Source organism: Pyxicephalus adspersus, chromosome 8 (genome assembly GCF_032062135.1).
Source record: "Pyxicephalus adspersus chromosome 8, UCB_Pads_2.0, whole genome shotgun sequence".
NCBI lineage: Eukaryota > Metazoa > Chordata > Amphibia > Anura > Pyxicephalidae > Pyxicephalus > Pyxicephalus adspersus.
Genome location: NC_092865.1, coordinates 31,788,004 through 31,860,092, shown reverse-complemented (window position 1 = coordinate 31,860,092; position 72,089 = coordinate 31,788,004). Strand labels below are relative to the sequence as shown.

Sequence of the window (72,089 nt, the reverse complement as noted above, 5' to 3'; positions counted from 1 at the left end):
TCACAGAAAAGGACAACTATGTACTGTACTTAAGAACAAGGTATCCAATGGTTTTGCCCTGGGCGGGATATCTACAACAGGTGCAATGCCTAAAGTAGGTGTTTGTTCGGTCAGTAGAATGAAAACACTGCAATTATTATTATTATTATTATTATTATTAATAATAATAATAATAATAATAATAATAATAAACAGGATTTATATAGCGCCAACATATTACGGAGCACTGTGAATTAAATATCTCTACAGACAGTTATTGTTTGTTTATCACTCTTCATATGCAGCAGTTTAGGGTAACATTCACCCTTTTACTACTTGAGGTGAATGTTTCAATTAAGAGCCGTGGACCAGCAAGATTTTCGACCACTGCTTTAAAGCATGACCTCCAGGTGCACTTTCACACAGTATACCATTGTACTTGGAAAAATATAAATATGTGATTAGCCAAAAAAAATAAATCCCAGATCATTATATGGGAAAATAATTATGTGTTGACGGTTTAACAGTAAAAGCTTCCCCTCTGGCAGCTGTCAACGAGAAATAAATTAGTACATGTAACTTTTATAAAAACAACAATTACACAGACACATTCACTGCAGAAATATACCTGAGGCGAAGGAATTGCTGCTATACACATGCTTTACCTATTTGCTCTGGGTAGAAAACAGAGAACAGAAGCACAAAATTAAAACATGATTACGCTGTATAGATTTTCCCACAAGAATTAAAACATGTGCTTGTAATGTTATAAAATGTATTAGATAATTTAGCCCCTGGGATGAATAAGCCTGGGATACGCCACCCATAAAGCATCAGTGTGGGATAAACTCTGCACAGTCAAAAATAAAAAAAGTGCTTGGTTTTATTTTATTTATTATTTATATTTATTTTTATTTATTTATTTATTTTTCTGGTTTTCTGATAATGACAACAGTTGACTATACCCATACCTCCCCACATTCTAAAGTGTCAAAAAGAGACAAAAGGCAGAGGCAGCAGTGCTCTTTGTGTGCCGTGGCAAATTATAGACATGGACCAACAGGCAGAGTAAAGCATATTTAATTTAAAAAAACAAACAAAAAATGATATTTTTAAAGGGTAGGCTCTTTATATGTTAGTCAGAACAGATGCAGAATTCTGATGTGAATTGCTGCAAACTTTTATAATGTGGAAGACTGTAAAAAAAAAAAAAAAATAAGCAAATGTTTCTGTAAAATATGTCACTTTAATAGGCTGCAGCAATTCATCTGCTAAATACATCATCCTTTATGATGGATAAATAAAGTACCTTCATTTCAAAATTGGCATGAATTATGTTTTGTTTTTTAAAAAAAAATGATAAACTTTTTCTACACCTCTTGTAATCAATAGAACACCTCCAAGCACATTGTTAGGGGTTCACTGTAGACCCATACAGCATACATGACATAAGTCACATACTTAACCCATGCAGTCACGCTTCACCACTTGCTCCATGGCGGACGTCCATGATGACGGCAATCCTCGCCTTTCATTGGATGATGTAACCCTTCACAGGAGTTATTATTCCTGGTGGCCGGCTCTGTATGTGGCGACAACGCACACAAAGCTGAGTGCTAAACTAAACGGAGCATGCACCGTGTATTATAAGCCACCAGGAGCCAGGGACTTAGTTATTACATGTCTCTTTTGTCAAATAATACTACCTACTGGTGTTTGTTATTTCACTTTAGGTCCATTTTAAGCAGAAACACAGGGGTCATTCAGGAAACTACAATTACAATTGCCTACAATTGTGATTATTGACACCTTATAGTGGCAGCTGACAGAAATACACCACCCTGCTATTGGTAGGTTGATGTCCTCTGTAGATAAATGCTTTCATGGGTATATGCAAGCATTTTTAGCCAAATATACAAACTGTTTGTTGAGGGAAGCCTTTATAAGTATATATATCACAAATGTGCCACTATATATATAAGTATATATATCACAAATGTGCCAAATGATCTGTGGTGTAAACTGTCCTATTGTAATGAATAGGAACTTCAAACATGGGTGTTTTAATGCTGGGTAAAATCTGTGTAGACTTGTAGCCATAACATTCATTCCATCAGTTTTTTAAAAAAATTATGAGATTTTAGATGGTTAAATGTGCATGGCTCCTAGGCTATGTCAGTGCAGCAATTAAACTCTCATGTTTAAAATTCCCAATAATTTCAGTGAGTCCGCACATAAAGGTTCTTATGGGCAGCCCGTTTTTAAGTGTTAAAAAAATTCTACTTGGTGGATTTGAAATGTTTTAACCACTTTTAAATGATTATAACAACCTAAAACTGACTGTGTTTATATTGAAATTAAATGGAAGCATTTATAAATGCTTCAATTAACCCATGATCTTCATATTGGGCAATTAAACTGTGCTACACTCACCTGTTCCCATTCTGTCATAGGGTTACACTATCTTCTTTCTTCTCTTCCTGTATGTGCTCTTCGGCCACCTAGATTAGCCAGCTAGGATGACACCTGCGCATGACCTCATTTAGTCCTAGCAATGGCAGGGAAGCCAGAATTGCCAGGTGGCCACCATTGAACAGCGCATGTGCAGCTCAGCAATTTTTCCAAGGAACGTTAAGGCAGATAAGAATGCTTTTTTGCAGAAGGGACAGTGCCTATCTCTTTCTGCAATAAAATTCTGCCTGATGCCTTTAGCAGGCCCATTTTATCCATATGATACTTTCTAGTGGTGGCCAATAGCAGTTTGGCTTAAGCAAATATATAAACACCATGCTGTACAAGTAAAGTACAAAACGTGTAATAATTAGCTAAAAGGCAGTTTTACTTTAAACATTCTGTTGCCAGCAATAAGTATTAAAAGGATGCCACAGGCCTTAAACCCGGAAGTAAGATGGGGTAAGCTAAGTGTGATTAAATATTTTTCCTATTAACTATATTTTCTAAACCCAGAACAGGTGATTTGGAAAATGGACTCACAGATTGCTTCTGCTGTATTGTTTCTTTAACCTATACTGCTCTGAAAATCCCTTGCTTTTAAATGTTTGTTTGAGTGTTTTATATAGTTATACAGATGTGGATTTTGGATGAGTGGTATACTTTCCCATTTTTGGCTTCCCTTCCGCCTAGACAAATGGAAAGAGTACTGCGAAAAGAGCCACGTGTGGTTCAGCAATCAATGGTTGCATGATTAGGTGAAACTGTTCCAGGGTCCCTTGCGCTGGAAAAAACGGAAGGTTGAGTTTTTCATTACACCCCAGAACCTGTTCAAGGGTTCAGCTAGACAGACTTGGTTTATTAGGAGCTAACACTGCCAGCAGGTAGTGCTTTATTACCATGGAGTTCCAGGAAAGAGGAAAGCTTTCCAAATGAATGGGTGCCCAGTTGTGAAAAACAGCTACCAAAGTTTAGTTTATTAAAAAGACTTATTTTTGGCCTGTATTATGTGTTACAGTGATCTCATCACCCCACAAGTATCACCCAAAAATTATATAATATTTTTGTTGTTATTGATATATCTGTAGAAAAAGGTGCATTGTAGCAAAGCAGCTCCACAGGAGCAAAACCAGACACTATTGCATTAAAACTGACACTTTAAATTAGCTACCAATTCTTGTTATTGTAAATCATTTTGAACATTTTAGCTAACTAGCTTCATTTATATAGTTTAATTTCTCACCTTTATTTTGGTAACTGAAAATAAAAACAACATAGCCAATATGACAAATTTGTAAGTGTATGACCTTGATTTAGGTATTATTCTTTATAAACAACTTATACATCAAGACATCATTTGTGTGTCATTGTCTTATGTGAACTTTTTTTAATAATAGAAATGTACCTAATATTATGTGCTAAACTTTGGCATAATCATTAGAGATAGAAAGAAGAGTTATATACAATTTAAAGCAAACCTCGAGCCATAAAACAACTAACCTACTAAAAAAAATTTGAAAAGAAAAGCAGTGTTTGCTTCAATATTTCAACCCATAACTACCCACTGCAATACTTATTTTGCTGAACTAGATAACCTTCTTGTAATTGATAGACTGCATAACTCCTTGTACTCCCTCTAAACCCATGATGTCATAGATCTGCACCATACCAGTGACAAAATAATGAATATAAATCAGCAAAATGACAAGCTTATGTGCATATCAATCTGCATTCTCTTCTTTCTCACTGCAGAATAAAACAGATGGTTTTACTAAATTTCCATCAAAAATAGCAAAATGTTTTTGGGGCCATTATGAGCCCTTTTAATAAGGCAGTAATAGGATATCACTGGTGGTCAATAACACCTGGGGCTACCAACCCGATAATGGGTTTACTGTAATAGTTCTGATATAATAATCAAAGATGGAAAGATGAAAAATGGAGGCTCAACTGATATTTAAGTTTTTAGCCTGCTGATGAACACTGCCATCTTCTGGCTGCAGTGGTAATCTTCTGCGCCGTCTATTTAATAACATAACTGTAAAATACAGTTGCACCATTAAATATAATTTTCAAAACCTTGAAAAAAAAGTTGATTTACATTTATCAGCCTTTAATAAAAACAGAGCAATGTTTGTTTATTTAGTTAGCACAGTGTACCAAAAAAAAGGAGCATACTTTAAAATGTTTGCTCAAGCGTTCACTGAATGCAAATTTGCACCTTAGGTTGTGATAGGATTTACTCCCTAATATTGGTTAGGATTACCATATAAAAACAATAATAACAATAATATAAAATCAAAAATTCCCTGGTTGAATCCTGTTGAATTATGGGTCTAATGCCCATCGATTCTGCATTACAGTAATGTTTTCCCCCCTCCTGTGGTTAAACTTGAAAACAAATGTTAAAAATGAATCCTGGCAGAACAGTGCTGGGAGCTTTCCATGGTGCTGAACCTGTGTTTTCTAAAACAGGTTCAGCAATTCCATGTATGTTTTTTTCATTTTGAAAAGTTTTAATAATTCACAAAAAGTGCACTTTGAAATAGACTTTCTTTTTTACTTTTTTTCCTAATTTTAAATCTCATAAACATAGTTTTAGCCCCACATTGTCACAATATTTACTGGGAGAGAGGGGACAGGGTGTCATAATACCTTTCAGTTCCCACAGCACTCTCTGCTAAGCCATCCTGCGGCATCCCGCGCCTGTGTGCCCTGTCAAGCTGCCAATCGCAGCACTCGCTCTTAGCTCCAGCAGTAATGGTGACTGGTGCTGTGACTTTGCACCAGCTACCTTGATACCCTCCATTTTTTTTTATTGCGATTTCTGTCCTAAACTCTCTGATCATGTTTGCTTGCATTGACCTGTGCCTGAATCCTGACTACGATTGTCTGCTGTCTGACCTGACCCATGCTTGGCCCTGGACTGCATTTGCCTGCTGTCTGTCGCCATACCAAGGCCACTACAGCTTTTCTCCTCAAGTAGGGTGACCCTGAGGGTCCCAACCTGGTGTCATTAAGCAGCAAAGGGGTGGTGGTCTCTAGGCTATTGGCCCATCACTCCTTGCAGGGTGTCCTGGTGAAGACCTGTTGTCACTTAGACTCCGAGCCTCGGGTGATCCCGCGCTACCTGCCTGTCAAGATCCTGACACAGGTGGGAGGGGGGGGGGGGGATCAGGAAAAAAATGTAGTAGTGAAAAGTGTGAAGTGTAGTGTAAAGTAGTAAATGGTGTTTTACAGCAGGCTGGATTTTAATATGTAAACATCTCTTGAAAATGTCCAGAAATGTAATTTTAATTAGAGGAATTCATAAAAAGTAATTCTATGTCAGGAGGCAGGTGACAATTTGGCTGAATGCCAGCTAATAAAAGAATACATCTTAAAATATACTTAAAATGTATATAAGAAATATTTAAGTGGGCAAATTACCAGAACATTGTTTGTCTGTTTTTCTTTTTTTTTTTTGATTAACACACTGAAAAACTTTCAGTGACAAATTTTAAAATGTTTTTCCAATGCAAAATGTGAAGGTTAAGATGTGACAGGATGGGAGTTAAGAGATACATCTTAAGATTTTTCTAAAGTTTGGACAGTGCATCTAGGCATCAATGACCTCTGGTTTAAAAAAAGGTTAACATATATTTATAAATGATTTATTTACAAACAAAAATGGACATTGTCCATTTTCTGGGTAATCATTTTTTATAATGAGACATATAAGGGCAATAATATTATCAATGTTACAAATCCCCCCAAATAATTGTCTAGCTTCAGAGAATCCTCTGCCTCCCTTTAGCCAAGCCGGGATGTGTCTTTCACAGCATCCCCTTCAATTTGAGGTTGTGCACAGCTGACGGGGATTTCAGAGTGTATACTGCAGCCAACCAGCAGATCAGTTACTGTTTCCTTTCCTGCTATTGGCTGCTAGTCCTATTTAAATCTATCTTTTTCCAGCTTGTTAACTGGGATGTTTCCCAGCTCTTCCCTGACAGTTATTGTTCTGTCCCTGTTCCTATATATAAGCCCACTGGTCTACCACCCTATTGTCTTCTTGTGCCACTCAGATGCCATGTTGCTTTTCCATAAGCACCATTTTATCTCTTTGCTGTCCTAGGATGAATCTTCTTCATGGCCTTGCTTTCTTGGGGTGTCTGACTTTTTTAGAGAAATCCAAATTCTCCCTTGTGCTATTTTTTGGCCACTACATCCCATCAGTCTGATGGCAAACATTATTTAACCCACTTCCTCTAAATCCTGATCTTCCTGGACCCAGGACCCTGGGCAGTGAATTTGTCTTGAATTTAAAATAATCTTTATGATAAATATATATATAAATTTCCAACCTTACAGCCAATCTGAACATAGCTTGACTTTTTTTTAGAGATTTACCAACTTGATTACAGTGATCTAATTAGCACTAAATTTATTTCAGAGAGCTGAAAATGAGGTAACTAACAAATAGCCTAGTCTTGCATGTACTGTACTACCATGAAAATTTACATAAAAAAATCACACACATTTACATACTCTCATGTCAAATTAGCAATTCAAGAAATAGGCACACTTTCCAATGCATAAACTAATACTTTGTGATTTAATTATCAATGAACTAATTGTTTACCATGTCAAGGCTTACATGCAGATTAGGTGGTAATTTTTATGAGACTAGATTTGAACTTTCACAACTTTGAGAGCCTGGGAAAACTGTATACATGGAAATGAAAAACCAGACTTTTATATAATTTTCTGCTGATTCTGTCTAGTCATGAAGTCATCCTTGTTTAATAGATAACCATCCATGGGACTATGAGACACTGATGTAATGCAAAAAAAAGGAAAAATGTAAGCAGGCGAGTAAAAACATTTACATAAAAAGGCTACACAAGTCAGGAAATAAAGTCTTCAGACTATTCCAGATGTGACTTTTCATCTCTTTCTCATCAAATCTAACATTCTTCATGTAAATTTCAGACAGTCTCATGATGTGCAGTAAGGCAGTGGGAATTAAAAATTCCTAAAATATATGACAAAATCTGATTTATAGCTGTCTGTGGAGCATCCGAGAAAAGGAAAATTACAGTAATGGGAACTTTACTGTTGGCACTTTTTTTCATTTAGTCATTAGTTGCTGATATCAGCAAGCAATAGCTCTAGACTATGGTAGCTTAAAAGTAACCAATTATCTTTCCCCAACTTCTTGGCTATATCTTTAACACCCCACAACACCTCCCCCAAAATAAATGATATCACCTTGGAGTAGAATTAAAAAAGATGGCTGCCTTTTTTTATATATATTACTGAAAATAACATTAACACAACACAAGAAATATTCTAAAATAATTGCAAGACCTCAAAGGTACAATAGGAACAAAACACAATCCATGGTGTCTGCACAACTGTGTGCAAAAGTAACTTATGTTAGGCTATCCACAGACACATAAAAATCTATAGATAACTAGTTATTACTAGCTGGCACCACCAAACAGAAGACACCACCTTACATTGGGTTTTCAAACCATTTTGCAATACTAAAACATTGTCTGCTTTCAAAGACCCAAAGGTGCACACCACCTGCAATGCATTTAAAATCAGGTAGTATGTTATAGGGTTTTCCAAATATATTCCCATTGGCCACTTTATTATGTACTCAGTTTAGTACTCAGTTCAGTAGAAATCAGTTTGATCATTTTAAATTTGTGACACAGTACGTTATCCTGCTGGAAGAAGCCATCAGAAGATGGGTACACTGTGGTCCTAAAGGGATTGCCATGCAGCAACAATACTAAGATATGCATTTAAACAATACCACATTTTTATGGTTCTATAGGTTGTGCATTGAATGGTGCTCTTCTGTATACCTCAGTTGTAACGAGTGGGTATTAGAGTTACTTCTGCCTTTCTATTAGCTCGATCTAGTTTGGTCATTCTCCTTTGACCTGCAGGTCGAGAAATGCTGCTTACCGGATATTTTCCATTTTCAGGACCATTCTCTGTAAACCCCAGAGTTGGTTATGTATAACAATTCTAGCAATTTAGCAGTTTCTGAACTGCCTGTCTGTCACCAACAACCATGCTACATTTAAAGTCACCTAAATCATCATTGATCTTCATTCTGACGCTCAGTTTGAAGGTAATCTTGACAATGTCTACATGCCTAAATGCACTTAATTGCTGCCATTTGATTGGATGATTTTTTATGTGTGTTAACAAACAGTGGAACAGGTGTACCTAAGAAAAGTGGTCCATTGGTATAGGTTGGGTGGTAGGGAGACTCTGAAAATCTCCATCGTAACCTTATAGGTTTTTCCGTGTGGCTACTTCTCCTAGCCCACATCCATCCAAAAATATTCTATTTACCCCCTTGGCTAATTTAATTTTTATATTTGACTTTCCTTTTCACCTAGTCATAAAAACATATGCTTAATATTTATTTTTTCCTCAACCCCAGGCTTATAATTTATTTTGAATATTTTGTTTATATGCAAATCCAAAGAGTTTAATTAGATTTGGGCATTATAGGTTCAATTAAAAGCAAGAAAAGTAGCAAAATTGTGATAGGAGGTATTTTCAGTTCACTAAAGTTTAAAAATTAAAGTTACACGGCTAAAATATGAATCCTTGTCCTTGTTTTGTAAAGCTTTGTAAATTGAACTAAAAGTCAGTTTATTTGGAAAGTGAAAAATAGTATCTATCTCTTAATTCTTATTACCCCTAATTGACCCTAATTTACCAAAATACTTTCTTTGTCACCTTCTAAACCTACAATATTAATTTCCTCAACAAAAAAATGAATTTTATCTAAGCTAAAAAACTGTGATTCCTTTTCCTTTGAGCTGTGTTGATATGCTTTGAAATGGATCATGATGCAATCTAACATGTGTTAAAGAGTAACTAAAGTTCCAGGCATTTTTTGCAAAAAGACACAGGACCTGTCCCTTCTGCAATAAAATATACTTTCCGGCCTGACTGCTGTCTTCATCTGTCAAAAAACACCCAGCTTCCCCTGCGACCTTTGGGATTGAACAAACTTCTGCGAACTCCTGCATGGAAGTTACATTGTCCCGGCATGCAATCAGACAGAGACAGGTGAGCGTATTGAACTTGCGGTTAGGCAGGTAATGTTTTTTTTTTTTTGCAGAAGAGACATCCTGGAATGCACTAAAAAAAGAACATCAACATCATCATTAGCATATGTCAATGCTTTATAAGTGCTGTACGTAAAATCAAAACCTTATTTTTAATACTTAAGATTCTATTACCGAAATAAACGTCTTGTTGTGCAATTCTTTTTAGTAAATTAAGTCATGCTGGAATAATTTGTAATTGGTGACACCAGATGGCAGTTTGTGCATCACATACCTGAGAGATGGATGCTAAACAGTTTATAGGCAATAAAATAGAATAAATACATATAAATTAATATATTTATTTATTTTATTTTATAAATATTTAAAAATATTTCTTGATTTTGTTGAAAAGATGTATACAAACACTCTGTTCAGGACAATAATAGTGTGGTACAAAACATACTTTGTAAACAGTGTTGTTATGTACTATAAACCAATAGAAATTAGAGCAGCTGGCATTACAATGATCATGAAAAAACAGTAATATATCATAACCAGTAATAACCCTAAATCCTTTAGCATTGGGGGTCATCCCTACAAGCCCTTTCAAAGTCCGTCAGACCCCGGAGGGTCTCATTGACTCGAAGCATTGAGGAAATAAGGTGTCTAATTTGCATGTATGAAAAAGAGTTAGTGGCCTCATGATTCTCTGAATATATTTATTTTTATGAGCACAATAATACTGTAGATAATAAGTGGTGGAATAAAGCATAGCCATATATGTGATTTTCACATCCCCACTAGTTATTTTGTTTCATTATGCAATCATAGGGTCTTGAAATTTCTCCTGTAGCAGTGAGTATGTGAATACTCCATGGTAAAATGGGGAAAATGTAGACTAATTCCTATGGCAATAAGCAAAATTTGAACAGTGAAGTGCAATATGCAAGACTAAACATTAAAATTTAAAAAAATCATGTTTAGGTAATATAAATTCTTACATAGTATTTTTTATGTTTAAATTTACAGCCAGCAGAAGAAGCACTAGGCTTAAGTTCACACATCTACTAGTCAATCCTTAATGACAATAATGGAGACAAAACAAAGTATATAGAGTTTTATAGCTCAAGCTTAAACATAAATGGAAAGATAACATGGTCATTGAAGTGATCCACTAATTAGGCACAGAAGGAAAGAGTGATTGGTAATAACCAAAAAGGATCACCAACTACAGCAGCAGCTTGGTCTTTTGAAATCCAAGTGTCCTAGTAGAAAACCTTGGTGATCCCTACAGCATACATATTCAAGAATACGTCACATCACAACAAACTTGTAGGACCTATTTGGATGGAGGTTAATATTTATCAGTATGGTCCTTTTGGGCATTTATGAGTGTTATGGTTTGTATTTCTCTTTAGCCAATTCTAAAGCTGCTAAATTAGGATATGGGTATGGGGAGTAGCTGAGAAGTGTTCTTATGTTATCAAAATAGAACCTTATCAAAGTTACTATAAAGCAGGCCTGGAGCAATGAAAGATCAGCAGAGGCCCTCGTGACAGGAATGAGAAGAGAAAAGTACATGACAGAAAGGGTTAAATAAATATGGGGGTGGAAAACAGTATAGGGTGATTAGGTGGGGTCAAGGGGAGAGAAGGGGTCTTATGCTTTTGCAAATGTTTTCTCCATGTTATGTTATGGTAACAATGTTTGTTTGAACCCATCACCATTGAAAGCCTGTGAACAGAGGGTCAGTGAATAAGTTGGAATCTACAGAAAGGTTTAAACAAGCAGCTACTCGATTTTTCCTTCCTGCACTTGTATCCTTCTCTTCTTTTAGTTGACCTGATGTGCTGTTTCCAATAGGAGTTTAGAGAGTTGGCGTCTAACTATTCCCTACTAATATATTGTGACAGGACCCAGGATATCGCACCCATTCTCAGGCACGTCATGTGTTACGAAGCTCCAGGGAAGGTAAGCTGGATTTCTAGTCTATGTCTGGGTTTTTGCTACCTATACAAACTGAGCACACATGTGTTATTTAGTCTAACAGGTCTAAGGTACGGAGACCTCTGTATCCAGAGTGTAGCTTTAGGCTGGAGATGTAGGTTCTCTGCACAATTTTTGTATGTTTTGGTATGTTTTAGTGTTTGTATTTCTGGACAATTAATAAATAAAGCACAGACAGGCACCTGAAGATTCACCCCACCTCTTGCCTGTTTTCTGGTTACTGATTTGTGGGCTCCAGCGTGAGCATATATCCTTTACAAACTCATCTTAAATTTTAGGCACAGTTCCATTTATGTGAATTATATTATATCCTAAGGCACTGAATTAATAACTTTGTGAATTATATTATGTGCTTTCAACATAATTGCTCTATGTGAGCACAGCTGGTATAAACAAATTGACTTAATCTCAGGTACTTTTATTTTCCCCTTTCAACATTTTTGTTTTTAATATAGAAGAATTAGGATTAGATACTTAATGTTTTTTAATGCCTATTTATTTTTGTCTTTTTGTTTTTTACCAAAGGCTTTAAAAAAAATACACTAATTATTAAGTTTGTCTCATCAAGTGGACCTATATCCTGAGTAATCATAATAAATTGGCACTTACATTGTACAAAAACTTTATGACCTTATATCTAGAAACTTAAAATTAGCCTGGAACATTAGAGTTCTCTGAACTCCAAACAGTAACTAGTCATTTGGGCAGGCCATTCACTCATACAGTAACTCCCAGGATCCATCTCACTCTACATCTTACATCTAGGACTAATGAAACATTTGTAATGCTGTTCTTATTATAACTAAGAACTTGAATGTTGAAACTTAACTTATAAAAGAAGACACAATAAAAATAAAAAAAAAAAAAAGACGTGGAAATCTCAACAATAAACTTTCAGTAGGAATGGTACATAGTTTTTTTTTATTGGAAACAGAAAACATATAGCTTTATAAAAATACATAATGCAAAATATTTCATATAATATATCAAAATAAATACAAGAATGTATAAAATATAAATGGCTCCCTGATGAATGTCATATAGAATACATTTGCCCAATGTATGGTTCAAGGGCTAAACTTACAAAATGTTTTCAGCTCTGTTGTCAGTCTTTTCTGGTGACATCTTCCTGGTTTTCAGCCAAAAAGACATAATTTATTAGGTTATTCTATTGTTCCTGATGAAATATATGTGTTAACTGCCTATCCCCAGCTTTTTGCTTGAGCTAAAAATCTAATTCCGCTGAACTGCCGATCTCAAAAGTTAAACAAGATGGCCTATTGCCTACAGGAAACCGTGGACACCTCTGAGGCTGGAAAATAGGAGGAGAACCTTGACTCAGAAATTAGGAGACTACTAGAGGGAGCACAGGTAGTGTATCTACTGTCGTCAGTATTTAATTTACGTGGGAATTGAAATACTGGACCAATGAGTGGATATGTTTATACAAGTATTATAAATACCAGTTCTCATTATCCAGTGTTTCAGTCTGGATGGTATCACATCAGATTTGCTAGATCACACAGCTTCACTGAAGAAAGTGTATCCTGGTGAAGGTAGACTATCATAGGTGAACGTGGGTGATCCAGCAAACCTGGAATGGATTTCTTAAAATCATTTCCTAATATTTGGCAAACGTTTCATTCCTAGACCAAATCCATTCAGGGTTTGATGAATCACCCAGGTTCACTTATGCTATTTTATAATCTACAGTCTTGAAGAACTATACAAAATCAGACTCATTGCATGTCTCTGTTGTCAAATAGTACTACCTCATGGTGTTTTTTTTTCAGTTTAAGTACACTTTAACATGACAGTGTTCTTTTCTCCAATAGAATATTTTATCAGTATCTGTGTTTCTATTGGAAAGATCCCTCCATTTTTTTTGCTGTGGTAAAACAATAGGAAGTGAGAGAAATGAAAACATTTGTATCACGTTAACAAGCCTTATCCTTTCCTATGGCTGATGTTTCCTAATCATAAAATTGTCTCCCACTTCTTCTGTGCTCTTTTTTAAACATTCAAAAGTAGTTTTAGTGAGTTTCCCTTGATCTTTATATTGAAAATGCATACTACTCTATGTTGCATTTTTAAAGAAAATACTAAATACTTATAGTACAATAAACATTACAATTTTATAAATTTTTGTTTGAAATTAAAAAAAAATGCAAGATACAAAATATTCATTTTAAACAGACAATAATTGGTGGGATAAAAGCAATAGATACATTCTATGTACATATGTTCACTCCTATTTTGTTCAGACATAACAGAGTAATAAAGAACAACAACTATTTAAAATATATTTACATAACAAAATAAAATAATTTAACTAAAATTAATGTAATTTCTAATTAGAGCATGTAACTACTTAGTTCACCAACAGATGCAAGGAGAAGAACTGATTCAATGATAGACTAAGATTGGGACACCCCTATGCAGCAGAGGAATTAATCAAATATTCCCATGTCTGGTGTTTTCCTTTGCTCCCAATGATGAACTAAGCAGCGAGGTAGCTAAGGGAAGTTGAAGTGACCTTGTCACTAAAGAGGCAAAAGTAAAATAAAGCCCATATGTAAAACAAGATGTTGTAAAGTTACCTTTACAGTTGCCTGCATATTAGGAATCCAGTGTGTTGCTGATTCCTGATTGCTGCAGTTATCCAACATTATAGGTGTGTTAAATATTTACAGCCCTGCTGGCCACTGTGGTTTCTTTAGCCAGACCTAGGTCCTATAGTGTGCGGTGGGGATTGTTATATATAGGCAGCCAAAAACATAAAAACATTTTAACTGTGCTTTATTTTACTTTTAAACCTTTTGTGACAGGGTGATTTTAAGCATGCTTTACATGCTGCTGGATCAGACTTCAAGGTGAACTTGGTATATAGGCAGAGAATAGTTTCAGATTAATCTAAAGTGATTCAAGGAATTTTTAAAAGGAACATTGAGGTTTTGAGGGGAATTTATAGTAAAGGGGGTTTGTGGAATGCCAGTGCTGACTTTCTTAATAAATATTATCTGCATGAGTGTCTGCTGATTTATTAACTTCTGGGTCAGTGGTCCAAACTACTGAATTTTACTAATATGTCTTCAATCGCCTTGATCATACTGAATAATTGGAAGAAGATCAACAATGGAATCCTTCATATTTATCTGAGTACATTTCTTTAAAAATACAGTGGTACTTTGGTATAAGTCCTTAATCCTTTCCAGATCCTTGGATTTATACCAAACAGGACTTATACCAAACAAACTTTTCCCATAAAAAATAAAAGGAAAATGATTAATTTGTTCCCATGAAAAAATCCTTTTGTTATTGGCATATTATTCATTGATGGGGCTGTATAAAATAATTTAAACACTGCTTAATACTAAAATACATAAATACAAAAGCAATTAGATGAAGCAAATGAAAATATAACCTCCCTTTACCTTGCTGAGAAGAGTCGAGTGTCTACTAGGATTGTGCTGAGAAGGGAGGAGGAGGGGATATTATGTAATTCACAGAGAGTTATAGGGCGGGTTGTTCACTAAATGGTAAAAACTGGTGTACTGATGCTCGTGAGCAGTCGTGGCCTTGTCTCGAGAGAGGTAAATAAGGGTAGTGCGCAGTGTTATGACTCATTTTTACCCATACAAGTTCTAACACAAAGGTTGTATACCAAGCAAAATTTTTCGTGTCCAAACAGGACTTATATTAAGTTGGGCTTATTCCAAAGCGGACTTATACTGAGGTACCACTGTATATCTAAAGCTAAAATATATTTTTTAGTTTTGGATACAGTAGAGAATGGTTTAAACATCCGACAAGCTCTTACTTTCTTTTAATCCTGTAAACCCTGTTAGGGAGATTTTCGTTAAGGCATGTCTTATTATTAAAACAAAAGTGTAATCTTGCTATTGCCTATCAGTCCCTGGATGTGGTAACTACTTTATTTTTCTAATAACCTTGTATGAGGTTACTAGGACAAAATCTTTGTGACTGGAACAATTGGTAATTGCAGGGAACTAATGCAGTCATCAAATAGATTGATAAACTGCAGTAAAAAATGTTTGTTCCTGGGTTTAAATATACTTTAGGTTTTGTCTTGGGAAGAGAAGCAAAAGGAGAGCACTCAAAAGTAAGTATAAACCCCCCCCTTTTACAAATGTCACCTAAACAAGTGTATCCTTTGGAAATTTCCACCTCTAGTCCTCACCTAGTGAGAAACTTCTAATGTCTCTTTTTCCAACACTTTTCAGTCTTGAACAGGTGACAATAACCACCAGAATTGATAAAGTTGGTTGAAGTTCCCCAACAGTTATACAGACAGCAATGAACCAGGGCAGAATTTCTATACCATTCCAAAAGCCAAAGACAAAAAGGCTTTAGAAGCCTTTTAAACAATTGTCAAAATGCAAGTTTCTAAAGGGAAATTTAAAGTTTAAAGGTAAAGGCACTTTAAAACAAAGGTAAAGGGCCTTACGTTCCCAAATTTACCTCTTGGGAACTTGACTGTTTACATCTAGCTGTATAGGCCTGCAATCTCCTGGCTTTGGCTGCACAATACAGCCTCAAAGAGTTTATGGCACTTTAAAGGTTTTCAGACTCGGATCCCTGTGCAATTGAACTCTATGGGGCACTGTGCAGGTGCGACCAGAACAAAGACTTACAAGACTGAATTTCAACAAATAACAATCAAAAATGACAGGGGTCCTTTCTTTTTTTCCTCAAATTACCCTTACAATACAAGCTTCCTGACAACAATGAGTTGAAGTGTTTCTGAAGTCAATTTTAGATGCAGTTATAAGTGCACTTTTTTTAAATGCTTTTAAATAAAAGATAAATGTATATGAAATTACAATTGAAAAAATATCAAATTCACTGTTTCAGCATCTTAAATAATGGAAGAACAAATATTTTTTTTTTCAACATAACACAAAAATAAGTAGCAGTTAGTAGGAAGATGAAGACATTATAACATATGGGGCGCTATAATTTCTGATGGCAAACCTAAAGATGTATATACCACTAGAACAGTGAGCTAAAAAGCATATTTTCACATTGAACCCATAACTCCAGCAAAGAACATGAATTAGAAATGCAATTCTTGATCTATAATAGCAAAAGAGCTTTTGCTTTAAATTAGGAAAAAACTTTCTTTATCGTTGTTTAGGACAGACAAAACAAACAATACAAGAAAACAAAAAAAAATGATATTAGTATCATTAGCCTAAAGACCAAATTGCAACCAACAAACACTTTTTAGAAGAATAATATGTTCTCAAATAAATATTCTGAAAGAAGTATAATTTTGTCTGCATACATTCTAAATAATAAAAAAAATATGATGTATAACTTAAGTCAGTTAAATAGGAAATGTATTTTTTTAAATTTTCTTCCTCCTCAAATTCTTCTATTTCACGCTGTTGCCAAAATATACATTTGGTAACTCTCGTAGCAAATTCATTGCAAGTGCACTGAAAGCTGCATGTAATATCTTGAAAATAACCACTTTTTTTTTTTCTTCGCATTAGGGAGATGGTACTTTTTTAACCGGTTCAAGAATTCAAATTGACATTGGATTTAAAGAAGACAGTCAGAATTATGTTTGTTTTTGGTCAACTTCATCTTGCACATTCATGTTGTCAAGGTCCAAAAGCCTTGCTAAATATTCCTTCAAAAATGTACAGCCCATGGATAAAGTTTAGTTTATTTTCTTTTCTTGTGCAGCTTGTTGGTCACAGTAATCACATTTCGGCAAGATTTTAATTATTAAGTAGAAAATATTCCTACTTGTTTTGCTTAGTATCAGTCAGAAGGCAACACAAGAAGCATTGTTAAATCAAGTTGCTCGACCTCCAGATCTTCTTTTGTGATGTAAACCTTTGTGCCACGATACAACTTTCTAATTAAAGTAACTTCCATAGTATCATGTGGTACATTATGTATCCATTTTTCTGATTCATTAGCACCTATATGCAAAAAGTGGAATATGATTTTTCCCGTTTTTTGTACTCGTATCTGACCCTGGGCATTCAGCAAGTAGTATCCGTTAGAAAAGATTTCGACTCTACTATTGTTAACAGTCATGCCACCATCTCTCCGTTGTATTGTTACAGTTTCTTTGTCCTGTGATTTGTCTATAAAAGGGGAAAATGCAGAATTTAGACTTTAGTATCACCAAATGAGATAGAACAAAAAATAATGCTGTAAAAGGGAAGTACATATGTACATTAATTTCATCCTTTTGGATGAAACTCAACAAAAGTATTAGAGATACAGTATTTTTCTAGCTAGTTTAAACACAAGACAGATGTTTGTCATCCAATGTGATTTGTTAAAATACAAAAAGTCCATGTCTACTGTATATAGGAATTTTAAGAAAGCTAGAAAATTAACATAATGTTGTAGTCTTATTTATATAGTACAACAAAAGCTAAAAACATACATTTTCTGCACATTTTTCTAAATTGCACAATGCGTCTACTTGCTTTTTATTTTTGATTTATTTATTGAAGTACATTGTTAGCAAAGAATGAATGGTTAATAAATTTCAAACTGCCTAGAGTTAAGGCTGTGCTAAGCTCATAAATGTTGTTTTTAGCAGGAAAACAGTGGGAAATCCAATGGGACTTATTTGGGTGCTCTTGTTTCCAGCCACCGAGAATGGAATCTGACTTCTTCACATATCTGTATCTGGTATGCAAATTAGGTGGTGGGGCTGTTGGGTTATGAGGACCATATGAGCACCATATAAATATACATGAGTATAATCGCCTCATCACACTAGACTACATAATAATATTTTTCTCTCCAGTTATTATACATTCTTTTAGATTCTTTAGATATATACATGTACACACACAATAGTCAAGCAGTTCATAAGGTGGCTTCACGTCAAGACTGTAACTTCAAGCAGAATTCCAGAAAAAAACCCTGAATAAATAAGGATAACACTTTAGGAGGCAAAATTAAAGCATATTTAGCAATATTAAACTTTATTTAGGCCTTCCAATGCAGTACTCTTTCCACCATTATGTTCTCAGTCTGATGGCCCAAATCATTTATTCCACTTTCTTTGACTCCAAACTACCCTGGACCTGTCTCAGCCTGTGGCTAGTCAGTAAAAACAGAAGCAAAGCCACAGGCTGATAAGGTTATCTCTCTTTCCCTCTTTTTTTAGAATGGAAAATTCGAGAGCTTTAATAAATCAGGCCCAATGACTCCGACGGGGAGCAGAAGGGTACAGCAACAAAGAAGGCCTGATGATGCAAAAGGTATTGTCACCCATTGCTTGTCTTTGTAAGTTTAACAACCTACTAGTATATTGACAAAAAAGCCCAAATCCTTCCTCATTTTTCTTTCCTTAGTCAGTAAACTCTGCTCTCCAACAGACTGACAAACCACAGACACTACCCTCACTAGCAGTTTAGTTTGCTAAACTACATGTAAAACAGGTACTCTTTAGATTTGTGTGTTCTTTAAAACAAGAACATACAAAAGGATACAACGATCAACATGCCAAAAAAAAAATTGACAATCCAGAAAAATATGTTAATCAAAACACCCAAAGAATAGTTCTACTGATTCCAGGGTTGGGTGAAACAATTGGATCAATTCCCTGACAAAAATTAGACCCTCAGCTTTATATACCACCAACCCAAGCCTGTCCTATTAGCGCAGCCAGTGTAAAGAAGAATGAGGGGGACCTGCCCAGGGCCTTCTTCAGGGCCAAATTAACTAAATGGCAGGGGAGAAAGAAGTGCTGTGGATTTGTGTCCCTATTGCATATTTGCCCAGGGACCCTGAGCATCTTACATAATTAAAGCAATGTTTTAATTGGCAAAATCTATAAACATTTGGTATGAACCTGAAATTTACCAGGATGTGTATCATTGTAAAGAGACCCAAATAACTCTTCAATATACTACTTTTATTCTGGTATGTCTTCTATGTTTGGTATCTTCTACAGTCTAAATACATTTTTACAGAAGGTTTAATAATTCTGTACTGTACAGCATGTGATTAGGAGATAATAAATTCTCCAAGACTGTCTAGGATTGGAGTACAAAATTTGTCCATGGACTTTATTTTACATGCAAATACATAGTCTGCTATACTGTATGTACTATCCTGAAGTTCTGCTATCCTGAAGTTCTCTGACTAATTGCCTCTGTTCTGCTATATTAAAGATATTGGGCCTGATTTATTAAAGCTCTCCTGAATCTGATTGCCCAGCTTCACCGATGAAAGTGTATCCTCTCCAGCTTTGGAGAGCTTTAATAAATCAGGTCCAATCTATCCAAATATTTAAATTGTGTTCAATGCTGGTTAAATCCTGACATCACTGTAATATGATGTTTCCACGTTATTTTTCCACATTTTTTATGATGTTTCCATATTTTTGTGGAAAATCAAAGAATCCAGATTTACTCGTCAGGTGGAGACGGCTCTAGGGCTACAGGGACAAATCCTTAAAACTTAAGTCTATATATATTTTAGGCAAAAAAAATTTATTGACAGCCAATAGGTATATAAAATGTTATCATAAAAAAGTATAATTGTGTGACAGTGCCAGTGTCACAGAAGTAGGAGGATCTGAAATGGTAGACACTAGAATGGTTGGTGTATGAGGAGCTGACTTATCATTTAAATATTCAGAGCTACACAGCGGGCAATGTTCAAGCCTCTGATAAACATCAACCAATAAGCATTTCTGATGGTTGCCAGAACAGTAGAGTTGTTCAGTTTAGTCCTGCTTACTGGGAGCACCATTTACCTAGGTAGATAGCTCTCCAGTTCATCTCTACTCTACAGGCTTGGAGTCATGTCTACAAACTTCAGCTTAGATGCTTAGCCAATAAAATGTATACTGTGTATATACTGTGCAGCAAGCAACAAACTGGGATAGGACGTTAAACAATATATTGTTTTGGAAATAGCCTAAAGTTTCTGTAAAGCTTAGTTCCAGGCAGGTAAAAAACACACAAATCATACAGCTCTGTATTTTGTACTGAAGAACATTGAAGTACCTGAAGCTGATTTAGTATCAATTTAGTATCAGCCTCCCGTAGTAGCTATAGACCAGACAGCAGAGACTGTCTAGTGTAAAGAGGCTATAAGGCAAAGATACCGTATTTTTCGGCGTATAAGACGCACTTTTTCTTCCCCAAAACTGGGGGGGAAAAGTGGGTGCGTCTTATACACCGAATACATGTTAAATATAATTTAAAAAAATCATACTCATCCGATACCGCGATCCCGCGATGCTGCGTGCTTCTTCTCCTCGCTCTCCTCCCGGCTGCAGCGCGTGTCTCCTCCTCCTCTGAGCGAGGAGAAGCCGACACGCATACCCCAGCGATCCCATAAGCAGGCTGATCCAGCCTGCTTACCGGATCGCGAGGGCACGGGTGCCGGCTTCTCCTGGCTCTCCTCCCGGCTGCAGCGCGTGTCTCCTCCTCCTCCTCTGAGCGAGGAGAAGCCGGCACACGTGCCCTCGCGATCCGGTAAGCAGGCTGGATCAGCCTGCTTATGGGATCGCTGGGGTATGCGTGTCGGCTTCTCCTCGCTCAGAGGAGGAGGAGACACGCGCTGCAGCCAGGAGGAGAGCGAGGAGAAGAAGAAGCCCACAGCATCGCGGGATCGCGGTATCGGGTGAGTATGATTTTTTGGCACAGGGTGATCAGAAGGGGATACATTGTGTCAATGTATCCCCTTCTAATCACTCTGTGTCAATGTATCCCCTTCTGATCACTCTGTGTCAGAGTGATTAGAAGGGGATACATTGACACAGAGTGATTAGAAGGCGATACATTGACACAGAGTGATTTTTTAGTATTTTGTTCAGAATCTTTTTTTTCTAGGTTTTTCTCCTTTAAAATTGGGTGCGTCTTATAGGCCGGAGCGTCTTATAGGCCGAAAAATACGGTAGGTGCTGATAGGTGGAGAGAGGGGAGCAACCAAGAGATCAGCTCATAAGTGTATTGCTTCTATTTTCACTGTACAGTTACACATTGGGGTTAAGGTGATAACCTGTAAAGTGAAAGGAAAACTGCAACAAAGAAAGATCAAAGGCTCCTTCTGCCATACTGACAGAGCTGTGTTAATTAGAAGGACGGTGATACAAATCCTTTTGGGAGATAAAAGAGCTGAGATGATATTTGTATTTAAATGTATTCAAGAAAAAATGTCACTTTAACTTACTGTATTTCACAACATTTAACAGTTTACAATTCAAGCCCACACTGAAAGTACACAAGTTGATAGACCGGGACACAAGTGAGTAGGTTGGTGTTGAATTAAGAGAAGTCAGGTTAAGGTTATGTAAAAAGAAAAATAACATTGTGCTACTTACCATCCTGCCAATTTGCAAAGACATATTCTTTTGATGGTGTGGGCTGTTTCATATGAAAAAGAAAAAGAAAGTTGTTATCGAACATTCAGCAAGCTATGAAAGTCTATATATGTCAACAATGATGTGCATATGCCTTTTCTCTCTGAAAGATGAGTGATTTCAACCCACACGAGAGAAACTCTGATATCAAACAGAAAACAAAATGTACAATATTTTATATGGCATGTAGTCTGAACAAAACATTAGTTATGTGATGTTTGTCGTCTGTGGTTTTATAAACAATTTAGGGAGTTTTCATAGGAAAAAAAATGATTATGATGCTATGGGCTAGAGGGAACCCAATGACGCATTTCTAAAAAAATATACTATAATAATATATTGTCTTCCTAAAACAAAACTTTAAATATCAACACATCCTAAAATAAAGAAACATATTCTTTCCATAAAGCTCTTATCTTATCCGTCAATGTTTTACCTTTTATTTTCCCAGATTCCTTCTTTTTCCTTCCCCATCATTATGTTTTCCATATCATAATGTAGACCCCATTGCTTTGTTTCTGTGATTTCCTTTCATGTGGGCAGATCGCAGCTGGTGGAAGAGGGCACCAGGGTGCTCTACATAATTTGTACAACAATACAGCACCCTGTCTAAGACATACTATCCTAGGTAATGCCCACATAGGATGCTGTATCTCCATGAATAAAAGAACTAAAATCCCATTACTGAAAGCAGGGTTTTGAATATTAGGACTAGTTGTCCATCAGCCAGGAACTGAGGGGGCCGATCTAACTTCTATCGCAATAGCATACCATTGTGTAAAGCTGCACTGTGTGCACTGAAATAACTGTAAGCAGTTTCAATACATGAGAGAGCTCAGCTCTAAATTGACCTGTTAAGGAAATGTTTGAAACCTGGAATTAGCAGTTCCCTGCAAAGCAAGCAGTTACACACCTGGTCAACTGCCGGTAATACCAAACTTTTGCTTCAATGAACAGGGAAGTTTAATAATGAGTTCACGCATCCATCACACTTCCAAGCAGGGTCATTGCCAACATCATAAAAGATTCAGCTCACAGATTTTAGATGGGAATACATATTAGGATTAATTAAAAATGAATGAACCCTGTTAGAGATTCTTGATCCTCCTTCCCCACTTTACAGCCTCTTTTGTTATAATGACCCTAATCAGTCCATCCCAATATAGCTAGCTAAGGTATAATGTCCTTTGTTATAGTGTCTTCGGTTACTGCAACCCCCATACCATAGTGCTTCATGTTATTTCCCCAGTTATTGTCCCCCCCCAAAGTGCCCCTGTTTTAGTGCCCTCATTTCCTGTCTCCCCCATAGTGCTCCCTGTTATAGTGTCCCTAGTTAGTGTCTCCTCTTATAGTTCTATGTTCCTGCAATGCTGACAGTGCACATATCCTATCCTCAGTTCCTGCTTGACTCTCACACTATTGTTTTTATTTTCCACTCTGCTTCCCTCACCTGGCACCATATGACCATCAGCTGTTGGCAACTTTTTGAGTTAATAGAAAAGTCTCTGATCATATTATTGCTAGGAAGAGGGTCAGAGGTTATGTGATGCACCTGTGACAACATGTAGCCTTACTTTGTCAGTGAGAACACTGAGGGCCCTTTTACAATTCAGAGGGTCAGACATCAAAGAAGTGCACTGCCTGCCCAAGAAGTAAAGGACGAGTTAAGTTTATGTGTTCCCTAGACCTAAACAAACATTTAAACTTTGCATTGAAGCGGTAGCCCCACTGCAGGGGATTTTTTTTAAGTTCCTGTGTACAGATTTAAAGTAATTGTGGGAAAACACATTTTTTAAAACCAGATCATTAGCTTTGGATTTAGTTTATTAGCTGCACAAAGTTTTCATGTGCAATAGTTTTTGTCCTAAATCAATTTTTAATATCCAAACCAGAATTATATTTAGGCATGGAGGCTAAGTAGCCAGGAAAAAGGGAGCTTCAAACATGTGCCCCCTGCTTCTGTCCATACCAGTCCCAATGCATTGCCCTAACAGTGGAATTGGTCTCCTCCAAATTATAGGGGGGTTTGCAAGCTTTCTGGTGTGAGAAAGCCCATTTATATTATGGGGCCAGATAGCCATATCCTCACCCAGAAGAAAGAATACAGGAGTACAGACTACCCCTTTATCCACTCCCAGAAAGGGTTAAACACAATAGGACTGCACAAACACCTGTAGTGTGTATTTGTGTTGTGTTGTTATTCTATCGTCAGTAAGGCCTAGTGCTGACCACAAATGTAAACACGCAAACTCCTGATGCAAAAAAGACATATCTTTGGCCGGTACAATATAAATATAGAGCTGATTATCCAAGTTTACATTTGTAGAATCCAGTTACAGGGATTAACAGTTTCTTGGGAGGTTTCTGTCAAATATAAACAAAGCAGGTCTTCCATCAGCATGTAGCTCAGTGGAAAATATTTTGGATCTGATTAGAGGAGAAATACATAACAAAAATAAAACTGTTTCACATTCATGTTTTCTCAGTTGCCTCCAATACCACAACAATTTTGGTTACAATACCATGCTCAGGGACTTTGCAATTAACTTGAAAATTTGTTGGCCAGCTTTAGAAACTCTCTTAATAGAAAAACCACACAATGACCCTGAACAATTTTCATGTGACAATAACTTGATCAGAGACTTGCAATCGCTCAAAAGGGACAGGGATATTTAAAATGTTTGCTTTGCAAATAGTTGCTAGTTTTAGCTTTTAAAGCTTAACTCCAGGAACAACAGTTTTACCCATATTAAAACATTTCAGTCACATCTTTTTTTCTGCAACATCTGTACAGGAAATAAATAGGAAGGCAACAAAATATTATATATTGCCATAAGTTCTAATCCTCACTAAACCTATCTAAAAATAAGTTTATGCTTGTGCCCTGTTGGAGAAATTATCACTCACTTCTTGTTTATGAGACTAAAGGCCTGATTTATTAAAGCACTCATAGGCTGGAGAGGACACGCTTTCATTAGCAAACTTGGTATGGATCTAGTCAAGTATTTAAATGTTTGCTTCAAATAGCAAATGACTTTGAAGAAATCTTTTACCCAGGTTTGCTGGGTCACCCAGGTTCACTGATGAAACTGTATTCTCTCCAGCTTTGGGGAGATTTAATACATCTGAGTGAGAAGAAACATCCTCAGTAGGAGGACAAAGAGCACATAAACTAAAGAAAGCCCACAGAGGAAGACTAGGCATTGCAATTTGTGAACCTGTCACTGCAAATTACTTTAGGACTTTCAAAAAACTTCCCCAGCAAATCCAACAATGCAATGCAGGACACTTGAATGCCAAATTTCCCCTAATTAATCATTTGCATACTATAAGTGCCACCCAACTCCTAAAGCAACCTGCATTGATGGGTTCAAATTCATTATTTTTCTACCTGAACAATAATTAGGAATGCCAAATGCTGACAGAAAAAAACAACAGTCAAATGCATTATTAATAGGGGTAGCCTTTGACCATACTCACAGGAAATAGATTACAGAAAAATAAAGAATACATAACATATTTCAATATATATTACTAAATATTATTTTAAATATTGGAGAAAGATTAGGCATACCGAAAGAAAAAAATTGTACAGCTAAACATAATTCAAAATGCATTTTTTTATTTAATAAAGACAAATAATGAGGAGGTAACCTGTAGAAACTATTGATAAACTAATTGCTTTTGGCTTCAACATTTTAAACTCAAGACATAATTTGCCTATTGTCCAGCAAGTTCAATTATGACATCACTTAGAAAGGGTAGCTGGCAACATAAAAAAAATCAGTTTGGGCTGATATTACAGGAAAGGAAACCTTTGGTCATATTCTAATTGTCTAAATTTATAAAAGTCAGCTATATGTGTTAGTGGATTAACTAAACTAATAAGCAGCTTGTTCAGCATGTTTTACTTCCTCCAGTAGCTTCACATCTGTTTATTGACAAAAAATGCAATGGAACACTAAAAGACTGCATAAACACTTATTTCCCACACATGTAAACCTAATGCTGCCTTCATAATCAGTTCCATCAACTGTTTCAATGTAAATCATCTTTCACGTGTACATGCAATGCAGACTAAACAGCTTTGCTACCAATGTGCCAATTTCAGCTTTTTGTCGAAAATCAGTACTAATTTCCCCACATCCACCTCTGTTTACTACCCCCGTCCATTTTCCATTGGATGGAAAGGCTCTGGTTTCTATGTTCTAAAAGTCATTCTGTGAAGGCAGTCATTAAAATAAAACAGGCTGCAGCATTGCTGCTTGTGATCACATTAGTCGGTTCTTGTGTTCCTTTTCTTTTTGGAGGTTAGGCAGACAAACACATTGGATGTTGCACTGTTGGTGGGAGCTTTCCAATTTGCTCCAAGCTGTGTGTCAACTGATCTCTAGCATCATTCTATTTACTTTCCTAGTGGTACTGTTAATCATCTTATTTATACAAAGTGTGGTAAACCCCAGATGGGATGTTCTGAATTTTTTTTAATTGGGTTAAAATGTAATTTTCTTAATCTTATCACACATATTTTGTTAGCGGTCCATACTTTAATCCAGGCCAAATGGAAATCCACGCAGCCCCCCTCTTTGCAGCACTTACATGCTCGTGTCCAGGAGGTCTGTTTGATGGAATATCTTACAGCTCTCCTCAGAAATAATGTTGCTAAGTTTGAACAGGTCTGGGAATTTTGGGATGCCTATTATGCCCATTTACACGTTTAAAGAGTTGATTTGACTATGTGAGCTCCTTATTAATCATCATTCTAGTAACCCCCCCCCCTTCTTCTTGTCCTATCTACACCTTACATGTTTATTTTTTTATTTTTTGTTAATGTTTTGTGTATACTGGACATTCATCTTTTACTTTCTCACAATATGGGATTATACTGTTTGGGTTACATTTTGCTGCTATTTTTTAAATATGTTATTTGTATGATCCTTTTTGATGTACTGTTAATTATCCAGTATACTGTACTTTATGTTTATGTTTATATCTTGTCCTTTCTCTGTTTTTTCTGTTATTCTTTATGACAATTCTTAATAAAAATCTAGTTTAAAAAAATTTGAATTTCCAGGTCAGGTTAGGAAATTACAGCATGTTGCTGATTTCTATTGATAAAATGTTTTTTTCTCCGTGGCCTAGATTTCCTAAACAGGTCCCAACATGTTCAGAATATAGAGAACTGGTGTATATTGTGTACAGTGTTTCCCAACTGTTATAATTACCATATCCATAACTCACAGTACATTAGCATGGTGGTTCATAGGAAGAAAGCCCCTAACATTGCCAGTGACCAGTTGGAAGGCTGCCCCTATACCAAGAGACAAAACTATCATTAATATCAGTTAAACTGACCTGAGTCACAAACTTCTCATTGCTCAAGGAACCCCCTTGTGTGGAATACAAACTGATTATTAGGGACGAGCAAGGGATTTTAGTGTATTGAGTTCCAACTCACCATGAATAGCCACCCAGTCAGTCTATTTTTAATGTTTTCTAAATCATTTCATTTTTAACATAAAATGGAAAAATATCTTCCACCATTACTGTGTCTTGTAAAGACCAATAGGTGCACCAGGAGATTGACAAACCTGGAAGTATTAGGTCTGAAGTGATTCCTCTTCAATGCAGCAATAATCTCCTGCAGTAGTTTACTTTTATGGGAAGCTCAAAGGAATCTAAATACTTCACATTATGTAATACGTTTTCCAGAATGTGTGCATGCAACATAGCCACAAGCACACAGCTTTCTTCACGTCTTATTTATTTTATTCCTTCCCAGCTAGTCAGTGATGAGTGGGCTGTTCTGTGTGCTTACCCACAAGCTGGATGTGAAGTAGCACTGTTCATTGGCATGTCAGCTTGTAATCCCTTCAGGAGTATACTTCAAAGGATGGCAATGCCACTCATTGAGTAGAAAACTATAATCGTGTCTTCTAACTGCATAGTAGAAGTGTGGAATATGGGATTTTTTTTAATCAAAGAGGAAGACAAGGGGGTTAAGTTGAAAGAAGGCATGTATAATAAACTTTACATTTTGGGTTTGCACATACATTGTTGTTGTTTAGGTAACAACATCATCCTATTCAGTCTGTCTAGTGTCTAGTTGACAGCATCACCTCCTAAGTTCCTCTGCTGCCTGGACTTGGAGTGTGAAGTGGGTGCGGGTGAGTGCAGGCACATGCATGGGCCCTGTATTTGGCTTCCAGCAGCACTGTGCTGTCTGTCAGACAGGATAGGCACTAACGCAACTGAAGGCAATGAAGTTGCAAAGGCAATGAAGTTGCAAACATAAAAACCCCATAATAGATGCTGTTACTGCTTCCTGACTGGCCAGTGGCCTAAAAAAGCTGTACCTGTCTAGTCCACCTCATTCATGATACCATTAGTTTCCTATTTCTAAAGGCACACGCTTCAATGTTACCAATCTTGTCCTGTCTGACCCCTCTTTCTTGCCACTTGGACAGACTTTCACCGTACCCTTATCACTATTTTGCTTAACCACACTGCATAACTTGCCTGGTTATTGACCCCTGAGTTTGGCCTCTGGCTCTGGCCAATTACTTGGAACTTATTCCTCAGATACCTTGGCTGGCTATTGTCATTCGTGTATGACCTTACTGGGACCTGGTAATGTCTATGGATGTGGTTATCAATAATGACCCTTTGGCCTCGTCTAATACTGTTGCTTCTCCATCTGTCCTTGTTTCCAAGTTGCCATTTTTTGCACATGCAATTCTTGGGAGTACCTGTGTGCTTGGTCTGTGCAGCTAGTCTTTTGAGGCGGTGGCTTGTCTATAGGTGTAGAATGTGATGTTAAATTAGGGAACCAGTGTCCAGTATAAATTGACACTAGACCAGGGCCTTACAGGTACAAGTAAAGTAAAAAATAGTTTTGTTGATTTTTATTTCCTAGTATTCCTAGTTTCCAGATTATTTAGTCTGGTAGGTAGATTCCCATATGTCTTTAGACAAAGGATTAGGTATACATTCCTTTAAATGTAAATACACATTTTTGAGAGCATAAGCATATATTTGTTGATGTGAAATACTGTTTGTTTTGAATTGTTAAACAAGCAGTTTTTATTTTAGCTTTTTAAACTAAAATGATGACACAATATACTACTAATAGGGAATTAATAAATATTATTAGATCACAATATTAGTGTAAATATTGCTCACAAATCAAACAAATAAAAATTCCTATGATGCATGATAAAAACCAGATGGCATCCCTAGGAACTCCAAATGGAAGAAATGACACATTTCTGTGGAATCAATTTTGCAGTAGTTAACATGTTTCCATGCTGCAGAATGTGCATTTTAGTTCTGTTTGGATAAAGGGAGGGGCCCGTCCTTTAGGGTTGGAACTTCCCAATATAAAGGAAATCCTTGGGGCTTTGGATCGTGCTGGGAAGGGGGGTGCTACTTGCTAGTTACTATCTTTTTCCTGATAACCCAAGCTGCATACCTGGATACGGGTCTGACTGAAATATTAGGTTAAAGGATTAATGAAATAGTTAAAGGGTCAGTTTTATTAAAAAGTGCGTGACAAACAAAGTGGGGGCTTATGGTGGAAACTCCCTTTGATAAAGGTGTAACTAGAAAAGGTGGGCAAAGGTGGGCACATTAGTACCTTTACCCCGGGAAATTGAAATGAAAATAGAAAGCCAGGCACATGCATTCATCATCACATGCATGATCATTATCATCATTGTTCATTTCTGACCATCCTTTGGGTGGACAACCTCACCTTATAATGAATCATACTTCGATATGCTTCAATGCATTGTTGACTACAAGCTGCCAAGGCCTTGTAGCAGTAAAGCATCCTAAACTATAGGGACACATACATTAATGTGCGCACAATAAGACGGTCCTCCCAAGTCTGTCTACTGTCACTATGGCCAAACAAGTTTTTAACTTATTCGGGATGCATTGGGAACTGGTAAAATAATGAGTATTTACCTATGTTCAGTGGCAAAAGCTCTAATGTTCTTTGCAAATCATTTCCCATATTGTGTACCAGAAACATCATTTTAGTGTCATTTTACATGGGACAAATTATAGAAAAACGTTTTCCCAGTATTTCTTTTTAAACAAACACTGGTTAAACAAACACATCCTAAAATATTATATTTACTGCGCTGCATACTGAGCTGTGCATACATAGCTTTGTGTGTAAAAAAAAAAAAGCTGGCATGTAGAAACATCTATGACATAAAGGACAGACTGTCTTGCTGTTTTAATAAAGCTTACCCTAAAACTGACTTTCGCTCTCCTTTAATTAAGACAGGTTCTACTTCTATGTTTCCTATAGAGGTTGTTATCATTGGTACCGAATTTGGAGCGCCTAATTCTAATTTCATGGATTTAAAAGAAAGTGTAAGGACAGAACAGTAGGCTACTTGCAGCACAGAAAAACTTTTAGGTATTGTATGAAATTAAAAAATCCCTTTTATTAAATATACAAGAATTATAAAAAACAAAAAAAAAAGGGGGTAACAGAGGTTCATGGATTTAAACTTGTGGTAAATGTAGGGATGCACTTACAATTTCCATTTTTCTTTCAAGGGTATGTAAAAAACAAAAATTGTTTGAATAAAGTAGAAAAGGGGTAGACTGTCGTCCAACTTTTTTTTTTATATAACAGTATTTAACAAAAATAGGGCAAACCTACAAAATCAGCATATAAAGGCACACCTAAGAAAGACACACCGAATGTATTTAAAAAAAATACCATCAAAAATGTGTAAAGACCAAGAAAGAGATCCACATACAAAATTAAAGCGAATCAGGAACAGTTAGGGGAACATAACCAGTAAAAGGGTAAAAATAAACAGAAGAAAAGTGAAGAAACATCCAGAAATTGCAGAGGTGGTACAGTGGGAGTATGCACAACCACATCTACACAGGGTTCAACAATTGGCTATAGTCCACAGAGTCCAAAAATTGCTGCCAAGCATACCACAACACTGTACAATTGGTGTCTATACCTGGAATAGTTGAGATCCTCCATTCACAACCACAGTTGCACATGGTGTAGTGTCTGTAGCCCCCAAAGAAGGAAATATACAACCTTGTTGCTGTAACCAGATGCTGGAGGATTGACTTTTCGTACTGCTTCATAGGCATATAATTATGGTGGAAAGATCAGTGATCTTTCGGGCAATAAGAACTGCTGTTTTCCAATATGATTCTATGGCAGGAAAAGACCAAAACAAACGGAGCATATTGCCTACCCCATCCTTACATTGCTAGCATCTATTCTACACTTCAGGATTTATTTTATTGAGGATATATTTGTTCTGTACCAGCGAGTTACAATCCTGTAGCCCAATTCATGAAATCCACTGCTAACAGTGTTTTTGTGCTAGAGTGAGAATTTTGTCCCTCCTTTGTCAGAAGTAAAGGAGACCCCCAATTCCCTCTCCCACGCCCCTAAATACCCCTAAAAACCCCTCTGTCTGGGGTTTAGAGAACTCACTCACCAGTGTGAGCTATGAAAGGAAATAGAGCCACTGTAGGAATCTCCAAAAGTCCAACCTAAAGGCACCCTTACCATGTATCAGCACTGAGAAACCCACCCAGGGATGATGTTAAAAGTGCTAAGCTTGGAAAAATACAGGGTCTTTCTAAAGACCAGCCTAGAAGAAAAAGGGGGTTTCCGAATATCGGGTGCAATGGTGAGGGACTAGGGGTGATGGAGGCCCCTAAAAAATCTACTGCATATATCCAAAGTGGCGCCCACAGTGGAGTGTTGTTTAGTTTCTCTAGAGAAGTAATTTCTGATCCAGGGCTTAGTGCTCAGAGGCACCTTGCAGAATGTCTGCTCCAACATTACCCGGTATTTGTAGGCGGCATTCCTGCAACAATCTGTAACTCTCACAAGGTGGAAGGTCACGTACTATAGGTGGAAGTTGGGAACCCCCATACTCCCAGATGATTTAGCATTGCATAACAAGTTGAGATTAGCACAATGGGGTTAAGAAGATAAAAAATGATTTTGGTATTCTAACTGGTAATCTTTGAAACAAATATATTATCCTAGGTGGAAAATTCATTTTTACAATCAGTATTGCTCCAAACCAAGAAAATGTGTCAGACCCCTATCTCTCTAGGTCCATCTTAATCTTAATCTATAAATTTCAATAGTGGATGGCTTCAAGTGGCCACCTAAAAAAAAATCCATGTTTGCTTATTTAAAAAAACTCAACAATGTGCTTACTTTTTTCACATGAATTTATTTTGTATACAACGTCACAAAAATATCACTAAAAGAAACAGTAACTGTCTGAATCAAAACCCCCTATATACTTTGCTTCAACTGAAAGAATTGGCAGTGGATATATTGTTGAAGAAAAGGGGAAAATTATTCTCATCTGATTTAAACTTTTGTGGCTGGTAGATTGGCTGCCTGCCACCTGATTGAAAACAATATGCCTTTATTTCTGGGTGTGACAGCTGCTACTAAAGTGATGCTCTTTGCGTGTGTGTGTGTGAAAGCCTTTGTTATTGAACTTCTGTGGCTTTCAATATATCCTGTAAAAACCCTACAAACAACTAGTAACATTTTCCATAATAAAGAGGTGTCACCAAATTATTAGATAGGGATTGCAAATGAGAACATTTTTAATCCTTCTGGTATGGGTGGTACACAGACTTTTGTTGGCCTTGTGTAAAGAAGGAAATTGGAAATGTCATAAGGTTGTCTCACATTTTCTGCTTGTAAGCTCAAGTATGTTTGGGAAGAGGGGCAGGGGAGCAGCAGCTACCTGGAGAGTGACAAAGAGGGGACTCAATTTGCAGGGAGAGAAAGAGGGTAAGCCATTGACATTGGCCCCTCTGCTAATGACATGGCAGAAATTCATTGGCATGTAGGCATGTAGATATTGTCAAGATGACCTGATGAAGTTCAAACTAAGTATAAAAATGGGGAAGGTGATATAAGTGACGTTGAAACTAGGATGGTGATTGGTGTCTGACAGGCTCACTGAGTTTTTTCAGAAACTGCTGATTTACGGAAATTTTCATGCACAACCATCTCTAAGGTTTTGCAGAAATTGGTCTGAAAATGGGAAATATCTATGAGGGACAGTTCGCTGAAGAAGAGTATCTCTGAAAGAGCAACACATTGAACCTTGAGGCAGGAGGAGTGTAGGGAGCTTAGAACAATTACCTAAAAATACAATTAGCATGGGCTCAGTTTGGACAAGAGTAGATTGGAAAATAGTCTGGACTGAAAAGTCTCCATTTCTGCTGTGAAATTCAGATGGTAGAGTCAGAAATTGTCATCAAAATCCTGAAAACATGCAGTAGGTCCATCCTACCCTGTATCAACAATTCAGGCTTGTGGTGGTGTTGGAATGGTATGGAGAATATTTTGTAGATGCACAGTGGGCCAGATTTATGAAAGCTCTCCTAAGTCTCTCAACTTTCTGGCTCTCACTGAAACTTGGCTTTCCTCCTCTGTCTCTGCCTCTGCTGCTGCTCTCTCCTATGGAGGCCTGCACTTTACACATACCCCCAGACCTGGCAACAAAGTAGGGGGTGGTGTGGGTCTCCTTCTGTCACCCAACTGTACCTACAGAGTTCTTTCTACCCCACCCTCTCTCATTTTCACTTCATTTGAAGTCCACTCTGTCCGACTCTTTAGCCCCTTACCCCTCATTGTTGCTGTTGTCTACCGCCCCCCCGGCCCAGTATCACAATTTGTGGTTAACTTTGCATCCTGGCTCCCTCACATTCTTTCCCATGACCTGCCCACCATCATCCTTGGTTATTTTAATGTTGCACTGGATGAGCCCAACCTTCCCTCCTCAGCCAAACTGCTCTCCGTTACCTCCTCATTTGGACTCACACAGCACATCACTGGCCCCACACACATAGCCGGACACACTTTAGACCTGGTATTTTCTAAACTCTGCAACCTCACCCTCCTTGACAACTCCCCCACCTACTAGATTGTAAGCTCTTCGGGGCAGGGTCCTCTCCTCCTGTATCACTGTCTGTATTAGTCTGTCATTTGCAATGCCTATTTAATGTACAGCGCTGCGTAATATGTTGGCGCTATATAAATCCTGTTTAATAATAATAATAACAAAGCTGGAGAGGTTCACTTTCATCAGCGAATCTGGGTGATGCAGCAAACCTGGAATGGATCAGGTCCAGGATTCAAAACATTTGCAAGCAAATAGCAAATGACTTTGAAGAAATCGATTCCACGTTTACTGCTTAAAGTGTGTGGATGTATTTTTCATATAACTGATCATTGTCATCTGGTGGTTAAACAATAGTTTGTTTTGCATTTATTATTTTTAATATTTTTTTACAATATAGTATTATAATCAGGGTCATTTAGTGCATTCTTAGGTTGTACTGTAGTCTGGTGCTGATACAAAAATAGTCCAAGTGCAGTTTTTTCTGATTAGTTACTCACAGTTCTATTAAATGGGGGATTGAACTGAAATAGATACTTAGTGAGTGAAACAGTGTATGATTGTAGCACTATAACCATTAGTGACCACATTGATCCTATTTGTGGTACTGTTTGATGTTTGATGTCAGAGATGAACCTGCAATGATTTTGTCACCTTAAATTAAGTTAAAGAAATATAAACAAATAGATATGAATAAAAAGCCTAATTTCGGTTTTGGTGTGCTCTTTGGGTGTTTTTCCATTGGGAAGTATGATCATGCTAGTCAACAAATATCAGTTACATTTTACATATTTGCTTTGTTTTCTTTTCCCCACTTTGATGTGATATGCTCTGATATGAATCCAAGCAAAATTCACTTCAAATTTTCCAGATTTCATAATGACGGACTTTCTGCCGATTTATTGCAGAAATTCTGCATTACCACTAAATTTCACTGATATATTTTAATGTATATGGGTGTCACCTTTTGGGGATTTATTGCTAGGTCCTTAAACCTAGTAATGTCACCAAAATTAGAGGTGGAGAGAAAGGAAGGGGATGGGAAGGGGGGTGAGGAGGGGTTTGTAATTTGAAATTACAGTTCTGGTGGGAAAACAGCTTTTGTTACTTTGGTAGGATGATCAAATTGCATTACATCTTAGTTTATTATAATACCCGTTTTTCAGTACACAAACAGCTATTGGTAGTATCCCTTTAAATGTTTGTTCTTCCATTCACAAATCAAAAAGGAAAAATTTCTGTTTTGTTGTCCTTTTCTTAAAAACTTTACCTTTACTATGTCTCTGCTAGCAAATATAATAACACAGATCTAAAACAACAAGGTATTTATTAACAGAGAAAATAATTAACAAATTTACAATAATTATTTAAAAGAAGTTAAAGATTAGTTACAAAGACAAACTAAAGTAATACATGCAGAGAGTCTGTCCTCTATATCCTGTAACTTGGGCTTCAAAGAAAAAAAAAAGAGACAGAGTTTGGCTTTATGCTGTCATTTTCATTATAGCCAAAAGCCAATATTACATTCAGCAACACCCACGCGTCCAACCCTCACTCAGGTGTTCCCCCAACCCACTTCTGGGATCTTCCGTCCCTTGTCATCCCCCAACTGATGGTATGGTCTTATGAAGGGGCAAGGCATTCCAAAGTCTAAACAGCTGATATTGTATTAGTTATCAGACCACTGTCCAAAAACAATGCAGGGTAAGGGGTAGGTCCTTGAAGCAGACCCCTAGGGGATATTACCTCCCATTCTGATTCCTTGGTCAGCATCTCTAGCTGACTCCTCTTCGTCTTTAGGGATATTCCATAATTAACTTTCCACTACGCTCATTACCAGTTACATTGTATCTAAACTCAAATATATTATGTATAAATGTTAATTTTTTACAACTAATGTTGTGCACTCCAACAGTATACCATGGGGATACTGTCTATACAGCAATGTTGTACATATCCCCTAACTATTCTCAGAAAATGTAAATTTAGATAATGACACTGTAGAAAATGACACATTGTGAAATAAAAACACAATGTATTTATTTTGTTTAAAATTGTTATATATATGTCCCCAGAAGTAATATCATTTTGGAGTTGTTTTTTTGAAAACATTACTCAATGGCCTTACATAGTGTTTATGTATACACAAATAAAAGGTTCAATGTAGTTTTAATGTTACTTATATAGTGTGTTTGAAGACAGGATAGTAATTGGGGGTAGTCTGTTTTGAAAGGCTCTCGTTCCCCATCTTACAGGCTACCAGCACTTTTGACTGCTGAATCCTGGCACATCCTATTGCTGCATCTTTCTGGATAGGTTCTATTTTCCATCTTCTTCTTAGCATCTGATTTATTGCCATGACTAAACGTAATTAAATATGTTAATTTGCACCTTCTATATTTCTATACATATTTATTGTATAGTGCCATTGATCAATGTTTTCAAAAAATACTACCCCAAATTACTATCCTATCTTCAATCACACTATATAAGTAACTTTATAACAACATACACCTTTTATATGTTTATAATCTCAGTCCACCTCATAACACTCAATCCAGTTCCACACGGGCATTAACCAAAAATGATATTACTATAAAAAACAGTCACAAATTAGATATTTATTAGAATATTTATGGATATATACTATATCTAGCCACCTATTTTGTACTAAACACTATACATTTTTATTGTTCACCCATATAACAAATGACCTTAGTATATGTATATGATTATTGTCACCACATTGATTGATGCTATGTTTGAATGCAGGTTAAAGTATGTTATTGTACATTGTACAACTGTAACCTTGAACATTGTTCTGATATTACTATGTATATGTCACTCCTGTACATAGATATTTACTGCGGCTCGCAGATCCTCTGAGGAAGCCATATAGGCAAAACGTGTCGAGAAACAAGACGTCATTACTCGATGTTACACTTATAATACAACCATGTTTTACTAAAGGGATTGGACCTCTTTAAATATCTGTATTGTACATATTGACATCGTGTTTTATATGATTAATAATAAAATTCACTAAATATAATTTTCAATTGCCAAACAAACCCCAGCTATTTACTCTCTTTATTTGTATACTACTGATTACAGGTAGGCAAACATCACTTATATTAGAGGATAGGTAGACTCCCTAATACTTACTAGTCCCCAGAAGTAAATTAAGCATTATTTACAGCATCCAGCATCCTAAATCTATCTTAAGCATAACAACACATGACCAATGTTAAGGAATTCCTGTGAATTTTATGTGGTGAGCTTAATCTGTAATTGACAGAATCAGCAATCTATAGAAATACCACTACGGTATTTCTGCATCAATTTCCTGTATTACAGGTTGACAATCAAAAATCTGTCAACGTCTGGACCTGAGGTGCCCCGGATTTTCGAAAATTCCATTTTTTGTTTTTTTTAATACTTACCTCCACACACAGGCCAGATTTGCTCTAGCAGCACCCGCGGACATCTGGCACAGTTCCAGGGAGCAGGCAGCAGGGACGTCTCAACGTGTATTTAGTGTAGCAAGCAAGACCTAACAGCTGTTTCTGCAAACAGTGCCATCAGAACATTAGTGGCCAAACAGTGTACTGCAGTGCCTGTATTGAAAATGCGATCCAAAATTCATGTCGGGGAAACTGAAAGAACCGGATTATCGATGGCCAGATTTTCGATTGTCAACCTGTATTAGAACAGTAATTAGGTGCTTTAGTAGATATTATGTGATTAGTTTTAATTGTCATCCACCCAACATCACCAGATGACATCAAGTATATGAACTTACTTTTGGGAACATTAAAAAACTCAGTTTTAGCATTCAGTAAGTAGGAATTTAGTAGAAATGCTTTTTTTCTATGATGTCAGTTTCAGTATATACAATTTAACTCTTTTTGGGAATGTGTTAAGGGTCCTACTGTACCCTAACACCATTCCCCCACTTATTAAACCCCCACATCTGTTTTTGAGGACTGGATGGTGGGGGAGAGGCTCTGGTTAACAATGTGGAATTCCCAATGTTGAGGGAAGGCACAAGACTTCTACTGAAAAAAAGAGGACCGCATACTTACTGACCTCACTTTTCCTGGCTCCTCAGGCTGTATGCCAAGACATTGGTCCAGTTTCAACATTAAACTGGACCCCATGCTGGTTTTTGTGACAGACTCATTTCCAGGGATATAATTAAAAAATCTGCTATGATTTCATTAAAGAACTTTTTGTACATGACATTGTCTTTTTTTTAAACCATATCATAATAGGAAATAGCACAAATAGGATAGTAACTATCATTATTAGTCACATTAAAATAGATCAGCAGACCTTGGCATGGGAAATGCCTGATATAACAAGGTCAGCAAAATAAAAGAGATCTATCAAAGTCTTCTAGGTAACCAACAGGGCTAACAAACTGGATGTCTAAGAAGATTTTTCTATATTTAAAAAAATAAAGGAAGGTATAGAGAAAATAGAAAAGAAGAAAAAAATGTGATGAAAATTATGTGAGAGAGAAAGAAGAATATTAAACATGGGTCAGGAATAAGAAAAGGGAAAGTTAGGGGTGGTACAATAGAGCCCTATTGCTAAGCCAACAGACAAGATCGATGCATGGGTACATTTTCGCTAAAGCTGAAGGATGTCTGTATCATCAAGTTAATAATCTATAATTCAGCTCTTGATAATTGTTGCAGATAAATGAAGAAAATTGTTCTTTGGTGGATTATTATTACACAGTATTTATATTGTTTCAACATATTACACAGCGCTTTACAAAGTCCATAGTAATGTTACTAGCTGTCCCTTTAAAGAGGCTTACAATCTAATGACCCTTCTATAGTCATATGTCATTAACAAAGTCTAAGGTCAAGTTTGGAGAGAAGCAAATTAACCTAACTGCATGTTTTGGAAGGTGGGAGAAAACCCATGTAAACACCTGCAGGAGAACCTGCAAACTCCATGCAGATATTGTCCTGGCCATGATTCAAACGTGGGACCTAGTGCTGCAAAGGCCACAGTGCTATCCTCTGAGCCACCATGTTGGCTGGATTCCCATATACTGCATGGGAATTGCGGGGGACCGAAAATTGGACACATAGGAGAAGGAAATGAAGACACACCCAAGGCATGATAATACTTGTGGACTATTGTAGGTGTGGTACCTATCAAGGGATAACAGTAAAGGGTCGAATCTGGGAACCCAATACAACCTCTAGATTTAGTAAGTTTAATGTGGTAATACCAGTTCTAGGGGAATCAGTATGTCAGATGAAAGGGATACATTTTTTTCTGGGTGGGCATTATGTTCATGATAAATATTATACCTACCAAATCAGGAGAAGGCTAATTGCTAAATATGAGTGTCCAAATACTAAATAGAAGTTTGGACCTACTTTATTGGGCGGGACAGGCATCAATTACCTGGGACAGGAAAGTAACATTTAGGGCTTCTGTTTTTTGAAGACTGATCTTGTAGTTTGATAAAGAGACATAATCACAAAGTTGGGCAAATTGGGCAAAGTGGTTGCAGGTGATATGGTTTGTAAAGGTAAATTATTTGCATAAGCAGCAAACCTATGCTCCACTCAACGGACTTGGAAACCACAGACATGGGGAGTGGTACATATGTGTCACAAGTGTTTCAAAATAGGAATAAAAGAAGAGAAGAAAGGAGGCAGCGTGATGCTTTTTAATTTAGAATGGTTCAGTAGCTCCCCTCTAGTTGTACTGCCCCTTTATTGGGGGAGAGGGGGCAAAATATAGAACTCAACAGACACTTTGAGACTTTTAGATTACGTGATTGGTCTAATAGGGGTCTGGTTTTCTGTGTAGGTGATTGGCTGTTCTCGCCTGTTCTCGCACCTCATAATAATGCTAAGGAGCACCAATTACCTGTGACAGGCCCTGAAGCCCAGCTTGGCCAGGGCTGGAATCTTGGATTGCCAGTAAGGAAGATTAGATGTTTCCTGCGGTCTGGGAAATGTTATTTTTCAGAAGAAGAGAAAACTGGACGAGGCAGTACTCTTTGACTGATATCAGTACTGTCATGGAAAGGGCCATTTACTTCAGTCTGGAACTTTTTTAAGGACCATCTTCCTGTGGGGTGCACTCTCATCTTAGAGGTCTACTAGCTACAATCCTGGGGACAAAGGCTAAGGAGAGACACTCCTTGGATTATCCATTGTTATCCTGTTATTGCTCTGGACCAGTTGAGTGGTAGGGATATGGGGACACATTATCTCAGATACTACCTCTGAGGTAAAACTAGCAATGTTGGGAACCAGTAGGTTTCTCTGCTGGTTATTTAGAATATCTGTTCTAGGTCTGGTTTTACCGTGAATCTATTGGAACAAGTTGGGGCAGATTCCCAATTCAAGGCCCCACATTTTCCTAAGGCCCAGAAGCCTATTTAGCACACCCTGTGCTAAGCAGTGGGTGGCTGTAAGTTAGACTCACTGTGGATTAGTTTGCATTTGTCCAAAAATAAATGCCTTTTGTTTAGAGAGCACCAAGGATTCTATGTCGGCCAAGAGGCTCTATATTATTTTGTTTATGAACGCCCTGTGAGTGAAGATTCCTTATTGTGGTTGCTGTCTGGATCAAAAAACACAGACAGGAGCCGTGCTGTGACTAGTACTTGTAATGTGTGGAGTTATTTGTTGTTACTGTTTGTGGAACTTAACAATTTCCAAACCAAAAAAAGTGACTAAAATAAAATAAAAGAGTGCAATGAATAGACAAATCTAGGTTAAGATTGTAGTTAACTGTCCAATCTTACAAGATGGTCAATGGTACTACAATGGTACTACACGTGTCTTGCCTTTGGACCATTGTTGTCAGTTTGAGCACCCAAACTACTAAAAGAAGTATTTGTAATCCACAAATAGAGTTAAAGATAAAACAGTCTTGCAGAAAAAAAGTTCTGACAGTTTAATGAAGAGAACAGTTCCCTTAGACTAAGGCAGCGTACTAAACTGAATTAATTAAGATGGCCACTGCCACTCACTACATGCAGCAAATGGGGATCCATATAGATGCAGTCTCTGTTCCTTCAAGCCAGATAAAGGCAAGTAACAACACTACAGATTTTCTCTATTCCTTGGATGTGGCAGAACTTCAGCAGCAAACAATGCACACACATTTGTAAGCCATGAAATGCACTGAAATTGGGTCAACCACAGGTTAACATCTCAGCATGGTGCCTCAGAGTTTAGCACTCTGGTCTTTGCAGCGCCAGGTTTGAATCTTGGCCAGGACACTATGGAGTATGCAGGTTCTCCCTGTGTTTCATGGGTTTCTTACGGGCACTGGGTTTCCTCCCGCATTCCAAAAACATGCAGTTAGGTTAATTGGCTTTCCCCAAAAATTGACCTTAGACTGTATTAAAGACATATGACTATGGTAGGGACATTGTGAGCCCCTTTGGGGGACAGTTAGTGACATGACTATGGACTTTGTAAAGCGATGGGTAATATTTCGGCACTATATAAATACTGGATATTAATAAAAGGGGTTTCTAAGGATGTTTTTATCTAAATAGATGTCTTTTCACAGATTAACATATATAGTATTATCTTTAAATAATATACTATTATTTGAATTATTTTTATTACTATTATTAGTATTTTTATGTTCTGGTAAAACTAAATTAATGAGTTTCAGTAACTGGAAATAATTAATATTTATTTCAAAATAAAATTTAAAAAAATGGCAAATATATATATATATGACTGGACTTTTAGAAAATAAGATGGAATGGAAAATGTCTGTTTATAATAAACTAAATGATGGTAACATGACTGGAATCTTCCATGTTGCTAGTTTTCTGTAGGTGTATTTGTAATCATTGCTCTTCATGAGCTATAACAGGTAATTAAATACAGGAAAAAAATATATGGAATAAAATAGTGACATAAAAAGGTGTCAGACCCCTATTTCAGACTCATTTGTTTAGTAATGCAGATAACTCAACAGTCCTCAATAACAGCATTGTAACATGTAACAATGTTGTTTTTCTCCCAACATGAACCTTGAAACTTGTTTGCTTTAGTTTCATTTTAATGCAGTTATGTCATCACCTTCATGCCCCAATATTGTAGACAATATAGACATACTTCAATATACAAACAAAAAACTTTTTCAATGGTCTGATGAGTCTGCTGATATCATAGGTCCTCCCTCTACTTCAGCAGTAAACAGTCCTTACTCCTGCACTGAACAGCATCCAGTATAGAAGCCCAGGCCACACGATAAACCACGCTCATGGGATGTGTTTATGACAGTGAAGGCACACAAAATGTGGGTTATTAGACTCCAGCCTTTATTCATCCCAATAGACTGGAAACATCTAATGATAAAGGAAGTGTGGGTTGTTCACTATATGGATACTAGATGTTTATATGTCTGTCAAGCCTGAGATTAAACTGAGTATATGCGAAGGAGAAAGAGAAAGCAGGTGCACATCTTGGTACAAACCACATGGTCAAAACACCATATATGTTTATGTTCTCTATCGCCTGAGGAAGCCTCTATAGGCGAAACGCATCAGTATATGACTGTGTTGTACATGTGATGATATGTTTACAAAGAGATGGAAATGTAATATATGTCTGTAATAGGAACACTATGTCTAGAATGTGAACTAGCATAGCAGATCTCTCTTAGAATATAGCCTTTTCTTATCAGTAGATGTTACCTTTAAACATATGAATAAATTAATTATATTAAAAAAAAAAAAAACATACTGCCAAAAAAAGCCTGCTTTCTCTTTCTCCTTTGCATATTTTTGGAAACATCTAATGGTACTTTTGGCTTCTCGAAAATAAGCAAACTTCTTGCGAAATGTACTCTGCAGAGGGACAGCAGCACAATGAGCTTTTTATTTTATTACTCGATGTGGGTGTCAAACTGCATCTTATAAGGAGTAAAGGTTAAAATTACATGAAGTTACAGAGGATGTGCAGAGCTACCCGTGGCATGTGAAGTACATGCTTTGTGTGTTGGATTTATTATGGTATATTATGCAAATTGCTAATGCACATCACTATTGCGCACATTTGAATTAATTTCTTAAGAAAATGGTAGCAAACATCTCTTGTTCTCCTAGATTAACAGATATTAACTGTTGATGTTGATTGTTAACTTTTTACGTATAAGTAAATGTATCTGCGTATTATTATTATTATTATTATTATTATACAGTATTTATATAGCGCCATCATATTACACAGCGCTGTACCAGCTTAGATGGGAGTACTACCATAAACCATGATTGTGCAGCCACAAACATCGGGGCAAGTTCCATTGTTCCAGTCTGATATCAAAATGTTTACATTGGGACTTCTAAATTCCACCTCGCTCACATATTGGCTACACTTTTCCTAGTGTAAGTAGAAACAGCATTCTGGGTACACAATAAGGAACTGGATTAAGTAATATTATGTCTATGGAGTTCTGCCAGCTATGTTCCAGCCATGGTTGTAATGTCTGACATGGTTTACTTCTGTTCCAAAGGCAACATACATCTGTTGTTTTATTTATTGCAGTTATATTATAGTTAGGTCTGCAAAAATTCTACAACAAATGTTATACTACTAAAATGTTCCAGGTGTCTGTTACCAATTTACTGAAAGTTTAATTTAAGTCAATCCTTCTTTAAGCACTTCTTGTAATACAACGTTTGCCCAAATAAAATAAATGAAGCATTTAATGTGCAAGGAACACATTCTGTTCATACAAACCCATAAAATTATTTAAATAAGCTTATGAATACAATACAAATATATTGAACTATTTATCTTCCCTATTAAACATATAGTTCATGGAGGAACCACAAACAATGTTAAAAAGTGTAATAATATGAACATGCATGTAGTAGGTCATACAAAACCTCAAAACAGTGGGATCTGATTATGTTTCTTCTACATGTAGAAAAGCAGAACAGGAAAGAAAAGTCGAGTTGTGATAATTACAAGAGCATTTCAACCCTTAATTGTCTATGCGTTTTGTAGCAGAAACTACTTCTTCTGGAGGGTAAGGAGTACAAGCTGGAGACAAGATGGGCACTCTCCAAAGATGGCAACAGTACAATGATTGAATCTCAATCAAAAGTATTTGTAGTAAAATATAATAAAGGAGGGGGAATAGTCTGACCTCCATGTAACATTAATAGGGGTTCCAGTAATCTTTTTGCTTGGATCCAAAGGTATAAAATGGTAATTGTAAAATATACTCTAATATAAAGTGAAGAAATGTGCAGATAAAATATATAAGACAACATATAGAAAAGATAAAGCATGTAAGATATGCCAACATATATTATGATATATTAATTACCTTACTGCTAGTAGGAGGTAAGTGTATTCCTGTGACCAGCCTACTGAGGAAGGAGATATCTTTAGCAGGGTTCGTCCTGTATTTATCTGCATTAAAAACAAGACCACAAACAAGTACCACTTCACTTTCAAGGTGCCTTTCAAATACTAAGACATCCAGGATCAGGCAGCAAGAATAACTTGTAGTCCTACAAGGACATCACACATACCCAATTGAGAGGGCAGTAAGAAGTTTCAACCAATATGGGTTAGGAGTCCAAATTTTTCCAAATGCCAAAACTGTTGACTTACAAATCTGATTGGGAAAATCACCAGGGTAAACAAATACTCTCAGGATATGATGCAAATGTTGTTCAATTACCTAATTGTGAAATAAAATTGGTTAGAAACTACATTATTTCTTTGTAGAACATTACCACCCCCACTATTGCAATCTAAACAACATAATGAACATTTTTAACAATTTATCAGGGAACAAATTGTGAAAAAAAGAATGATCAAAGGGGCAAAGTGGCCTTGTGCAATACCTGCACTTACAAGGGACATTCCCACTGCTAACAAAAAAGTTTTATTTAGAATACCCAACAACCCTTTGTTAAAAAAGAAATCAGAATCAGACACTTTCTTTCACTCCTCTTTATACTCAGTGCATATCAATGGATCCTGAAACCCAACAATTAATTATACCTGGCTGAATCGCAAAAGAAACAAGACAATCTTCCCACATACCCTTGATGATAAGACTAAGAGCCCTATTTATAAAACAAGGAATACAACATTCCCTCAAACATTCCCTGGTGGGAATTATTTGCTGCTTTTGAAACACATAGACTTAAGAGATTCCCAAAAGGGAATGTTTGCAGGAATGTCTGAATCCCTGTTTTATAAATAAAGCCTAAATGTAAGTTTTACCAATCAAAGTTTAAGGTTCCTCCCACACACAACCCTATCTCTTTCCTTGATTCTGCCTCTGGTGCTCACATGAATTCTACACTTCACAAAATCTTTAGTCTAAATCCATCTTTAATATCCCTAACATATCAATCTTCACAGAAAAAATAGTCAAACATCTTTAACAAAAACTTTACTGACACGCGCTCCCCAACATTAGTACAAACATGGAGGAAGAGTTTGGTGGGTAACAACAATACAAAAACAGGGAGACAACTAAAATAAATATATAAAAAAAACTTGAAGGACGAGCAATTTAGTGATATAAATACAACTATGCAGTGTGCACTATGAAGAGTGAGTCAAAAAATAAAGTGGGTTCCCCATGAATCGAATATCCATCGATAAGTATCCATCGCTAGATACACCTATGACCTAAAGCAATAGGGAATATACTTTACCAAAAACACATAAAAACATTCCCAGATGTTACCTGCTCCGGTGAATATGCAAGCTTCACCATTAATACATATTTAAGACCAAATGCTACCATTTTGCCCTCAAATTTAAAAGACATGGGATTTTGGAAACAAGATGACTGACAGTTCCAGAAATCTCTTTTGGTCGCAATCATTGATGATATTAGAAGGTACAATCATTTTATTATTGAACAATTACAATTTATTCTCCATAAAAAATGTATTTCTATATAATAACATTCTTTATATTACCAATACAGGGGGGGCGCTATGAGCAGCTGATGTGGACCCACATATGCCAACACCTACATAGGTGGATGAGATATGCATATGTTTTAAAATGATGCGTTGTCTGCATATCTATATAGGTAATATATTTGCCTGGCACAGGTATATAGATGACTTGTTCATGATTGGGACATGATCTGTCCGAGAGCTTTGGGATTTAATTTATTTCAACTCAACAAATTCAATATAAATTTACCAACACCAACAAAAAAATCTTTGTATCAACATCATATCAACATGTGTATCACAAAACTGAATCTAAAAAAAGAGATAGAACTAATATTCTCTAACAGAAATTACTCAAACCACTCATACTACTCATACTGGTACTACTTCAATTGCAACAAGATAATCTGGCAAATTTATGAAAAATACTGGGGGATAATATTATATACTAGCATGGGTCTTGTTAACGTCAATGTTTTTTCATATGTACTTATATTTGATAAATAGCTTTTCATATGACTTACTGTTATGTTTACGTGTATGCACAAATACAACTTACTTATATGTATATAGGTAAGTGCAAATACTTCTTACACAATTTATGTATTAAACAATGACATCTTATTCCAGGACACATGGTATCCAGGGGACCTAGGGACACCTTAGTTTCATATTCCTTGGTGTCTCTTTTAAAGATGATTAGTCATACTGCATGGTACGTTGATGCTAGATGCCTCTTCCTTGTCATTTGAGCGGGGACAAGTGGATGGCTATTATCTAGGCCTTTCCATGATTGTGTAAAGTGATGGTTGTTTAATGCCCACTAATTTAGGTGGACTTCTCCAACCTTTTATCTTGTGTGATTCTGCATGAGTTGTGCTATGTGATCTGTATGTGGGGCTGTACAGAGGCACTTACGTCTCATTAGTCATAAGGTAATTTCAGTGTCATATATGCTGGTTCTTTATCTTGTTATATGCTGTGAATATTACCGTATTTTTCGCAAAACTGGGGGGGAAAAGTGGGTGCGTCTTATACGGCAAAGGCCGTTTTGAAAAAAATTAATTAAAACAACATACTCACCCGATACCCCGATCCTGCGTACGTCTCCTCTTCTCTCCTCTCCTCAATGCTGGCTGCAGCGCGTGTCTCCTCCTTCCCGCAGAGCACAGCGAGAAGAAGCCAGCACACGCGCCCCCGCAAAGCACGGAACCTGGAAGCAAGCTGATCCCTGCCCTAACGGAGTTCCCCGGAGGAGAAAAAGGTACCGTACCAGAAGGGGAATTTAAATTGGCACAGGGTGATCAGAAGGGGAATTTAAATTGGCACAGGGTGATCAGAAGGGGAATTTGAATGGCACAGGGTGATCAGAAGGGGAATTTAAATTGGCACAGAGTGATCAGAAGGGGAATACGGTATGAATTGCACATGAGTGATCAGAAGGGGAATAGTACAGTATTTGGTTCAGAATCTTTTTTTCTAGATTTTCCTCCTTTAAAATTGGGTGCGTCTTATATGCCGGAGCGTCTTATACGGCGAAAAATATGGTATATATCTTGCACATAGATAACTTCTGCTCTTTATTTATATTAGAGCATATTGGGCACATACCTCGATATACCTTTGAATCTAGGCAAAAAGATTACTGGAGCCCCTATTTACTGTATATCAAAAGTAAAAGGCAGAGTTTCAAGGTATGTATTTCAATGTAAAACCTTCAAATAGTGATAAGTTAATTTATATAAGAACATTTTTTTACATTAAAGTGCATTACCACTATGGCTACTGACTTTTCGAGTTAATTGACAATTAACAATGGGTTTTACTTCCAAGTCAGTTGGTAATGTTTATTTAAATGTGACACTTTCACTTATTCATAAATAGGATCTAGAAAAAACTGCTTTATTGTATAGTAATATTGTATTGTAAAATTACACAGGGTTTTGTAGGAACTAATGGTGTTTTTAACCACAATGCACTGCAACACTGTATACTATTGTCAGCAGGGTTGCAATGGCCAATATTTGTTCTAGGAATCCTGAGTTATATCAGTGAACAAATGTAGTGAATTACATCATCTGGGATTCCCCTATTACTGTTGTCAGATGAATTTGTGAACAATGGAAGCGTGGTGTGCAAAAATGGTAAATTATTGTGATTGACATTGTCAATGTGGATTGACTTCAGTGGACACCATAAAACTTTATTTCACCGAAAAATGAACACCATGTAGAGTTTAAAGGTCTCCCCTAAGCATTATTTTAAAGGATTTGTGTATCTTTCATATTGTTCTTTGGGGGCATGAAAAGATGCATTCCTCTCCAATGGACTGTTCTCCATGGAAACTAAATATTAATATTAATACTATTAAAAAGGATTTATATAGCGCCAACATATTACTCAGTGTTGTACAATTAAATAGGGGCTGCAAATGACAGGCGAATATAGACAGTGACACCGGAGGAGAGGACCCTGCCCCAAAGAGCCTACAATCTAGGAGGAATGTTCAGTTTCCTTTTCTTTTTTATTTACTATTAGCCTTGTAAATAGACAGAATTTATTAGGGATTTGTTGGTATTTGTCAAGCATCAAGGCAATTTTGTCAATCCTAGTTCAGATTGAATCTGGTCAATACTTTGTAAAAGAACCGGATTAGTGCACTATTGACTCTTTGGCCCTGATTTACTAAAGCTCCCCAAGGCTGGAGAGAATACACTTTGATCAGTGAAGCTGGTGATCCAGAAAACCTAGAATGGATTCCTTGAAATCATTTGCTATTTGCTAGCAAATGTTTTGAATCCTGGACCAGATCCAATCCAGGTTTGCTGGATCACCCAGCTTCACTGATCAAAGTGTATTCTCTCCAGCCTTGGAGAACTTTAATAAATCAGGGCCTTTATCTCTTGAAATACATAAAAAGTATCTTTCTTGCTATAGTAGCTATAAATAGGTATTATATATTGTTGTTAAGTCTATAACCTAACCTAACATTCAGATGTTTCTGTATCATTACCTAGCATAGCTTTACAAGACAACAATTCCAGTTCTTAAGGGCCACATACAGAACAGAATTTTCATATAAGCATTCAGAGTTATTTTCAGCTTTTGTCAACCATAACTTACTAAAAATACCTCAAATATTGAAATACTAAAAAAGTTTGTAAATCCTGACTTCTGAGGACTGGATTTCATGTTTGCAGTCCCCAAGTGAAGCTATAAACTACATCAAGAGATGCACTTAAGCTATCTTATACATTGGCCACATCTTAGCACAGTTTTGTGTTTTTTTGCAAACACAGAAATTGTTATTCTAATCCACAAAACTCTATATATAGGTCCCATAGATGACCACAGGGCTACGCCAATAGCAAATTTAGGCCATTTACAGCACAAAACATTTAGCCAAGGAGGCAAGGATGGGATAGTTTCTGGCTCAGAATATTAATCTCATTTGATAAGAGTTCCCTGTTGATTCACCTGAAGTGTTATGAAAAAAAATGCTTTCTCAGCTCATACAGAACATACCAGACTGCAGTCAGAATCTGATAATGTGAAACAGCTGTGCAGCTTGGAGGTCACAAGTATTCTTTTCCTTTGTAACAAAAGTGGTGTATAGGTTTATTATTACACAGTATTTATATAGCGCTGATATATTACGCATCCCTGTACAAAGCCTATAGTCATGTCAGTAGCTGTCCCCTAAAGGGGCCCACAATTTAATGTCCCTACCATAGTCATATGTCTTTAATACAGTATAAGGTCAATTTTGACGGGAAGCCATTTAACCTAAGTCCATGTTCATGGAGGGAACCTTCAAACTCCATGTAGGAAATGTCCGGGCCTAGATTCGAACCTGGGACTCTGCGCTGCAAAAGGTCAGAGTGCTAACCTCTGAGCCACCATGCTGCCCACTTCTGTGTGGTGATGTAGAATTTTATATGTTGGCCAAGATCTTCAGTATGTTTTAGAATGAATATAAATATTTCACCACCCAGTAACTCTTTGCCTTGATTACTAGGGAGCATATTTATCAAAGGGGGAAACGGACTGTTCACTGAAAGAAATTACATTTTTGTACGAACAAATAATGCAGTTTTTCAGTTTTCCCCAACTACAAAAAGGGATACATCTGAAAAGATTGAAAAATTATTGCATTAAACCTGATTGCCACATTATGACCATGAATTACCATTTGCCACTTTAACGGTGGTGAACACCACAGGCTACAATAGAAATTAGGATGCCAGCACTGCCAGAGTTACATAGTGTAAGTAAGCAGCTACAAGAAAGCCGCAACTCCCACATGTACATCTATAGCCATAATGTAGGCTAAAGGCTTATCATTATGTCTGAAAAAAGTAGCAATCAATCACCAATAACCACCATAAAAATGTAAAATTAAAAAAAATGATTGCTGTTTATAAATGTGACACTGTGAAAGTGTCAATCTGAAAAAACTGTATATGATCAATAGTTTTTCATCAATAGGCCCCTAACTCTTATTAAAACAAATAAATGATTTACTATTCAAAAACACAATATGTTCCTTATGTGGGTGATAGCATGTGATAGCATTCTCTGCAGTCACACTATTTACAACATTTTCAGAATAAAATTCCAGTTAAGGCCCCAGTTAAGTACCTACACCTGGCAGATGCAAGTCTCATGAAGTGAATGCTAATACTAATACATTTTAATTATTTTCACAACTTTTCACTCCACTGGGCACAAAGTGACTGAAAGTGAAAAATAAAAGCAAATGTATTGCTAAAAGGAGGTTTGTCAGACTATGAATGACAATTTGACATCATCTGCTCTGAAAGCAATATATTCTGAATAACCCAGTATTATAGTAATATAGGTTTGTCAGCACTATGAAATGCCTATTATTTTATTGTGGCCATTAGAGTTATGGATATTCAATTTTCCCTGCTACAATATTTAAAATAAATATGGGTGTTACGACAGCACAACAATCTCAAAAACACCAGCAAATCTAAAACAGAATGTCTGTAAAAGAAAAAAAAAAACAAGATGTTGCAAGCCTTAGAATTGAAAGTTCCTTGTTCACGTAAATGTTGCCAGCAGTATGTTTTAGGTGAGTGGTTGCCAACGTTTTCAGGTACACAGACCACTACATTTACCGGGTCCGGACGGAGCATGCACTGGGAGCTGTGTGTCACTCAAAGGGGAAGAAGAAAGGGGAAGAAGCCCCCATAGTGACGTCATGATGCCAGAACCCACCCACTTGCAGATCTGAGCCTGTGATGGGAGAGTGGGCAGGTTGTATCCAGAGACAACTCGCCTACCTCCCTGTGATCTGTATGGAGCATATGGTCCGTGGCTCTTGCCGGTGCGCCCCCCGATTTTAAATAGAGAAATGCAAGATGTTCTCCATAAAAACATCTAAAGATATGCTGTGATTATAGTTGTTTTTGGTGGAAGGGGGTGCAAAATGGGCAGTTGCACAGAACTCCCATCAATTGACAAAAGGGCAGGTGAAGCCGGGGACTGAAATGCCTGGTTTTTGTTGTCACTTTACTTCATTTTGCCAATGAAGTATTGCCAGTGTCCAATGTTGTCTAAAACCATCCCTGGCTGTTTTTAACCTTCTTTTGAGTCTGCACAAACCCTTTTGTTTAGTTTGTGGGGGTTTTGAATGATAAGTAGTTACTGTAACAGAATACAGTGTCCGCAGACAAACATTGAAATTCATTTCAACTGCTTTAATTGATCACAATTGTTTGACTAAAGCTATAGCTTTAGTGCTGTATGGCATCACATTAGATTGCTTCTCAGCGCCCTGAAAAAGCTGTCATGCTTACCCCCTTCCTTTATTATGTTGAGTCATTGCACTGAAACATGCTAAGGACTTCTGACTTCCCCTTACTATGTACTTGTTCTGGTTAGTGACTCAGCCAGTGGGTTACAAAACAAACAAGTGATTAGTGTTTTCAGAATAAGATATTTTCATGAAAGGTTTACTTGCACTCAGCCAGTGGGTTACAAAACAAACAAGTGATTAGTGTTTTCAGAATAAGATATTTTCATGAAAGGTTTACTTGCACTCAGCCAGTGGGTTACAAAACAACCAAGTGGTTAGTGTTTTCAGAATAAGATATTTTCATGAAAGGTTTACTTGCATAGAATATTTCAATTACAATATTAAAATATTTCTAATATTTCTATAATGAAACAACCAGGTCTATAGTAGTGTACCACATCCCTGAATTTCTACAAACACTTTATGTAAAATATAATGAGACCTTTTAGGTACACTTGCATAAAATCACAATTTTAATAATCGATACTTCAAGCTAACAATACAAATAAATCATTTGTACAGTTGCTACATGTGTGACTTTTCTGTTATAGTTCACAATCTATAAGTGACATATTGCCCACGCACTGTGACCTTCCTGTTGTGGATTATAATCCATACATTGCTTCTTTAGGAGAAACGCTATGTTGGCATCTTTTTTGCAATAGGCAATATCCACTTTAAAAGTATGCCTAGCAACAATATAGGCTTAAGCAAAAATTATAATAAAATAAATGCAGAAACCATCAATGCCTCATATAGGAGTAAAGCATATTACTACTACTAGATTGTAAGCTCTTCGGGGCAGGGTCCTCTCCTCCTGTATCACTGTCTGTATTAGTCTGTCATTTGCAATCCCTATTTAATGTACAGCGCTACGTAATATGTTGGCGCTATATAAATCCTGTTTATTAATAATAATAATAATAATAAAGCATATTGGACCTATGTTTATTAAAAAAGAAGACTCAATGTGGATATCTCAAAAAAGAGAATCCATATCATCAGAGAGATCATACTATCACATAGTAAAGTAATATTATACCATAGTAAAGATCTTTTACTGGTAATCCTTGTTTAATGACGTACCTGTTTAGCGACACTTACAACCAGGTCTTCTGACGAGTACACTGTACGTGGTCTCTCCTCTTCAGTCTTCTGGGCTCCCTGTGTCTTCCTCCATTGATATCCTCCACAATCCGTAGTCTGCAGGCTGTCAGTGAACTTGTCCCTGGCAGGCGCTGCATGCTTGCTTTATGTTACAAGTGCTTCTAACTACTTAAAGTTAAAATATGATTAAATAAATTTTCATATGAAAAAGTTACTCTTTTAGGGAGCTCCATATCAGCAGCTGCTTGTCCTGATGGCACAGGCTGCATCGTACATTATCGATCCACTAACCCAATAATTTAAAAAAAATGATATTTTATGTCACCTATATATGTATGATCTATGTACAGTCATGGCCAAAATTATTGGCACCCTTGCATTTATGTCCGAAAATGCACCACTTCTCCCAGAAAATTGTTGCAATTACAAATGCTTTGGTATTGTCACACTCAACTTATTACTTTGTAGCAGACCCTTTCGAACAAGAGAGAGAGAGGGGGAGAGGGAGAGAGAGAGAAAGAGAGAGAGAGGGAGAGGGAGAGAGGGGGAGAGGGAGAGAGAGAGAGAGGGAGAGAGAGCGAGAGGGAGGGAGGGAGGGAGAGGGAGAGGGAGGGAGGGAGAGAGAGAGAGGGAGAGAAAGAAGGAGAGAGGGAGAGAGAGAGAGAGATTTTTTTATCCCTTTTACATGTACTTTTTCCATATTAACTTTTAAGGCTGTAGGTTTTTTTCTTTTTATATAGAGAGCATGGCAAAGGTGGGTTCCTTTCAGGCACAGTATTTCCCCTTAAAACCTTGCAGGGAACTGACAAAGGAGGGGAGGTGAGAAGATAATATTTAATTGCTCTGATGTCACAGGTAAGTCAACTTTACAGTTGGAGGTATGGTGTTATAAAAAAAGTTAGATATAATTTTTATGTTTGAATCCTAATAAAGAAAATATTTAAGAATACATTGTAAGTATCCAATTAATTTACATGCCTTTTGTATATATTTAAGGCTTAAGATAATATGCACACATCATAAATTCAGATTCATTCTCATTTCTTTTTTTTGAAGAAATATATTATCATATGAAAGCACTAGAAGTAGTTTTTAATGTTAAAGTGTCTTGCAAATGACTGAAGCAGTATGTACTGTAATGGACATTCTCTGTAAGGCACTGAGTTTAATCCCTTTATCCCTTTAGGATACAGCTTTCTGCACTTCTTTTGAGCTGAATTCTAGTATAGTTTTTAAAATGTGCACATGGATCCTTTCCCCATTATAAACAGTTGTTTTATTTTTTAAGTAAGAATTCCTACTTTTGTTTAGAAATATTAGCATATTGCTGTGATGACATTATTAGCGGGTCTGCATTTCATAAGCTTTCCCATCATCTGTGAGTGAGAACTTTCAGACACTGCTCATCACTTCCAACAAATATAGCCATCACTACATTCCCCATAAATAGAACTTAAATTTATTTTACCTTTTTACCCAGACAAGAGAGCAAAATGTCTGGATGGCTTGAATTCATACACAATGCATATATATGGTATGTAATGCAGCGAAACGAAAACAGATAGAGCCCAGAGACAGTGGGCACATGGAAAAGAATTGATGAGCAGACCATAAGTCCAGAAATAAGGTGGGCATCAGGGTGTAAAAGTGTTTAACGTTTAAAGTTTCTAAATTTGCACCGTAGATTTTGAATGGTTAAAACTAGGTAAAGCTGGACTTAAAACTGTAACTTCCAGAAACAGCATGTAGGCAAATTGACAGTATTGGCATGAGTTACTGGGATAAAGACTCTTCAATTATACGGTCATGCACAGATTAAAGAAGTAAACAGGAATTTGAATTTCGCATGAAAGGGTATTTGAATTGTGTACAATTTATTGTTCCCAAGTCCTTTAGAAAATCAGCCCTTGTGTCTATTTTCTTTAATTAACCTTTTATAGGCCATACTAACATTTACCGTGCAGCTCACATGAGGCTTTAAAATACAAATACCTTGTAATGAGGTTAATCCATTGGTTTAACTGACACCCAAGGGAATGTATAAACAATACATTCTATATGCATGGAATGTGCACATAAAACAATTGCAAATGATTTCTGGTATCTCGTTTCTCTTTATAATATTCTGAACAGAAAGCCCCTAACCCTGCACATAAATCTATGACATTTCAGTACTGCACACAGTTCTACACAGTATTTGGCTGAAGGTCCTAAACAGTCTGGAAAAAAGTGAATCATCCTCCTGGCTTGAATTTATGTTCTACATTTGTAATCTCCAAAGCATTTTGCTGTTTCCCAGACTGCAGCAGCAAAGGTGGTTTACGTTCTTCTAACCCTGCCTAAGGCTATGTACACACGTGCAATATATGTCGTTGGAAAGGATCTTTCACAATCCTTTCCAATGACAAACAACTACACAATGCCCAAACGAGTGCTGTACATACAATGCTATTCAGCTCTATAGAGAGGGGAGGGGGAGAATCATGGAGTGGCACCACGCTGCACCCTTTACTTGCATTAAGATCATTCGTCGTCCATTGTCCATGGATCCACCAGGACGGTCGTTCAGGTGATGGACGACAAGCACTACAAACACGCAAGATTCTCATCCGATATCGGCCCTAAGGCGATTATCTAGCCAGTGTCATTTGACCAAGGGACCTGCATTTTGGATTTGTTTACAATATGGTTCCAAGAAATTTTGCTAGATATCATCAGAGTTGTCCACAAGGTCATACATAGGTGCATAAATGTTCACAGAAAAAAGTTTTTACACTACAGCATGTGGCTACATTTCTAACTATTTTTACTCCTAGAGTTACGTTAGTATCATGACCATGAAAATTACTTTTTTTTTTAACTTTCAGTGCACTTCTCCTTTTCACATCCCTCTTCTAATTATAACTTCACATATATTCCAAATATTGCAATTTTCTCCTCCTCATCACATCTATACAGTGTCCAGCTTGAAGGACAGTAGAGCCCTTTTTTGCTTAAAACAAAAGCACTAAGAACTTCTGAAGAGCTAATCATTTTTAGAGGATGAGAGTTTATACCTAAAGGAGGAGTGTTGCAAAGGGATGTTGAAAAATAGAATATTAATATTATATTTTAGCTGTACTATAAGGGATACGCCCAAGATACTGGTGTCATTTTTTTTCTTAATAATACTGGGAAAGCCAAAAATATTGATGCACAAATACTCATTTTAGATTTTACATACAGAAATGACAAAATGTAAAATATAATAAAAATTATAAACTAGCTCATTTTATATATTAAACTACTAGTAGTAAATTCTTTTCTAAAAGGGTTGGATTTAACTGATTTTGAGTATCCAGATTGTGTATAGGAATAGAAAATGTTTAGTAAAAACTTGGCAAGAAAGGTTAATGAAAAATATTTTATGACATTTGGAGTTCATAAAGTGATTCAGCAAACCTGGAATGGATCTGGTCCAGGATTTAAAACATTTGCTAGTAAATTACTTTGGATAAATCCATTCCAGGTTTGCTGGATCACCCAGCTTCACTGATGAAAGAGTATCCTCCCCAGCCTTAGAGAGCATTATTAAATCTGGCTCAATGAGCCTAATGGTTTACGTTTTCAACACTGGAGATGATAGACTATCATAGGAAAACCTGGGTGATCCAGCAAACCTGGAATGGATTTATTGAAAACTATTAGTTTGCAAATGCTTTCAATACTGAAACAGATCCATTCAATGGAGCCTCTCCTCTTGTATCACTGTCTGTATGAGTCTGTCAATTGCAACCCCTATTTAATGTACAGTGCTGCATAATATGTTGGCGCTATATGAATATATTAATAATAATAACCAAGATTCTCCCATGACATTCTATCTTCTCCAGTCTTGGAGAGCTTTAATAAATCAGGCCAAATAAATTAGAAAAAGCAAATGTGTCTGCGAGTACCTGCTTGCAAAAAAACAACTGTGTAGCAGTACTAGTGATATACTGGAGAAAAAGATTAACAAAGATAACAGTTATTCGAGAAAAAATGCTTCAGATTCCAGCCATATCTGTTGCAAATAATCGATGTTAATTATCAATGAAATTGTGGTAAAGCCTCTCAGTAGCGCTGCTGATAAAGTGATGTCTTAGGATGATAATAAATATTTACTAATGTACTGTCAGCCTGTATACCACAAAGAATGCAAGCAGAAGAGGCTTGAATAGCTGTATGGATCCCGATAAAGCCCTGGATGTCTATGCTGAGCAACCCATTAATAATCCTATTGCTGATGGCAGTTTGCCAACCATGGGATCACTAAAAAAGCAGTGAAAATATTCACCTGCTCCTGTTCTGTTGGTCCTGCTCCAGATGCTCACACACAGTAGTGTTCATTCCCGCTGCCATTTCATAAATTTATTCATATGTATAAAACTACTTCCTCAACTCCCACCAACGAGATGCAATAATACAGTTGTACCAGTATCTCAGTAGTGAGACCCCTAGAGACCATACACCGCATATAACATATTGCTACATCCTTTGCCTTTCAAATGAAGGAACAATGAAATCTAACTAACACAAAATGGTGAACATGAACAAGCAGAACATAACTATAAATTAGATATAATCCTTGAGGTGGGCTGGCTTTCTGATTGTTCTGCCCACTCGCAAGGTTTCTTCACACAAATCTTGGTGTTCTGATTCTGGCAGTCTATTTTCTGGGACTGGCTGTCTCTGACAAGAGGCGTCCCCTAGCTCCTCAGCAGTCTCCGTTTCTTTGTTGCCGGTATTCATAGTCTCATTGCCTTGAGTGCCTATATATTGTTCCTCGGGCCCTGTAAACTCTTTTTCTTGTGTTTTTCTCAGATGTCACCTATTTCTCCTCAATATTCTTCCTTCCTCTGTTAAAATTGCATAGGTCCGTGGTGCAATTTTCTGGATGACCTTCGCCTTTTGCCAGTGTTTGTCATATCTGCCCATTGGCTGAATCCGTACATTTTCATTTCTCTGGAGAACAGGCAAATCTTTAGCAGATTTATTGTAATAGAAAGCTTGCCTATCTTGATTCTTCTTCAGTTTGACTTTAACATTGGCCACAAGCTTTGGCTTTAGTAGCTGACCTGCAGTTGGTGAAAGCGTCCTTGTACGTCTACTCATAAGCCGCTGTGCTGGACTGGTGTCTAGGCCTTGTGTGGGCGTGTTTCTGTGGTCCAGTATAGACAGGTATATATTTGTACCTGCCTGTTTTGCTTTTTGCATGAGTCTTTTGGCTGTTTTTACTGCTGACTCTGCTTTACCATTACTCTGAGGATATCCTGGAGATGATGTCTGGTGCTCAAATTCCAACCCCTCCCTGAATTTTTTGAACTCTTCAGATGTAAATTGAGCAGCAATGTCAGAGAACAAAATATCAGGAATGCCATACCTGGCAAAATCGGCCTTGAGTTTTCTAATTACTGTTTTTGTCCTTATGTCCTGTAAGTAGTCTATCTCCCAAAAGTTGGAAAAAAAGTCCACAGTTACCAGATCAACATGAACAGATCAGTTCCTACTTTTGACCATGGTCTGTTTGGAATTGTGATTGCAATGTCTCTTTCGGTTGCTTAGCCTTGCATTATGCACATATTTCACATTGTACTATAAAGTTTTTTATGTGGTCATTCATTCCTAGCAAATAAACATATTCTCGTGCATGACATAGACATCCTTCTACACCTAAGTGAGTAGAGTGTAATCTTTCTATTATGTCTCTTCTGAGGGATACCGGTATAACAGCCCTTTCTCCTTTGAAGATGATACCATGCTGCACAGAGAGTTCATCTATTATGTGAAAAATTAGAGAAACTTCCATAGGAGCATGATGCTTGTACTTTGGCCATCCCTTCAAGATGACACTCTTTAAGATCTGTAGAGCTTTATCATCGTCTGCGCCGGTCTGTATTTGTTTCAGTCTGTCTTTTGAGACAGACAGATATTCACACATGCTTTCAATGTCTTTTTCTTCTTCACCTGTGATGGGTGAGTAAGCTCTGCTTAGGGCATCTGCAATCAGTAAATCCTTCTCTGGACAGTAACAAATGTTAAAATCGTATTTCTAAAGCCTTAAAAGCATACGCTGCAGTCTTTTTGAGGCATTCAGTAGTGGCTTCTTTGTAATACTTTCTAACGGCTTGTGATCTGACTGCACCACTACTTGTCGACCGTAGGTGTACTGGTGAAATTTCTTCAACCCAAATACTACAGCTAGTAGTTCCTTCACGATTTGAGCATATCCTTGCTCTGTTAGAGTTAAAGCTCTGCTTGTATATGTGATTGGCTGTTTATCCTGCATTAGTGTGGCTCCAAGGCCTGTTTCTGAGGTATCACATTATATTACCACTGCTTGATCTGGATCAAAATATTTTAGTGTTGCTGTGTCTGCAATAGCATTTTTTACTGACTTAAAACCAGTTTCATGGCTATCTGTCCATTCCCAGAATATGTCTTTGTGAGTTAGGTGCCTCAGTGGCTCACACATGTCTGATAAATGCTTGCAAAACATGCCCAGGAATCGTTGTACTCCCCATATATCTGTAGGTGCAGGCATGTCCTGTATTGCCCTCACCTTCTCTGGATCCACTTTAACACCCTTTGAGGTTAGTAGATGTCCAATATATGGTACTACTGTCATTTGTAATTTGAAATTTTCCAGGTTCAGTTTGATTTGTTGTTTTCTACATCTGTCCAGGAATTGTATCAGCTTTTTATCGTGATCCTTTGTTGCCGATTCTAGATCATCACCATCTCCAACTATTAGTATATCGTCTGCTATTATTTTTACTCCAGACAGTCCTTCCAAAGCTTGCATAAATTTTTGTTGGAACACTTCTGGAGCCCTTGGGCATTCTCAGCCACTTATAGCGTCCAAATGGGGTAGAAAATGTTGTCAATAAACTTGTTTCTTTATCCAGTTCAACATGCCAGAACCCTTTTTTCACATCACATACCGAAAAGATTTTAGCCTTTGAGAAATCAGGGAGAACGTCTTCTATTGTAGGCATTGGATAGTGATTTCTTTTAAGAGCCTTGATCAGTGGCTTAGGATCAATGCATATTTTTAACTTGCCTGATGTTTTTTTCACTACCACCAAACTGCTTATCCAGTCTGTGCTTTCCTGTACTGGTGCTATCATGCCTCTGCTGTGCAACTCCTGCAGTTCCTCTTTAAGTGGTTGCATTAGGGCTACAGGTACTCTTCCTGTGGGCAGTCTGGTAGGCTGTATTGTATGATAAATTTCTAGTTTGTATTTACCTTCCAGGCACCCATCACCTTCAAATAAATCAGCATACTCTGTATGTGCTGAAAATCCAAAATGCATTCTGCCTTTTGTTTAGGATTTTGAGTATTCTTAGAAACTTCCAGAGCCATGATGTTATGGGACTGCACCTTTATTAGGTCTATAGCCTGAACTGCTTTCACTCCCAGCAAAGGAAAGTGATCGTCCTCCTGCATCACAGTAAATTCCACTCTGTAGCTCTTTCTGTTACATGGATTTCTTAATTTTAGCTTGCATGTTCCCATGGGTTTCAAAACACTTTTGTTATACATCACCAGTACCTTATCAGTGGGCTCAATAGGAACCTGTTTGTTAAGCAGAGTAAAAGGAATGACATTGCAGCTAGCTCTACAATCCAGCTGAAATCTTATGGGCTGTTCATCCACCATAAATATGGCAAATAGCTGCTTTGCATCATTGGCTTCTGGATGTTTGATTATATTGACCTTCTCTGTTGCAGGCTGTAGCTGCAGCCATGTGATGCCCTCTGTGCTGTCACTGTCTGTGTCCTGGGTCACTTTATGAACTTGTTTGTACTGTTTGCTGGTTTTCAATCTGCACACAGCTGAGAAGTGGTTATCTTGCCACAAGCCCTGCAGGTCTCCCCATACGCTAGACATTTCTCTTTGTCTCTCTCATGTCTTTTTCCACGGTGTTTACACTGGACTGAGCTCACAGAGAGCCTGGGCCTTGCTCTCCCTTTCATAGATATTGCATGTACTGAGGCATCACTGGTGCCCTCCATCATCATCCTCAGGCTGTCTTTAGTCAGCTCAGCAGCCTTGCATATTTGTATACATTTCTCCAAAGCCAGCTCTTCCTCCCTCAGTAATCTTTCTCCGAGGTGCAAGTTTCTGATGCCACACACTATCCTGTCTCTGATGAGGGAGTCCCTAATGTCCCCAAATCCACAGGTTGCAGCCAGTCTCCTCAGCTCTGTCACATATCTGTCCATACTCTCCCCAGTCTCCTGATTCCTTGAGAAGGATTTGTATCTCTCCACTGTCTCGTTCTTTTTGGGGTCACAGTGTTTATAAAATGCCAACAGTATGTCTGTCAGTGGCAGTCTGTCTGTGCTGTCTGTCAGCAAGGTCTGGGCTATGTCTCCCCAACTAAGTAATAAAACAGCTTTACTTTCCTCTGCTCATCTCTGGGTGCCACTGTCAGATCCACATACAGAGTAAACTCTTTCTTCCAGTGTCTCCATGTCTGTGAGAGATTGGAAGACATCCAGTCTCTGAGGGGGTTTCAGGCCACTCTCCATAATGCAGTATGATAGGGACTCTGTACTTATAGTCGCCGATTCTCTGTACAGTTCTAGTGTTACCCAATCCGTATTTATAGACAGCCGAATTGCAATTCAGAGGTCCTGTTCACCGATGCCACCATGTTCTGTTAGTTGGTCCTGCTCCATATGCTCACACACAGTAGTTAGTAGCAGACATCTTTATTCGGTGTTCATTCCTGCTGCCATTACATAAATCTATACATATGTATATAACTACTTCCTCAACTCCCACCAACGAGATGCAATAATACAGTCGTACCAGTATCTAAGTAGTGAGACCCCTAGAGACCATACACAGCATACACCATATTGCTACAGCTCCTATGATACCTAGAAAGCAAGCTTTGGCAACTTTTTGGTCAGCAAGAAAGCAACACTATAAAAGCGAGTAAATACTAAATTTAGAGTTCTGCTGCTGGGATTTACTGTCAATGAGAGAATCACCATTGTGACATGACTCATGGAGAATTGGCACAGATCTTGTACTATCAGCTGATAAATCAGCCAGTAGCATGAGATGCGAGACACCTGGAAATCAGCATCAGGTGTTGTACTACTGTATAGTTAACATTCTTTTTTCACTATTACACAGATGGTATGTCTACCAGGTTTCTAGGCTAAAATACAGCCTACATTACTTACCTTTAATCAGAATATTGTAACAATTCACAGTGTAACGCATGTGATGCTATTATCATCTCATTTGTGCCACTGTCTGGATCATTAAGGACCACACAAACAGATTTATAAGAAGACCCAGCATCATGTAACTTGCTTAAAGATATCTAGGAAATGTAAGTATACACAAAATTCATCTCGGGGCAAAAAAGGAGACAACTGACCCTAAAATTGGGCCTCCCCCTTATTTGTAATACTTCATGTACTGCAACCTCTCTACTGAAGAAGTGAAGTAAGAATAAATCCCTCAAGGGGACACACAGCAATAAAAAAACTACTAAAAATAGTTTTTTGCTGTCTGTATTTGTGTTTCAAAGATTCAGATACTCCCTAATGTAGTGACCACTTCTATCAGGACAGAGAGCCTGATTTATTAAAGCACACCAAGGCTTGACAGGATACATTTTTTAGTGAACCTGGGTGATCCAGAAAACCTGTAATTTGATGTTTGTGAGCAAATGTTTTCAATCCTGGAACAGATCCGTCCCAGGTTTGCTGGATCACCCAGGTTCACTAATGAAAGTGTATCCTCTCCAGCCTTAAAAGAGAAGGAGAATACAGACAGCAATATTAGAACAGAACCAAGACATAGAAGAATATTTTCTTTGGAGTTCTCTTTTAAAAATGCATATTTTACATTATTTTACGCTTTACATTCTTAGATAACAATTGGGCCTTTTCTGTGCTAGTGTCCTGGGATCACTAAAAGAGTAGTGGAAATATTCACCTGCTCCTATGATATCAAACCACTGAGGTGTCAATGTGTCAGTATGCTCTAAAGCTTTAGCAATTTTTTGGTCAGAAAATAGCTATGTTATATAAGCCGGTAAATACTGTCTAAAATTCTGCTGCTGGGATTTAGTGTCAATGACAGAATCACCAGGGTGACATGACTTGTGGAAATGGTGCAGACCTTGTCCTATGAAGATTTGCTTAGCCAAGAACTCATGAGCCTGTAGTATAAGCAAATTAGCCCCAACCATATTTAACCCTAAAGATGTCATTCTGATGCATGCATGACCAGTCTCCCTGTTACTTGACATTTGAATGTGCTTTCAATATTTTTGGTATTATTGACATAATTAATGACTCACTACGACAGCTGTGTTTATTTTGACAGACATTAAAATATTTGTTGCTGTAAATATATTTCATTCATTTCTATACCGATACACTGCGTGGAGGCACATTAGCAAGAGAATACTGTTAACTAGCAGAAGTTGGTATGTATTTTATTTATAAAACTATGAACAATTACCTATAGATGGTATCTATAGTAACAGGTTTAAAATAGGTGTATGTGATTTTAAATAAGAACAATCATGTAAAGTTTTGTGAAGAATATGAATTGTGTATTCCTAAAATCAAGTTACCAGCTGTCTATTTTGTTTTGCAATGTATATAGATTATCTGTAGCAAAATGCAAGCACAGGTGAAATCAGGGCTTACCTCTAATTGGTGGTAAAGTAGGACCAAGTATATGATACAGACAAGCATGAGCATCCACTGCAGCACAGCTGATGTGATGAGCATTAGATTCCTGCGTTCTGCCCTGTCATGTCTTTCTGTACACTCACACACAGCTGCTGGGTTCTCCATTTCCATTCTCAGCAGTGGTTCTCAATCAGTAAAAAATCAAGCAAAAAAAACACCCCTACCTCTTCTTCACTCTTATCAACAAGCTGAGTTATAACACAAATACATCTTTAGGATACAGAACTTTCCTTTTATGTATGAAGGCGGGGGAACTTCTCTCTGACTAATATAAATTTCCCTTTTATCTTTCTCTAGTGTTTCACTCCACTGTCCTCTGTGGTTTTGAAATGTCATATGATGAATGCTGTAAATTAGCTAGTTAATATATGTCACTTTTCCATGTCCAAAATCTGCCAGTGGCATGAGATAAGAGACACCTAGATATTGGCACTGTGATTAAGGTTGTGAACTACTGAATGGTTAACATTCTTTTTTCAATATTGCTCAGGACACCTGGATTCTAGGGTAAAATAAGCCCTATTATTGTTCAATCTATAATACTTAGCTTTATTCTGAATATTTTAACAATACAAACACGGTAAGTGCATTGTATTCACTGTGTAATGATCTATAGAATGGCACTAATTTCATCCTATTTGTGCCACTGTCTGGATCGTTAAGGACCGCACAGATTTATAAGCAGACCCTGCATGGCATTTAACTGGCCTAAGGATATCTAAAAAAAAAGTAAGTACAGTCAAGGCCGCATTAAGACCCTTAGGGGCCCTAAGCACTTAAAAGATTTTGGTGCCCCCATATATATTTAATCTAAAATAAGAACAATAATAAACTATAAAATAACATTTTTTTTTTCAAGATTAAACAAAACTTATAGTAGGATGGAAAATAATGTTTTTTTTGTATACTTCCACTTTATTTATATTTGAAAAGTTTTCTCCTACTTTTTTAATTGCACAGTCTTTAATCAAATCCTAATAACTAATCTTATGTAACACATCTGCTTCTATACTTATTGGAGATAAGGCATCCAGCTTGCCTTGTCGCATAGTTGTTCTGATGGGATTTATAATTTACTTCAACTGGGAAAATGAACGCAATTGTGATCATTATGGTTAAAAATATAGGAAAGCCAATGTCTAGATTTGGAAAGGCACACTCAATATTGTCTTCTACAATTATTTTATAAAGTTCAACATGACTCAATCTTGTTTTTACATTTTTTGTTGCACTGAACGTATGGCACACATATAAATGAAACTGCCGAAGCTTAGCTAAGAAATTAAGTCCTCTGGGTAAGCATCAATCAGCCTTTGACAGCACTGAGAATACCTTTCAATGTTAGTAGATGATGAAGTGACATTGAGTGGCACATCACTTAGAAAGAAATATATCTGCTATTTCTTTGTAAATCTCTCCTCTTCTTTTCATCTCAGTTTCAAGTTTGTCAACAATTGTATAAAAGGAGGTGATACGAAAATGGACTATGGTAAGATCGGCTATGGAAAATTTCTGTGGTGCCCCCTTCCGTTGATGCCCTAAGCACGTGCCTATTTTGCTTAATGGTTAATCCACCCCTGAGTACAGTATAAACAAAAATACAGCCCAGGGGCAACAAAGGAGAACGCTGAGCCTAAAATTGGGCCTCTCTTAAGGGTACACACAGCAAAAAAAACCCTACAGAACCCCACTAAAAAAATACATTTTGGGTATCTGTATTTGTGTTTAAAGATTCAGCCTTATCAGGACAGAGAAAGAGAACCCAGACAGCAATATAAAAACAGAACCAAGACAACCAATGAAATAATATTTTGGTTGGAGTTCCCTTATAAAAATACATTTTTTTTTTCAGATCTCCCATATTGCACTGATCACTCTGTACATTCTCTTAGATAACAATTGGGACTTTTCTGTGTCTTGAGTCATTTGGTTCCATTGACTTATTACAGTACAAATAACATTGATAACAGATGACATTAAAAATTAAACATTCACGTGGGAAAGTATGTCAGATCCCTATGTGAAAACTGTTTATTTGTATCCTAAAATGAAATCTTAACAGGGCAACAAGTGAAATAAAATTGAAATCCAGACAGACAAATAAAAAGTATTAAAAAATATTTTCATTTTCCACACAGAGTATAAACCCAGTATTGTGAACTAAATGGCTTTCAAATCAATGATTTGACAATAAAATATTGCAGTGATGTCATCAGTGTGCTGTACATAACCTGTACAAACAGCGTGGGAGGGAGACACACACCCACCACAGCCTGCCTGCAAAAAACTACAGGGGGTGGATACAAGACCAGTCATCCTGCACAAAGAGAGAGAGCAGAAATGCCTAGTCTCTATTACAGGAAGCTACTGCACAAAGGAAACATTTCATTGTGGTTTACAGCACTGAAACAAAGCATGGAGTGTGCCAACATTCCAGAATACACCTACCTCCAACATTCAGACAATATTTGGTTATCCTGAAGGACAGCTCCAATGACTCATTTGAGGGTCAGTCTACAAAAATTAAAGTATATTAAAGTCTAAAATATTTTGGATAGTAGAATTACCTTTCTTCTAAGTAAAGTTAGAAAAATGCAGGAATTGAGGTCTGAAGGCAGTGGGATCATGACTGTACACTTAAGACCCCTGTGCTACTAAATCTCCAACAGAAAGGAGAGATTGTGGTAATTTAAATCAGTTTCTACCAAAAACGGAACATTTGGTTCTTGGCTTTCTGACACTTCATTTTGTGTGCTGAAAACAGTGAGCATGAGACATTCTATCATTTTGATTGATCTTTATCCAACAGAATGTATGTTTCTCTATTAAGTAAGGTTGAAATGTGACCCCCATTGTTTCCTGCATGAATCCTGGCAACTGATCAGCCCTGAACAACAATGATACACATGCTGCAGAAAACCACACATAAGGAGTTAAACCCACAAAGGGGAACGGATTCTACTAGAAAACCACAAGTGTGTCTATTTAATGATGTGGGCATTGCTTGAAGCACAATGTTTGGAAGATTTGGCTTTATCATTTATTGGTATTTAACAGCATTAATTGCTCTCTTGACGCAAAACTTTTTTAAGCTTTGTACTCAGGTTGTATTCTTTATTGAACACACAGAATTGGTGTGCCTACCAAAACAAAGGAAATCACTCTGAGTTTTTCTAATATTGCTTACATTCTTGTTGCGTCGCACTGACACTAGTGAGTACCTTAGAGGGAATCTCCGCAACAAAAACAGGCAGCATCAAAAACTGACGAAAGCTCACTCATTTAAAGCAATAAAATTATGTAGCATATTAGAGCTTTTGTAGAAACAGAAGGTATTCAAGGGTTTTAATCACTCACGTATCCTAAAAATAGGAAGATTTGAGCTTCATAGAACAAAAGGTACACATTTCATTCCGTCACAAATCCCAGAAATATGGTAATCACTAGATAATAGGCATAGACATGCAAATCAATGCTGTAATGTAAAAAAATGACAAAATATTTACATACAGTTCAGTATATTAACAGTGTGTTTAAAATGTGAATGAATCTCAAAATCTCTATATTAGCTTTTATTTCCACATACACAAATGCACTGGGAACAATTACCATTCTATTCTACAGAAAGTGAAGAAAAGGGAATATTAGGCTGTTCAAAATAAGATCAGTGTTCAATTAGTGAGGTCATTAATACTGTGGGAAAATGGATGTCATTATTGCTTTATTATTTAATAAAGGAAGGCCGCAATTGTTGTACATGCTGGTTATAGTGTATCTCTCTGAAAAAGTAAAATCAGTCCTATCAGACATTGTTTAGAAGAAAAGGGTACTTTGATTAAAAAGCTGATTGGAGAGGGGAAACAAATGATAGGCTGCTCTGCTAAGCCAAAATAGCAAATGATCTACTCCAGGAAGATCAAAGAAGGTCTAAAGTTACCTATGAGTACGGTTACCATTAGAAGATGCCTATGTGAGGTCAAACTATCTTTTTTATTTTTTATATTTAGAATAAAATTTGACCAAAGATAATGTTACCCTGGTATAGGGTCACAACGCTGTTACATCAAATTTTCCCGGGTGCATCAGATAGTTGTGGGAGATGTGAACTGGATAGAGGCACATTCCTACATACATTCTTGCCCAAAACTGAGACCGTTTTGACACAAGGTGAGTGATGTTATGCAGAAATTCACAGACCACCCTGTGCCAGACGATCCAACCTTTTTCCTTTTCGATAGACCCCTGAAAAGATATCATAGATTGGACATCAAGCACATGGTAAATGCAACCAGAGCCTGCGTGCCACTACTGTGGATTAATTAAATCATACTCATGGAAGACCTAACATCATCCCTACATGGCACATCATAGAAGTTCCACAATACTTGGTTCCTATGGATTCAATTCCTGGAGTCATCTGAATATAGGGAGTACCTAACCCCAGATTCTTGAACTGCACATCTATGTGTATATGTCGATTCTGCCCCTTGATGTTTTGAATGTAGGGATGAGCGAGCGAGAATATTAAATTTGATCTTGCGGTGAATCGGGCCTTTCTCGCTTACCAAAAAATGTAAATGAGAACTGGATCTGGAACGGATTAAGGATTTATACTAAGGTACCACTGTATAAGCATCTCTTACAAATGACACATTTGTATCTGTAACAAATGTATCATTTGTAAGAGATACTTAGATTACAATGTCAGGAGGTTCTCCTGTGCCTGGCATCTTCTCAATGGTTGCAGCTGTGGCTCTAGAGGTTAATTAACCTCCGGGGCCTGGGGATCGCGCAAACAGGAGTATTTCCAGTGCTGCATCATACAGCATTGATAATCCTCTGAGATCCCCGGGCACTAGAGGTTTTTTTAATCTCCAGTGCCCTGGGGATCGCAAACAGGAGGATTACGAGGGCTAAATGCAGCTCTGGGAATCCTCCTGTTTTAATTTTCTCTTCTGATGGTTTCGTGAAATCGGTTCCCCCAAAATTTGGCGGAACCATTAGAAGTACGAATGCTCATCCCTACTTGAATGACTGAGGCATTTGTCATAAAGTTTCATAAAGTCATAAAGTTTCTTCACACGAGCTTCTCCAGATCCATATCCCCCTACCTGACCCCACCCTTACTACCCCTTTTTTTACTTCCCCTCCTTTCTGTCTGTCTTAACCCCTTAATGTATGGTGATGGTTTTATATATGTTAAAAATGGCTATTTCTTAAACCTAACATCTGGGCAATAAGTAAAACTGTCAAGCACCTTTTCTGCTGTACCAGGTCCTTTTACAGTCCACTCATTTGACCATCCACTAGACAGCCAGTAGGTAGCGGACACTCAATGCAGGCAGCAACATGGACACAAAGAGGGATGCAGTTTTGTATACGAGGAAAAAAAGGAAACTATAAGTAAAGATGTAAATGTTTTTTGCACACCACTTTTGAAGTGTTATAGTTTCTTTGGCTTTTATTTATGTACAGTAAGAAGAAAATCAGAGTCATTTTTAGATAAGCAGAGTTTCACCTGTCACGTGTTTAGTAGTGGGGTTTTTTATAACAAGAAAACCACATCGATCAAGTGACTGAATTGAGAAATGTGTGCATTGCCAGACAGAAAAAGATTCAATCTTGCAAAAAAATATTGAAATTGAATTATTTGCAACTTCATATTTAGACACTTTCATAGGTAGGTCAAATGTTTAAAAAATGGTACATGCAATGAAGCAACTATATGTAACTATATTATGAAAATGCTGATTTACTGATTACAGTAATATGAATTTTGTATTTTTTTTCTACTGTTGTAGTCAGAGCACACCTATATAACTCTGACACTGCTATATCAGGGCAATTTCTATTTTGTAAAAAGAAAGGTTCAGTCATGGTAGGCATAGAATTTGGACAATGTGAAGTTTAGCCTGATCTAGCTAAAAATTAGAAACAATAGCAATCTTTCATTTCAAAGTATGGCAAGCAGGTGCACCTTTTTATGGTACACTGAGCACACCTGTCAGTGGTAAATAGCTGTAATACATCTGTCAGATTCACCTGTGCTATTTAAATTAATTTACAGTTGCGTTCAGAATAATAGCAGCATGTTTTCAAAAGTGAATATAGCTGGAAAACTTTATATTAACCTTTATTTCCATACACACATTGAGAACACTGCTCATTTTATTACAAATCAAAACATGCCTGGGATGATTGGACTACATTCCACAATTCTTCTGCGTTTCTTGATTTTGCCTCTGAAAGAGCATCCACAAATTGGCTTAAGGTCCAGGATTGGGCTGGCTACTCCATGATGTCAAACTTGTTGATCTGGAACAAAGATTCTGCTCGTTTGTTGGTGTGTTTGGGGCCATTGTATATATATATATATATATATATATATATATATATATATATATTAACGTTTTTTATGGAAGCATATGTTTATTTGTATTTTGACCAGATTTTGCATGGAGGTATGGGATCAATGTACTGGGTATATCAGACCCATTGGTCAAATTCAACATTTGCAGCGGATTGTCCAAATGTAATAAGCGTTACATAGAGCATTCTCTTATTTTTCCTGGTCTTCCATGGCTTAGAATATTGTAAGCATGTACAAGGGCATATAAAAGATGTCTGTATATCTACTGTTAGTTTTCTGTAAATTATATTTTCAACAATTTAACAAGCATGAAAAAATGGCAACATTGAAAAGCAGGTTTAATTTTTTTGAAATATAAATCATGAGTAAAGGGTTACATTATTAGCTGTTCAGTTTAGGCTACACTATGAAAAGCAACCCACTTTGGATGGTTAGCTCTGTGGATGATGTTCTTATAGCAAACATATAATCAAAAATGTAAACTATTTATTATATAAAACTAGATTTGTTCAGGTAAGCAGTTAAAAAGTGCAAGAGTCACAGGATATCTCTGTAGGAGAATGTGGTGATTCTGCATGGGTTTTTATAAGACATGCTACATGGGCACATTACTAGATCTCTGGAGCGCAGCCTGTGTTGCAAAGCCTAACAGCTCCCGCTGGTAATAAATTATCTACACAAAACATTTTTTGTTTTCACTACATTACCAAAGCTATATGAGATTTAACTGCTTTATAAGAAATCTCTGTGCATTCTCATAATAGAATTAGGCAGAATGAGATACTAAATAAAATGCAATTTATTATTATTGTTTCAAGATGTAGCCCATGTGAGTATGTTAAAAGTCAAATTTCAAAGCTGTAATTGATTGGAATAATTTCCAACTTCCCTCTTTGTATGAGTAATTCACTTCTCTGTGACTCTCAACTTTTATGACTGCTGCTCCTACGTAATCTCTGGAGAAAGCTGAGGGGGAAACAAGACAGCTAAACTAAAGAAGCTGCCAAAGCCCTTATCTTTCTATCTTGTTAGATATAGCAGCACAAATTGTTTCCATTCAAATAAATACTAAAATATGTCAATATGTACAAATAGGCAATACCTTCATAATTTAAATTACGTTGAATTTTCTGGTGTCATGGTTTGGCTACTGAGCTCATAAATCGCCAAACACGTTTGCCCTGCACACACACCCTACCAGTTATCCTGGCTTCTGATGGTACAGATGAACCAGAAGACACTTTTAACAGTTTGACAACATCCTGAACCTGCACTGAAACTGGTAAAATTTGGGCAAGACAAAACAAACTCCTAACAGTGGCAAAGAAACTCAGTAAGTTTCATCAATTGCAAAATGAAACCACTGCACCTGTTTTACAGGCCCTAGCCTAAGGTTCACCCTATGCGTCTAGTGGAGATAATATAAAGTAGCATCACTTAGCCCTAATCTTAGCTCCTAGTCTTACATTGTCCGGATGATCTCTCTATGCAAGTTGTGGATGGCACAACTAAAACCCCAACTTTGTAAGCTAAGGCCACCCTATCTTATGAAGGCCATTCAAGACTGTAGTTTGGCCCTCACAGCACAAATCAATAAAATGCAAGAAAGGCTGTTAGGATATACAGAAACTAAGAGATAGGACTCATAGAATAGGAATATGTACTATCAACAATTTTACAGTGCCCAAATATTTTCTAAAGGATAAATATGTATAAATATTGTCATGGGATCGATCCTAATGCAAAGGAAGGGGGAGAGTGTGCAGCAGGGTCCCACTGGTGCTTGGGAGAGCAAGACCTCCTAAAACAGGCCTGTTAAGCACATAACACCATTGTTCAGTCTAGAGACATTTCAGAATCTCATTTACGTGATGATTATCTCATATATCTAAGTAATGGTAATTTAACACTGTTAATAGGCAACTGCCCCTAAACCCTGGTATTATAATTGTTTTAAAATAATAATCTTTCCCTGCTTCAAATACATCATATCTTAACTGTCCCTTGCTACAGGGAGAGTCCCTTCAACATCCTCCAGCGTCAGAAATCATTACTTTTGCTTCTGGAAAGGACTAAGTTGAGTCAAAAAGAAATAAAGGTATTCATCATCTGTTCCATTTATTTTTCTAACATGATCTAATGGTCAGTTTGTTATCAGATAGAATTTCAACTAATGCCAGTTGAGCCTGGTTTTGTTAATATTAAAACTGTTTGTTTAAACAATTTCCCCTTTTAAGAGAAATCACAATTCTCTGCAATGTATATTTC

General features: G+C 37.0%; 1 long non-coding RNA gene across 1 annotated transcript; it reads right to left on the bottom strand.

Moving 5' to 3' along the window:
- Window positions 1-12,406: 12,406 nt before the first annotated feature.
- On the bottom strand, window positions 12,407-44,421 carry LOC140336670 (uncharacterized). Its single transcript, XR_011921928.1, has 3 exons — window positions 44,166-44,421; window positions 21,844-21,886; window positions 12,407-17,629 (listed from the first exon to the last, which is right to left on the bottom strand). It is a non-coding gene; the product is annotated as an uncharacterized lncRNA (long non-coding RNA).
- Between the last annotated feature and the right edge of the window lie 27,668 nt (window positions 44,422-72,089).